This window comes from Bacillus rossius, chromosome 7, assembly GCF_032445375.1.
Source record: "Bacillus rossius redtenbacheri isolate Brsri chromosome 7, Brsri_v3, whole genome shotgun sequence".
Taxonomy (NCBI): Eukaryota; Metazoa; Arthropoda; class Insecta; order Phasmatodea; family Bacillidae; genus Bacillus; species Bacillus rossius.
In genome coordinates, this window is record NC_086335.1 from 56,195,353 (window position 1) to 56,267,441 (window position 72,089).

At 42.7% G+C, this 72,089-nt stretch overlaps 1 protein-coding gene and 1 non-coding gene across 2 annotated transcripts; both read right to left on the bottom strand.

Annotated features, from left to right (window-relative positions):
* Positions 1-19,977: 19,977 nt before the first annotated feature.
* Positions 19,978-20,049, bottom strand: Trnae-cuc (transfer RNA glutamic acid (anticodon CUC)). The gene has a single exon. It is a non-coding gene; the product is annotated as a tRNA-Glu (tRNA).
* An 11,510-nt stretch (positions 20,050-31,559) lies between these two features.
* Positions 31,560-59,138, bottom strand: LOC134534569 (uncharacterized). The gene is made up of 6 exons (XM_063373050.1): positions 59,060-59,138; positions 58,371-58,569; positions 39,586-41,161; positions 38,038-38,216; positions 36,874-37,002; positions 31,560-31,680 (listed from the first exon to the last, which is right to left on the bottom strand). Exons 1-6 carry the CDS (start codon positions 59,136-59,138, stop codon positions 31,560-31,562), a joined length of 2,283 nt encoding a protein of 760 aa, XP_063229120.1.
* Between the last annotated feature and the right edge of the window lie 12,951 nt (positions 59,139-72,089).

Here is a 72,089-nt window from a genome sequence, read left to right on the forward strand (position 1 = left end):
AGGTAGGGGTTGCAGGGTTGAGGGAGTGCTGTGAGCAGTAAAGATCCAGGGAGAGGGGTCTACTGACCTGACCAGGGAACGTACTGCAGGGTAGGTAGGGGGTGCAGGGTTGAGGGCAGTGCTGTGAGCAGTAAAGATCCAGGGAGAGGTGTATGCTGACCTGACCAGGGACCGTGCTGCAGGGTTGGTAGTGGTTGCAGGGATGAGGGCAGTGCTGTGAGCAGTAAAGATCTAGGGAGAGGGGTCTGCTGACCTGACCAGGGACCGTGCTGCAGGATAGGTAGTGGTTGAGGGATGAGGGCAGTGCTGTGAGCAGTAAAGATCCAGGGAGAGGGGTCTCCTGACCTGACCAGGGACCATGCTGCAGGTTAGGTAGGGGTTGCAGGGTTGAGGGCAGTGCTGTGAGCAGTAAAGATCCGGGAAGAGGGGTCCGCTGACCTGACCAGGGACTGTGCTGCAGGGTTGGTAGTGGTTGCAGGGTTGAGGGCAGTGCTGTGAGCAGTAAAGATCCGAGACGAGGGGTCCGCTGACCTGACCAGGGACTGTACTGCAGGGCAGGTAGTGGTTGCAGGGTTGAGGGCAGTGCTGTGAGCAGTAGAGATCCAGGAAGAGGGGTTCACTGACCTGACCAGGGACCGTGCGGCAGGGTAGGTAGGGTTTGCAGGGTTGAGGGCAGTGCTGTGAGCAGTAAAGATTCGGGAAGAGGGGTCCGCTGACCTGACCAGGGACCGTGCTGCAGGGCAGGTAGTGGTTGCAGGGTTGAGGGCAGTGCTGTGAGCAGTAAAGATCCAGGGAGAGGGGTCTACTGACCTGACCAGGGAACGTGCTGCAGGGTAGGTAGGGGTTGCAGGGTTGAGGGCAGTGGTGAGCAGTAGAGATCCAGGAAGATGGGTTCACTGACCTGACCAGGGACCGTGCGGCAGGGTTGGTAGTGGTTGCAGGGTTGAGGGCAGTGATGTGAGCAGTAAAGATCCGGGAAGAGGGCTCCGCTGACCTGACCAGGGACCGTGCTGCAGGGTTGGTAGTGGTTGCAGGGTTGAGGGCAGTGCTGTGAGCAGTAAAGATCCGGGAAGAGGGCTCCGCTGACCTGACCAGGGACCGTGCTGCAGGGTAGGTAGTGGTTGCAGGGATGAGGGCAGTGCTGTGAGCAGTAAAGATTTAGGGAGAGGGGTCTACTGACCTGACCAGGGACCGTGCTGCAGGGTAGGTAGGGGTTGCAGGGTTGAGGGCAGTGCTGTGAGCAGTAAAGATCCAGGGAGAGGGGTCTACTGACCTGACCAGGGACCGTGCTGCAGGGTAGGTAGGGGTTGTAGGGTTGAGGGCAGTGCTGTGAGCAGTAAAGATCTAGGGAGAGGGGTCTGCTGACCTGACCTGGGACCGTGCTGCAGGGTAGGTAGGGGTTGCAGGGTTGAGGGCAGTGCTGTGAGCAGTAAAGATCCAGGGAGAGGGGTCTACTGACCTGACCAGGGAACGTGCTGCAGGTTAGGTAGGGGTTGCAGGGTTGAGGGCAGTGCTGTGAGCAGTAAAGATCCAGGGAGAGGGCTCCGCTGACTTGACCAGAGATCGTGCTGCAGGGTAGGTAGTGGTAGCAGGGTTGAGGGCAGTGCTGTGAGCAGTAAAGATCCGGGATGAGGGGTCCGCTGACCTGACCAGGGACTGTACTGCAGGGCAGGTAGTGGTTGCAGGGTTGAGGGCAGTGCTGTGAGCAGTAGAGATCCGGGAAGAGGGGTTCACAGACCTGACCAGGGACCGTGCGGCAGGGTAGGTAGGGGGTGCAGGGTTGAGGGCATTGCTGTGAGCAGTAAAGATCCGGGAAGAGGGGTCCGCTGACCTGACCAGGGACCGTGCTGCAGGGTAGGTAGTGGATGCAGGGTTTAGGGCAGTGCTGTGAGCAGTAAAGATCCGGGAAGAGGGCTCCGCTGACCTGACCAGCGACCTTGCTGCAGGGTAGGTAGTGGTTGCAGGGATGAGGGCAGTGCTGTGAGCAGTAAAGATCCAGGGAGAGGGGTCTCCTGACCTTACCAGGGACCGTGCGGCAGGGTAGGTAGGGGTTGCTGGGTTGAGGGCATTGCTGTGAGCAGTAAAGATCCGGGAAGAGAGGTCTGCTGACCTGACCAGGGACCGTGCTGCAGGGTAGGTAGTGGTTGCAGGGTTGAGGGCAGTGCTGTGAGCAGTAAAGATCCGGGAAGAGGGGTCCGCTTACCTGACCAGGGACAGTGCTGCAGGGTAGGTAGTGGTTGCAGGGTTTAGGGCAGTGCTGTGAGCAGTAAAGATCCGTAAAGAGGGCTCCGCTTACCTGACCAGGGACCGTGCTGAAGGGTAGGTAGTGGTTGCAGGGATGAGGGCAGTGCTGTGAGCAGTAAAGATTTAGGGAGAGGGGTCTACTGAGCTGACCAGCGACCGTGCTGCAGGTTTGGTAGGGGTTGCAGGGTTGAGGGCAGTGCTGTGAGCAGTAAATATCTAGGGAGAGGGGTCTACAAACCTGACCAGGGACCGTACTGCAGGGCAGGTAGTGGTTGCAGGGTTGAGGGCAGTGCTGTGAGCAGTAAAGATCCGAGAAGAGTGACCGCTGACGAGACCAGGGACCGTGCTGCAGGGTAGGTAGGGGTTGCAGGGTTGAGGGCAGTGCTGTGAGCAGTAAAGATCCAGGGAGACTGCTCCGCTGACTTGACCAGAGACCGTGCTGCAGGGTAGGTAGTGGTAGCAGGGTTGAGGGCAGTGCTGTGAGCAGTAAAAATCCAGGGAGAGGGGTCTACTGACCTGACCAGGGACCGTGCTGCAGGATAGGTAGGGGTTGCAGGGTTGAGGGCAGTGCTGTGAGCAATAAAGATCCAGGGAGAGGGGTCCGCTGACCTGACCAGGGTCCTTGCTGCAGGGTAGGTAGGGGTCGCAGTGTTGAGGGCAGTGCTTCGAGCAGTATAGATCTGGGGAGAGGGGTCCAGGGACTGTGCTCCAGGGTAGGTAGGGGTTGCAGGGTTATGTGCACTGCTGTGAGCAGTAAAGATCCGGGAAGAGGGGTCTGCTGACCTGACCAGGGACCGTGCTGCAGGGTAGGTAGTGGTTGCAGGGTTGAGGGCAGTGCTGTGAGCAGTAAAGATCCAGGGAGAGGGGTCTACTGACATGACCAGGGACCGTGCTGCAGGGTAGGTAGTGGTTGCAGGGTTGAGGGCAGTGCTGTGAGCAGTAAAGATCCGGGAAGAGGGGTCCGCTGACCTGACCAGGGACCTTGCTGCAGGGTAGGTAGGGGTTGCAGTGTTGAGGGCAGTGCTGTGAGCAGTATAGATCTGGGGAGAGGTGTCCGCTGACCTGACCAGGGACCTTGCTGCAGGGTAGGTAGGGGTTGCAGTGTTGAGGGCAGTGCTGTGAGCAGTAAAGATCCGGGAAGAGGGGTCCGCTGACCTGACCCGGGACCGTGCTGCAGGATAGGTAGGGGTTTCAGGGTTGAGGGCAGTGCTGTGAGCAGTAAAGATCCGGGAAGAGGGATCCGCTGACCTGACCAGGGACCGTGCTGCTGGATAGGTAGGGGTTGCAGGGATGAGGGCAGTGCTGTGAGCAGTAAAGATCTAGGGAGAGGGGTCTACTGACCTGACCAGGGACCGTGCTGCAGGGTAGGTAGTGGTTGCAGTGTTGAGGGCAGTGCTGTGAGCAGTAAAGATCCAGGAAGAGGGGTCTGCTGACCTGACCAGGGACCGTGCTGCAGGGTAGGTAGTGGTTGCAGGGTTGAGGGCAGTGCTGTGAGCAGTAAAGATCAGGGAAGAGGGGTCCGCTGACCTGACCAGGGACCTTGCTGCAGGGTAGGTAGGGGTTGCAGTGTTGAGGGCTGTGCTGTGAGCAGTATAGATCTGGGGAGAGGGGTCCAGGGACTGTGCTCCAGGGTAGGTAGGGGTTGCAGGGTTATGGGCACTGCTGTGAGCCCGCAGACGACCGCCGGGTGCTGACGTGTGCCTGCTCCACGCCGGACTGCTTGTCCAGCAACACCACGACCTGCCTCACCGAGTACAAGTGCTACGCGCAGTACCTGGACAAGAATGACGGCTCCGACCCCGTCTCCCGCGGCTGCGTCTCGTGAGTACCTGCCGCCGCCTTGAGCGTCCTTTACGCTCGTACGAACACGTTCCTTTCACCAACTCTCACTGCTTCAGTTGAACTTGACCTGCCGTACACATATTCCAACTAACAATAATCTCAGACCAGTACGTTAATTTTTTCAATACCTTATACAGCTCATAATTATGTTACGTTTCAGAAACATTACAAAGTTTCAGTAAATTAATGTTAGATATCTGAAATGCTTTTTTTATACATTGATACGCTGTTTTAGAAATCGTCATGGGAAGCATTCGGCAACCCATTCTAAAGTGCTTTGATCTAGAGCCGTTTGGATTGGTGAAGCAAATGGTCCCGTGTACGACTCCCAACAACCTGTGAAATTTTTTGTGTGTGGGAAATTTCATTTCTAGACCAAGACTATTGGTCGTTTTAGTCCCTTTATCGCCATATTATGAGAAAGGAATGGCAAATCATTGGGGGAAAAAAACCTTCACGAGAATCCCTTTTATGCTTCGTGGTTCATTTCACCACTGGCTTAGAATTGAACATTTACCTCTCACCAAATTCAAACCGATTTTATTTTCTGCGCTGTCAGTTTAACATCCTGTGAAGTTTGTCAGCTGACAAACTTAACATCAGCCAGTGGCGTAGCCAGGATATGTGTATGGGGGGTGTTAATAAGGAAAATTTGGATTTTAAGGTGTAAAATAGTGCTATTTTAGCAGTTTTCGGTTCTTAAATTTAAATATTGTAATGGTTTAAATTTTATTAATTTTAATATGAAATTTGTTTGAGTGATGAATAAGAAATTAACTAAAGATTTGGGGCAAAGGGTTGGGGGGGGGGGGGGTGTTTTAACCCCTAACACCCCCCCCCCCCCCCGGCTATGCCTTTGACATCAGCTGACAAACACAGCGATTCCACAACTTAAAGGCTAATTTATTGTGCTACCGTGAAGATGGTTTGCTCCAAATGCATGTTTATTTTAGTTTATGATTATTAAATACATATCTGGTTTTAAAATCAACATAATTATTTTTGGAGCAATCTGACAGTTTCACGTTATGGACGCATGCATGCAAGTCATAGAGCCCATGGCGAGAGACACCTGTATTCCGCGAAAACGAAACACAGTAGCTTTTTCTTGCTGTCATGGCAAATCATAAACGTGAAGTAGTACAACAAAGACATTCTCTTTGTACCGTTCCAGTGCGGGTTGGAATCTCTAACATGTCCAAGTTTGAAAAATAAGTCACATTTTCACGCGGAATACAGGATGTCTCTAATGCTGAATTTGCTGACGGAAGAATACCGATTGTATATTTTGTGAAGGACTTTCAAATATCTCAATCAAAGGTGATAACCTAAGGTGCACATATTTAGTTACGTGTTCAAATTTTTCCATTTCTGAATTGTATTTCTTCTCTCAGGTCCAGGTGATAATAACGACGTCATAATAACACTAAAGATAAACCAGCTTATGCATGTACTGTAACAATTCACACTCAAAGTGTAGTAACGAAACCCAGATGGACAATGGTTTACACGTCAATTAAACCTGACAGGCCGACCGAAGTACTGTGCGTGTACACTATAATTATTATTTTTTAATGGAACAGAAATAATCATGTAAACTTACAGATATTTTTTAATTTGTGCCCATTTATAAAGAGCAACTGTATCGCTGCAAAATAGCGTTCGCAGCAATACTCGGTTCGAATTCTTACCCGGGAATTCATGCTTTGTGTTGTCCCAGTAAACAGTTCCCTGAAAATCTTTTCAATATTAATTGATGGTAAAAACAAAATAAAGCCGCATATTATCGAATATTCTATTCTCTTATTCCATGGTTTAAAAACAAAAATGTATGCATGAATGAACCATCGATTGAAATATAAAATTGTGCGCCAAATTTTGGTGAGAAATACTCGGTATTATCTCTAAAAAAAATAATAATAATGATATGTGCAATAATAACCATGGCCGTGTGTGTTGTGAAAAGTTACAGTGTATTTCCCCGGCAACTGTTTCGCAAGGGAATGTTCAGTGGAAGTAATGTTCTTCGCAGGCTTTCACGGCCATTGTCTGAAGTAGCTTGGGCTTCTGGGTTGTATAGCCATCATCAGGGAGCAGTTACCTACGACGACTGGTAGGTAACTGCTCCCTGATGATGACGGTTAATTCGTACACAGAGAATAATAGGGCTACATCTCAGAAAAAAAAATATTTACATTTTTGTATATTTGTAATGTCTATGGCTATATCTATTCGGTATAACAAGGCCATATGTAGTACAATAAATATTCACCTGAGATGAGATATGTCCTTATTACATTTTAAATTTGTAAAACAGAAATCAGAATAATACAGCCACATGTTGACATGCGGCCTTATTATTCGTACAGCTGAGGGTGGGTTGGAATACACCATGGCCATATTTTGACTTGTGCCATAGAAACAGTGCCGACATTATGCACTTCCTGATTGCTGAGGCTAAGAATAAACTTTCAATTATTCACTCTCCTGTAAAATTTAGTTTTTTTGAGATTTGGCCCTATTATTCTCGGTGTGCGAATTATTCGCCAAGGACGCGGCTACAGCCCAGAAGCCAAGCTAGTTGGGTGGAAGTACGGTAGCTTGTTCTCAGAGAGAGAGAGAGGGAGAGAGAGTGAGAGGGGCGGGCTGTCGCAGGGGCAACACGCCGATCCTGTGCGAGAACAGACACCCGCTGCAGATGTCGCGGCGCAGGTGGCCCTACCTGGTGTGCTGCGACACGGGCGACCTGTGCAACGACGGTCCTCTGCGCCCGCCCTCACTCGCCGCCCCCGCCGCCGCCGCCGCCGCCGCCACCACCGGTCAGTGCCCGCGAGCTCCCACAACACCGCCTCTACACGACACACGAGCTTAACGTGAATTATGAATTTCAGTTTGGCACAACAATACACTTCTGACATCCCTTGATGTTCGCTAAAGGTAATGAATGATCACACGGGTTCGTCATCTTTTCGGGATTTCTGAAACGTTCACAGATGGCAGCACAGACACATTTCCGTTCCGTTGAATTCCGTTCCATTCACGAAATTACTCCCACCAAGTATCATCAATTATCAAATTAAATTTATCTCAGGCCATTTGTAGACACCAAGCTTCGCAGCGAATTTTCAAAAGTCAGTTATTTCACAATCCCCGTTACAGGCACAAAACAGGAGGTTAGAGGCTGCATTTAGCGTCCTGGGACTCCTCTGCGGGTCTCGGGGTTCGATGCCGAGTTCGGGTACTAGTTCCCTGGGTCCGCTACTGGCGATGAGGATATCCCTGTCAGTCAGTCAGCGACGGCTGCTCGGGGTCGCTTTATTAAGCAATTGATTTGATCGCCTGTACCACTTGTACCTGGTGAAGTCGTGCATGCTTCTTCAGGCACGTTGTGAAAAACACGTTATGCGAGGGAATTTTGAAAAATGCGCGCGCACCATGCAACGATGGAAAAAAAAAAAAAGTTACGTACAAAACAATGGCCACATACAAATAAAAATATATTGTATGTGCTTTTAAATCTTATACTTTAGTGATTGATACTGAATACTGGTCCATATCATTAAAAACTATTTATTTATTGTTGAATATTAGTGATAGAAATGATGTTTATAAACATTTAATGTGTATTTTTATAAGTGAATTTATGTTCCCGTATGTATAATCTATTTGTATTATAAATTATTACACTATTATCTAATAAATAAAATTTAGAACTTAGAATCAAGTTTTACTAAATTAAATAATAAATATTTATGTACGTGTTTATATTAATATTGAATACTGAGTGTTTATTTATTTTTTTAATTTTATTGATTTTATACTTTACCAACTGTATTTATAATATCACTCCAGTTTTTATTATTTTATTTATATTAATTATTTGTATAAAAAATTGAAGTGACCTTTTTAGTATGCCGAGCTTGGATAACTTGTAACTAGCTTACATATTTACGCGCATCCTTTTTATCTAGTATTCTGTTAAAAATTTATGGACATTTTTGGGAAATGTAAAATTAAATTAAATTTTACTAGTGTGTAAATTAAAGTACTGGTCAATAAGAATTTCAATTAAATTTTAATATTTAAAAACTTTTCAGATATTTTATTTCCACGTATTTTTACGCGATTTCGTCAAAATTTGATCGTAAGCATTTATAAAACCAACCCGAAGGTAATTTATCAAGAAAGAATATTAAAATTAATTCAGAAAAATTAGCAAAACCATCGTCGAAAATTAAGTTCTTAATTGTTATAAAATTTTGTTTGAAAGAGTTAATTTTTCTAATTTTCCAGGTGTCGTAAAATACCTCAAGGTCTAAGGCCACCACTGCCCATGCAGACCATTAACACTGGTGGGTTCTGAGGTGAAACTTCTTTAAAGTTGGTAAGGTCAAGGTGGACTCTCATTCAGGGAGTGGCCACGTCTGCATGATTACATGGTTAAGTATGTGAAGCCTTCCCCCCCCCCCCCCCCCCTTCAACTAACTTTGCGCCATATTGGTTAGACGCCCAAAATATTGTCTGAAGGGTAGTGTTTTGCATTGTGGAAACAGTTTTAATTTTTTTTGTGAGTGTGGTTGTTTTTAACGATAGAGATTCTAACTCATACTCACTAACCATCATCAGACGTGGTTAAAAAAAGGCTTCAACCACGTCACAGCATGCCGTCTCCTGACAATGCCTAACTCCGTACTCCAGTAGGTGTTTATAGTATGTTCTGGGACAGGGGCTTGGGGCGGGGGATTCAGGGATTCGAGGCGGCCATCTTGTATTTCGTAACTTCCTGCGGCCATCTTGGATTTTACCTTGACCTTCGACCCCGGTGGCCATTTTGTATTCTAGAACATTAAGCCATTTTGTTTTTCTAGAATTATTCACCATTTTGTTTTTCTAAGACATTCCGCCATTTTGATTTATGACTTCACATCCGCCATCTTAAAAATATTTATTTAATATTCGATTTTAATGAAAAATTAAAATTAATTAAAAACTTGATGACTTCGTCATCGAGCTCCTCACTCCTGTATGTTGCACTTTTCGTTACCTTGCCATCATCGAGTCCCCCACTCCTACACATTGCAATTTTCGTTACTTCGATATCTTAAAAATAAATTTAATATCAAAACATTTTTTTAAGAAATATTAAAAATGTGAAGTCATAAATCAAAATGGCGGAATGTTCTAGAAAAACAAAATGGTGAAATATTCTAGAAAAACAAAATGGCGGAATGTTCTAGAATACAAAATGGCCACCGGGGTCAAAGGTCAAGGTCAAATCCAAGATGGCCTCCTGAAGTGTCAGTCACTCGACCGTCTCCCATACGTGCACCATCCGCCCGGCCGACCGATTCACAACACTCCGTGCTCGTTCACAATATTTTTACATTTGGAAGCTTCCAACTGACTAGAATATTTGGATTTATGACAAAATTACACTTGTAGAGGTAGATTAGTTTAACAATCATGTACGCAAAAGTACTTATAAATCATTAAACTCAATTTCTTTCTATGTATTTTTATTTATTTTAGAGGTAACCTTACGTTATTAAAAATATTTGTGTGTCCCGGTCAGTTTTTGATTGAAATATCAAAACTTTAAAATGTGTTCAAACGCAAAGTTATTGAAGAAACTAAACAAATAAATTATTGGTAAGATTATACAAGAAAACAAGTCGTTACAATCGATTATCACTCGTTGATCAAATAGTTCATGAAGTTGAAGCAAGATAGCAGCTCATGCAATCACTCTGTTGTTTTTTTAAAATTCTAGTAACTATTAAAAAATGCGTATAAGGAAATTTTTGTTGTCTTAAACAGTATGAAATAAAAATTTCGGTTGAAAAATATATTATTAAATACTGTCTGAGGGACTAAAAAATATATTAAAATATGAAACCTACTTCAATATTTGATGCTACTACAATAATAAGCATTTCAAACATTAGTATATTATGGTAGGAAGTGATTCCTACGCTATAAAAAAACAGCATTTAGGGAATAAAAAACAATCAGTTCCATTGATTGTCCTTAGGCTAGATTCACAATTTAAACACATAAGCGAGTGCACAGCAGGCCATGCGCACGATCTGTGCGAAATCGGTACCCAATTGAAATCTTACAGTTAAAATCAGACAATGAAATTTCGCGGTGCATCCGACATCTGTTGGCAGTATTAGTCATTGGCGTAGCTGTGTTCATAAAGTTGGGGGGGGGGGGGGGGACAAATAATGATTTGGATGTCATGTAAACCCATTCCCCTCTTATTAAGTCCAATGGGTCCTCCACCGGAAAATTTTTATTTTAAAAGTGCAAAATAGCACTTTTAAAGCAGTTTTTGTATCTAACCATTGGATACATCGATGTTAAAATTATTATTGTTTCCTTAAGATAAAAATTTTATGAGTGAAGAAATTACAAATAAAGTTGGGCAGAATAATATTATAAAATAAAAATATCACGGTCTAGAAATTTGGGGGGGACAGTCCCCTCCACCCTAAAAGTTCAGGGGGACGCGTCCCCCCTGTCCCCTCCGGTTCCTACGAGCTTGGTATTAGTAACTATATTTACTACAAAATAATTACCCCGTGACATCTTACCAGAAAAATGTAAACACGGTTTTTCAACAATTAAGTAAATAAAGTTTATATAAAATATTTATTTTAAAATTCTAACCATGAAAATTATTTTTATTTACATATTTTGCTAGTGACTTACAAGTAATAGCATTAATTAACGCCTGAACAATGTAATATATAGTTACAATTTTTTGCCACAGTTTGATTATATAAACAGCTCTCTCATCCAGCCAAAATGGCTTCCCACTCTACTTTCATTGGTTGTTGCGCCATGCGTCCTATGCGCACGACCTGTCACTCATGCGCACGACCGTCTTATGCGCTGTTGTGAATCAGCAGGTTTGAAAACATGACATTCAAGTCTTGTGCACACGGTCTGCTGGGACGCACCACAACGCCGAAATACCACAACGCCGAAATACATTAACGCCGAAAAATGTCATTGCAGGACTGCCACAAAGGTTAGGTTAGGTTAGGTAAGGCTAGGTTAGGTTAGGTTAGGTTAGGTTAGGTTAGGTTAGGCTAGCCTAGGTTAGGTTAGGTTGCGGTATTTCGACGTTAAGATACATTTAAGAAACACACACAAATTCATTCAGTTGTTTTTCATTTGGCTGCTGTGGCCCCCCCCCTCCACGCAGAAACATTTTTCGGCGTTGTGGTACACAGCAGTTTTCTAGCTGTCGGCGTTGTGGTCAATTTGGCATTCGGCGTTATGGTATTCGGCGTTATTGTACGTTCGGCGTTGTGGTAGCGACCCACGGCCTGCTCATTGTTACTGTTGCTGCTGTCACTGTGTCCCTTGCGTGTCGCCGTGGAGTGACGCGGAGGGGCGGTTGCAGGCGCCGCGACGACCCGGGGGCGGGCCTCCGGCAGGCGAGACGCCGCCGCCTTCACGCTGGGTGCCGCCAGCCGCCCCGTCGTGCTGTCCGTGCTGTTCGCGGGACTGGCGGCGCTGTTCGCCGTCATGGGGCTCGGCTTCCACGTGCTCAGTCGCCAGAGGTGCACCGCGTCACACCAGTTCTTTGTAACACTGCCTTCGACTTTGAATATATATACTGTCAGGGCCGGTGCAAGGTAAATTGGCGCCCTAGGCGAAAAAACGTAATGCCTCCCCCCCCCCCCCCACCGGACACACCTAAAAAAATTTTCCTTGCCTCAAAATACATCACATAAGCCTAAGATTTTGTCAACAATCAAATCTAAGCAGGCTTGTGTTTTTTTTTTTACTTTTATACTTATTACAAATCATAAACAGGTCGCCGTTGACTTTAAATAATTACTTATATCAATATAAATATTCCAAACTGTTACAAAAATCCATTTTAATCTAGTTTCAATAATCGTTAAACATATTATATCAGCTGTTATGTGTCGTGCTGCGCCGCCCCCAGCTACTTGGCGCCCTAGGCGGTTGCCTAGTTCGCCTATATGGACGCGCCGGCCCTGTATACTGTATAGAAGTCGCCAGTGGATAGGATTTACTCTACGTTTTTCAGAAGCGTATGATGAGCAGCTTGGGAACTTCGCCGCTGCAGGGCGCTGCCGTAACGCCCTGTATCGTCTTAGTTGTTATTTACACGTTAGAGCGCAGCACTGTCACCCGCTGTCATTTCCCCCCCCCCCCTCCGCCATCATTCACTGCAGCTCGAGGTCCGTGAGGGGGGAAGGGGTGTTTGAAGAGTTCGACACTTGTCCGCTAGGGACCACCACAAGTCGATGCCCTAGAGATGGTGGCGATTGCGGTGGTGAATTAACCAACTACCTCTAAACCGTATTAGAAATTTTAACCTGGGCTGGCGACTTCTATACAGTATATATATTCAAAGCTTCGAGTAACTTCAGCTGAGAAGGAAAAAAACACACGCGCTTGACCTAAACCATTTAAAACGAGAAAAAAATAATATTTGAAAATTGCAGCCATTATCTCTGTTTACGTCACGTGATACCTGGCGTATTTCTGATTTTAAGCTACGTGTTCAAGCTGTTTGCAAAGCTCAGTAGCGACTCACACATTACTGCGCATGCGAACGTTACAACGGTTAATTACACGCGAAGTTAAAAAAAAAAAAAAAAAAAAAAAAACCCAAGTTACATGAAGATAAAATATAAAGGCGTGTTAGAAAAGACTTTTTGAATCGTAGATTTCCCCCACATAATGAGTAACCGTAGGCCCATACATAATGAGTAAACGTAGGCCCATAGACAAAAAATAAGGATTGTGTGTGCGATCGCTAAAATCTCATAATTGTCATATGCACGACGAGAAGACTGAGCGCCAGTCCACAGCCTTGCGTTTAGAGGCGACACCGCGCTAGAAGCTCCAACAAGCGTCGCACTTATAATACCGCCTTACCATTGAATATGGCCTTACTAACACGAAATAATCCCTGACTAGGCGAAACTCTTAACATGTGTTTTCATGCTTGAGAAATATAACAATTTACCCTCAAATAATCATTATACTTTTTTTTTAAGTGAACAAGTTTTTAAGTACTCGCCAGTAGTGTGTAACATCTAACCTATTAACACAACACGTATTTTAATACAATATAAAATTATTAAGTGTATATTATATAGTCACAATGTATTTATAACATATTAGAAAAGCGCGCTGGTCTTGATTAATGAACGAATGGTAAAACAGTTGTGATTTATTTCTTTTTCTCCCTTTCTCTCTCTTTTCAAAAACCGTGGAAATGTTTGCACCTCGCTGACACACTGCAGCACAACCGCACAGATAATTAAATGGCACGGGTTTTTCCCTGCTTCCTGTTACACATTTACGAGATTACTGCCTTATACCGAGAGCTAAAATGTTACACATAAAAAAAATGTGTAAGTAGGTTGGCTACTCAGCCTGTGTGTAATATTTTTTTTTCCGGTGTTTCCTTAACTTTTAATGGAAGTTAGTTTTTCTCACGACATTCATTACTATTCAAAAAATAAATCGTAACACCTAATTTAAAATTTCAAATAACTTATCTCTTTTCGGAAGCCACTATTATTTATTTATAAATATTCCTTAATTTTTAAAACATTTTTAATGATGAATACGTTTTGTAAAAAAAGATGCCTTCCGGTACCGGGAATCGAACCCGAGCCTCCTGGGTGAGAGCCAGGTATCCTAGCCACTTTTTTTTTTTTTTTTATTTATTTATTTATTTACAATTAGCTTCATGCAGGTGGCATGGTACATATACATAGGAAAGGTATAGGGCAGAGGCTCAAGTGCGCATGCCCACCCTTTCACATTTTACATTTTACATTTTACATTCACTCAGACATTACCATTACATTACTTGGTTCGGTACACAGATCAAAAGAAAAACAGGTAAGGACCAAACCGAGGTTGCAGCGTTTTGTAATTGATCATACTCCACCGGGCACGGCGAAGTTGGTCGACAAAGTCACGTACAGAATACGGCGTTGGGGTGTGTAAGGAAAAGTCAAGCAGGTTCATGATGAGCCACACTATTGCTCTACGTTTGACGGTCGGAAACACTGTGAAATCAAAAAAGCAAATTTTCTGTACGATTATGTCCTGGATCGGGACATTGAGTTGTCTTGCTACACGTCTCCTGCACCAGAGCCACAGAGGTTTAGAGTAGACACATAGGTCACAAATGTCGTCATTGTCGAGGGAGATTTGTCGTCTTCTAATCTTCGTAGGGGTGAGATCATTGACAAAGGCAAAAGCTGACGCTCGGAGAGATGTTGATAATTCGTCGTCCGCTATGTTCTTCCAGATACGCGTCCAGTTGAAGTACGGCCATTTTGACTGTATTTTGGGAGTAATTTTGACCGTTTGGCAATATTTGTCGTATAATAGCGGGGTAGTTACACACTCCCCGTCGGGCAATTCATTTATCTGCGATCGCAAGTCATGAAGTGCTACTATATAGGTGCGCGGAAGAAGCCTCTCATTCGTCCACACGGCGTGATGTAATGCCGCGAAGACTACATCGTCGGTCATTAATCGTTGGACAATAGTTTTCCCAAACAGGGCTTTGGCCTTCAGATGGTGGTCAATTAGCCCCAATCCACCAATATGAGGTTTCTGTGTAATCTGCTCACGACCTGTTCGGAATAGAAATCCATGCCATACGAACCAACCGACATATTGTCGTATTTGTGCCTCTGTACCACGAGACATGGGAATCAGCTGTGCGACGTACCACAATTTGGATAACATGTACATGTTAACTATGTGCACTCTCTGAATAATGTTTATATTTCGTAGACGTGCAGCTACAAGTGTTCCTCGTACGTTGTTTACCACAGAGTCCCAATTAACCTTGTCCATTTGTCTTGTATTTTGCATGAAGGTGATTCCTAGTGTGCGTAAAGTTTCGGTTCTGGTGTATGGCCTCACCTGCTGCAGCAGATGGGGCGCCATCTTGAGGTCTACTATTTTTGTTTTTACGGCATTTACTTGGGTGGTAGAGGCTTTGCTGAAACTGGTCAAGGCGGCTGATGTCCTGAGTACATCATCTTCACTCCGAATTATGCAGGTGACATCGTCAGCATAGGCACTGCATGTAATCCGGTGGCTGGCAATGCTAATTCCTGTTAAAGTCTCATGGAGTGTCCGGAGCAATGGTTCTATATACAGTACAAACAGTGCCATGGACAAGGGGCACCCTTGACGCACGGAAGAGCGGATATTAATTTCTTCGCCCAGTTTCCCATTAATAGAAATCTGCGTCGTAGAGCATTTACGCAGAGTGTGAAGCATGCGGACCGTAATTTGTGGAAATCCGACATGAGTTAGGAGTCTGTCGAGAAAACCCCAGTGTATCCTGTCGAAGGCTTTATCAAGGTCAACGTTGAGTAATGCCACTGGACCGGGCAAGGATTTGGCAAGGAGCTGTACATCACGTAGTACCGCAATCCCCTGTATAATAGATTTATTTGGAACTGCGCAACATTGCTCGGGTCCAACGAGTTCGGGCAGTACACGTTTCAATTTTTGTGCAATTGTACGGGCGATGATTTTATAGTCCGTGCACAGTAGAGTTATAGGCCTGTAATCCACCAGGTTTATCGGTTTATTTTTCTTTGGAATTAAAACCAGGATACCGTTTGTTTGAGACTTGCAAAGGGCACCGCGTTGAAGCACTGTACGTGCCATTTTACAAAAATCGGTTTTTATTATTGTCCAGTATGTTTGATAGAATTCATACGGTATTCCATCCTTTCCCGGAGATTTTTTTTTCGGAGCATCATGAACAACTTGCGCAATTTCTTCGTCTGTAATCTCACTCTCCAGAAGATCCCGCGCATTGTCGCTCAGGCGGGCTGTTACTCGTTGTATGAAGGAAGTTCCGGCGTCAAAATCGACCTGGTGTTCCGAGTATAAGTCGGTATAATGAATACGGAAGGCGGTCGCAATGGCCGTTGTGTCTCGGAGAGTACTGCCATCAGCTGTCGTCAACGCGTCAATCTGTCGTTTAGTCTTACATTTTTGTTCGTTTGCCAAGGAATATAAGCTGAGCCTCTCATTTTGTAATGCGCTATTTGTGTGAAGGAAGTGCAGCCGTTCTTCCATATATTTCCTATGAATGGTCATAATTTTTTCTTTGAGCCGACGCTCTTTTTCCTTGACATTCGTCACTGTCACCGCTGCCGCGCCGAGATCTCGCAGAGCCCGCTCATATAGGAACAAGAGTGAGGCTTGCTCCCGTCGGACACGTGCTCCGTGGTATTGAAAGAGGCGTCGAATGCCCGGTTTTACACAATGTTCCCACCATTCCGCGACATCAGCGTATCGGTGTTCCTGCCTAGTCCACAAAATCCACCGTTGCTGGAATTCCACATCCACCTCATCTTGTCCCAATAATCGTGTCTGCAGGCGCCAGTAGTTTCGCCCGCGAACAGGGTTGAGTGTGGGGTAAGAGAGAGTGCAAAGTACAAGGGAGTGATCTGTGAAGGCCGCCGGTATGACGTCATAACTGACCACTGAATTGCGGTTGCTTTTGGAAAAGTAAAACCGGTCCAACCGCGTACTAGACGCATGGCCATGGAACGTAACGTGGGTTCGAGGAACTAGCAGAATATCAACTGCATCCTCAACTTGTATGGCTGAGACTAAATCTTGTAACGCTGTGTTAGTCGTATATGCTCCTCCATGGTGGTCAATAAGGTTCAGCACACAGTTGAAATCACCACCAAATATTATTTTGTTGCGGTCACCTTCCAAGAATGGTAATATTTCTTGTCTGTAAAAGTTCGTCCTGGCTTGCCTGTTTTGTGAACCCGAAGGGGCGTACACGTTCACACATAGAGCTAGTTCCAACAAGTCATTTCCAGGTGGTAGAGAAGGCATGACAAGAGTTCCTGCAATGATTCGTCCCGAGGGGTGTGCTCGGATATTTATTAGCTGATATCCATTCCGTGTAATGATACCCGTACCTCTTCCGTGGGAGCCAACATTTGTATACACATTGCAGTTATCGAAGTGCGGGATCTGATTTATTGGTAATTCTTGTAAAAAAATTACGTCGATGGCGTGAGCGTAAGCTAGTGTATATAACACACGGTATTTGCATGCCATCTCCATGGCACAGACATTTACAGTTGCAACTGTCAAAACGCTGGCCATGACCCCTCTGGTGATGAACGTTTATGGAGTTATCACCGAAGGCAAGCCGTGTGAGTCCTCACACTTTCCTATGGCTTGTTTGGCTACGGCAAGAGAGTGAGCTCGTTGTGATTGAGGGCTGTCAGGGACAATTTTATTCCGTCTGGGACTTCGACTGTTTTGACGAAATTTCTTCCCTGTACGTCCTTCCCCGCGCACATCCTCAGTACTCCCTTTTTTACGTGGATGTTGTTTATCGCCACGTTTCCCTGTCATTTCGTCATCTGCCTGTTCTCTGTCCCCAATGTGTGCGTCTGTGGTTCCTGCACTAACATCCCCGCCCTCAGTAGTGAGTAACTCCCCCATGTCAATTTCCAGCAATGGTGAAGTGTTTGCCAATATACCCTTTATTGAAACCATGTCCCGAGCACTCCCAGTCGGGTGTTCCCCCGCTGGGGTTTGAACCGGAGGTCTACGGAAGGTAGCGCTGCTCTCCCGCGCCGCTGCGGTGTCATGTGTGTCACTCTTGTCCGGAGCCGCGCCGCGCACCCCGCCGACGAGCGCCTGCGTCCACGAGCGCCCGGCCGCGGCCGCGGCAGGGGCAGGCGTGTCGCGGCGCGGTGCAATGGGGCAGGCGGCCCGCGCATGTCCCGGCGTGTGGCATATACTGCATGTCTGAGGCTGGCCGTCGTACAGGGCCACGCCTGTGTGACCCTCGACCGTCAGTACTGATGGTATGTCCTTATCTAACTCAATCTTGACCACACGTACACCGGTTTTAACTTTGTATTTGCAGTGTCCCCCCCAAAGTTCGTCAATTAAGGACAATACTTTACCGTACGGAGTCAGCGCCTTAACTATATTATCATTAGTGACTTCAACAGGAAGGTTTATCACACGTACAGTTTTTAGGTTGTCTAGGGCAATTTCAATGTCAGCCAAAATAGACTCACCCGATGCTGTTAGAATCTGCGATGAACTGCCAGTCAGTCTCATGATCCGTTCGCAGTGGAGTATGGATGTTAACTTGATAAATATGCAGCGTTGACGCCCGTCCATTTGGACAGCCACCAGCCCGTCTTCTTTTATTCGGAGAGTCTCGTCCATCCAGTTGTGAAGATCCATGGCGAATGGCTTCGTTTGACACTTCACACTAAGCGTGTTGACGCGTTTGGTAGGTGTATGCACATCCATATTAATAGGATAATATGGCTGTGGTAGCAATGTAGATTAATGTAAGCAGGCCGAGCCTAGCTGAACACTTCTGAAATCGCGCGGCACGAACTGTACTCACGTAAGTCGAATGCACTCGCATGTAAACACGTCCGCGCGCCTCGGAATCCCAAGGCAGACTGCTTGTCCGCTAGGGACCACCACAAGTCGATGCCCTAGAGATGGTGGCGATTGCGGTGGTGAATTAACCAACTACCTCTAAACCGTATTAGAAAATTTAACCTGGGCTGGCGACTTCTATACAGTATATATATTCAAAGCTTCGAGTAACTTCAGCTGAGAAGGAAAAAAACACACGCGCTTGACCTAAACCATTTAAAACGAGAAAAAAATAATATTTGAAAATTGCAGCCATTATCTCTGTTTACGTCACGTGATACCTGGCGTATTTCTGATTTTAAGCTACGTGTTCAAGCTGTTTGCAAAGCTCAGTAGCGACTCACACATTACTGCGCATGCGAACGTTACAACGGTTAATTACACGCGAAGTTAAAAAAAAAAAAAAAAAAAACCCAAGTTACATGAAGATAAAATATAAAGGCGTGTTAGAAAAGACTTTTTGAATCGTAGATTTCCCCCACATAATGAGTAACCGTAGGCCCATACATAATGAGTAAACGTAGGCCCATAGACAAAAAATAAGGATTGTGTGTGCGATCGCTAAAATCTCATAATTGTCATATGCACGACGAGAAGACTGAGCGCCAGTCCACAGCCTTGCGCTTAGAGGCGACACCGCGCTAGAAGCTCCAACAAGCGTCGCACTTATAATACCGCCTTACCATTGAATATGGCCTTACTAACACGAAATAATCCCTGACTAGGCGAAACTCTTAACATGTGTTTTCATGCTTGAGAAATATAACAATTTACCCTCAAATAATCATTATACTTTTTTTTTAAGTGAACAAGTTTTTAAGTACTCGCCAGTAGTGTGTAACATCTAACCTATTAACACAACACGTATTTTAATACAATATAAAATTATTAAGTGTATATTATATAGTCACAATGTATTTATAACATATTAGAAAAGCGCGCTGGTCTTGATTAATGAATGAATGGTAAAACAGTTGTGATTTATTTCTTTTTCTCCCTTTCTCTCTCTTTTCAAAAACCGTGGAAATGTTTGCACCTCGCTGACACACTGCAGCACAACCGCACAGATAATTAAATGGCACGGGTTTTTCCCTGCTTCCTGTTACACATTTACGAGATTACTGCCTTATACCGAGAGCTAAAATGTTACACATAAAAAAAATGTGTAAGTAGGTTGGCTACTCAGCCTGTGTGTAATATTTTTTTTTCCGGTGTTTCCTTAACTTTTAATGGAAGTTAGTTTTTCTCACGACATTCATTACTATTCAAAAAATAAATCGTAACACCTAATTTAAAATTTCAAATAACTTATCTCTTTTCGGAAGCCACTATTATTTATTTATAAATATTCCTTAATTTTTAAAACATTTTTAATGATGAATACGTTTTGTAAAAAAAGATGCCTTCCGGTACCGGGAATTGAACCCGAGCCTCCTGGGTGAGAGCCAGGTATCCTAGCCACTAGACCATACCGGATTGTTGGTTTACAGAGTCTAAATATAGTATAGACTACGTTTTTTAGAATCTTATACTGAAAATGCATTTTCAAAAGCCCTGGAGTGTTTTAGGAAACGTTGCGAAAATGCGTATCCCAATAATGTAAATTACGTTCCAGGAATCGAGAGAATTCTTGAAAGGAAAGAGACAATCCTATCCACCATGCCGTACTGGACTCCAGTTATGTCAAAGCGCCAATATATCAATCAGTAGGTACCTAAATTCTACATACAAGTAATCCATATATATATATATAAACTAGGTACTGCAAGAAATCTTCCGTTGTCATATATTTTTTCAATGTGTTTTTTCGTTCCCTCGATATAACGTCGTTACAATCGAGAATACAGAACACCACAAATCAGGAATATTGCGGAAGGAATCATCTAAGGCAAGTCCACCCGGAAATGGTCAAACATGGAATGATGGCCTCGGTGAAGGAGGGGGTATAATTATAGGCAATCAGGGATGATGCCAGGAGGGGAGGGGACACAGCTGTCGCTCTATATTGAATACAACCATATTTTTTGTCCATTAGAAAGAAATGAGAGGATATTATGTATTAAGTCCACCATGTTGCGAGGAGAAATTGTCCGGCAGTTGTCAGGCAACAGTTCGGTTTGTTTGCTTCGTTTTAGCTAGCACTTGCTTCATCTGGACTCTTCCAATATCTTTGGGAGATTCAATCCCATAATTTTTAAGTACTGATTTTTAATATTAACCAACTCAATCGAATCAACACTAATTATTACGTAACTAAACCCAGATCTGGGGCCCTATTCTTGACGCTGCTGGAAGAATTCCGCTAGCGGAATTACTTGATTCCACCAGAAATTTGCTAAACCCTATTCTTGAACACTCGCTAGCGGAATTTTGTATCGGAATTACGTCACAATCTACCGGATTAATTCCGCCACCTCGTGAGCTGGCGGAATCACAATTCCGGTAGAGATTTGAGCGTTTTTTATTCTTTGAAACCATGATTTGTCCAAAATGGAGTCTCTGTTATGGTTCTGAAAAATATTTAAATCGTTTGTATGTTTGGTTAGTTTAGGTTAGCTACATATCTCGTTTAATAATGCGTGTGTTTATATACTTGTATTATATTACTTCATTTAAAACCAGAAATAACTTATTCGCCTCATTATGTTATGTGATTATTCAGATAAAAATACGCCATGTGATGCTTTCAACCTTAAAATTCCTGTGTGCGTGGCGAGAAAACTTTTGTAACAATTTAACTAATATTTAATGTTTTAAGTATTATTACATTTGTTTGTGTGATTTGCAATGGCAGGTATTTAAATATTACGTTACGAAAGTTATATTTACCATCTTCCATTAAGTACTTAATATGGTACCTACTTAGTATTAAAAACATTGAAATTTTTGCTGTGTATAAATTTGTGGTTTATTTGACGTATATTGTGATAAATACAATACCGGTAACATAGTTTCCATATTACCTAATTCGTTTTTGACACCAAATATTGCAATCGTGTGTCATGTTTTGATGGAACAAAACTATAGTGGTAGTTAGATTATGCACATGTATTCGTTAAAAGTACATCCATCCCGGAATTGAAAAGTACTCGAAATGAGTCCATTTATATATGAATTTCCCACAGTGATAAGTGATTGTGAAAATAAAGGTTATTCTATTTACCCTTCCCTATCTTGCAAACAGAGCCAACATTCCTACCCCGCAAATAATATGATTGAAAACAACACACACCGATGAAAACCCACACAAGTATTATTAAATAAATGACGAAAGAAGATATAGGCCTAGTTGAAAGATTTTGTTGATAAATTCATAAGATTGTTTTAAAGAAGCCCCTACACCAAAAAATAACAAACTTTAGTAAAAGTTCTGCATTGCTTATCCAGGTGTATCCAGATATACCTTTGATTCTAATGGCATAATCCTGTACACCTGATCCTGTGTTATATGATGCTTATCTTTTTTATCAGTGGGAAGGCGTGTAGCCCCGACTTGTTTCGCGCGACAGCGCGAAACCTGATGTAAAAAATAAATTACATATATGATAAATAACTTCACATTTCGCGCTGTCGCGCGAAATGCGTCGGCGCTACGCGCCTGCCCACTGCTAAAAAAATAAGCATCATGTACCACAGGATCAGGTGTACAGGATCATGCCAACAGGATCACATGTTAACTTGGATACGCAATACGGAACTTTTACCCATTTCCCCCCGCACCATGATATAATTGCCAGATGATGTTCATAAAATTTTATAATTTTGTATTGACTTGCAGTTAATGTGCACATTCACAATTGTTTGCTGAATCAAGAAACACCGCATACAATTTATTTTTACCTCAAATTTTACACTAACATAAAAAGTTGCGGCAAAGTAAGCAGAAACAAACTAAGAAACGATTACTTTTAAGTGATAAGAATTTTAAATTCTATCAAGTAAGCAGAAACAATAAACTAAAAAACGAGTACTTTTAAGGGATAAGAATTATTGTAAATTTTAATTTAAAAAAACACATGAATTTGTAAATATTTTCGCAAATATTTGTATGTTTGTAGTACTTTTTCTAACATTAAATAAAGTTGTTCATTTCATAACACAATATATTTCCCCGATTTTTTTTCATATAAGCCATACCATTAATTTTTAATTATTAGTTTTGTATTTATTATACATATTACATAACCTCCACGTCCATCATCCAGAGAAAAGATACAAGTATAAAGAAAAAATTTAACTTTTAATAATAAATGGTCCTTCCCTCGTTGTGATTGGCCTTCTACCAGTGACGTCAACACAATAGTGAACGTTGCCACACTTCCATAAAGACATTTCATAAACCCGACAATGTTGATTCCGGTAGCAGCAGTAGCAGTTTCAAGAATAGACATTTAGCTGTCTAGCGGGTTGAAACTTGCGGATCATTCCGCTACCGGAATTATTCCGGCAGCGTCAAGAATAGGGCCCCTGACAAGGAATGATAAGGTGGGGCCAAGGCAGGTTAAAAATCCTAGGGGAGAGAGGGGGGCGTTTAAGTTTCAGAACACAAGTTTGTCAAGTTAGGCACTATGCACATATCATGAATAAAGTTAATGACCACTGTAATATTTACAGACTTTAGATTTTTTTAATAGTAAAGGGTTTGAAAAGTTAAATAATTAGGAGGGCCTCAACAAACTCTTTTGCCCCAGGGCCCTTAGTTTTTCTCGATGACATTGCCTAAACAAAATCTCATGTTTATAGAATTGTTGTCTGTCTGTACGAAATGATTTACCTAACCCCAAAATGGCTGATGCTACAGACTCTAAATTCCAAAAAGGTTTCGATATTTACCCCAAGATTAAGTGAGTATTAATTTTATCGTGATATTTAAACGGTTCCGAAGATATGATGATAATATATAGACAAAAATTAATTTCCACAGAGTTATAATTTCACTAATTTAAAATTGGAATTGAAATTGAAGTAGGTACTCGTCATATTACCTATAAATTTAAATCCGTCAAAACTTTGTAATGAAACTTTAAGGAGGATCACTGAATTTAAAAATAAATAAAAATAATAAAATGGAAGCTATTTTTATTTTATGTATGAAAGGAGAAAAAATGTACATACCACGGCTTCCAATCATACTTCCTGTAACTGTCCACGCAGCTATGTCACACACCATGTTGATTTTTTTTTTTCGTTTTGTCTCTATTACTATTAAAAGCTATTTTAAAATAATTCAAACGCATTTGTTGTTGTGTTGTTCTGAAACAAATATTTTCAACAAATATTCACTTAGTGTAATGTCAAGGTTGTAAAAAGGCGCGCAAGTTATAATTACGAAGATTTGGCGCGCCTTTTCACGCCTATCTGTTGAAATTATTTGTGGCAGATCAACAAATGCAAGGGAGATATCGAGTTAAAAATTTACTAGTCCTTAAGTAAAAGTAATGACAAAAAAAATGTGAACGAGTATTTCAGTACTCGCCCGAGATACCTAACATCTAAACTCTGAAACGAGCAAAATTAATGTGTTTTCATGTTGCAAATACATTTATAATAGAAAACTCGGACACGAAAAATAACGTAGAATTCTTTAAAATAATGCCGAGCGTGATAAATATATGCAAATTGTTTTTTTCAACTACATTTCTGAACGCGAATCACACGTAGTTTCGGCACCCGCCGCTAGAATTCACTGCCGGAGCAGCTACGTCGATGCCATTTGATTATCAGATCTCATTTTTAAGCTATATAATGAAACGGCTCCGATAAAAGCGAATAAATACTTGAAAAAAAAATATATTAACCCCACCTTTGGACCTGATTTTCGACAAGAAATTGTATTAAAATGCTGCCCGTATAGTTAAAGTTCATTAAAAATTTAATACTACAAAGTTTTCGTTTATGCATTTGTGAACTTTCAGTTCCATGCGACTTCCGTTTCGTTCGCGAAATTACGCCTACAAAATGACGTATACCGAGAGATAAGATGTTTCACATAAAAAAAAAATAATTTTAAAAAAAGGTCATCAGGGCGTGTGTTGACGAGCCTGAAGCCATGCTAACTGAAAGCGAAGTCACTGAAGTGGAAGCGTGTGGCCGTCGCACGGCGGGTACCACATCTGTAATGCGCGCGCACGCGCGCCTCGTCTGCATGTCTGGCGTAGAGAGTTTTGTGGGGGGGGGGGGTCCGGGAGGAGGAGGTGGGGGGTACCCTAGCGCGCGACCCGACTGCCAGACCACCGCCTAGGGTATTGTCACACGTGCCTAACCATCATGTTGCTGGAATCACAATAGCGCGGCGGCGGCGGCAACGCCAACACTTTTATAACCAATCAAGTTCGACGCATCTATGACGTCAGCGCGGACAAAATGGCGCGACCCGACATTACTTCCAGGATTAGAAATATTCTCTTATTTCCATTGCGTCACGTGACAGAATTTTTGTTTTCGAAAGAAGGTTAAACTGGTGCATTGGTAATTATATTATTATTATTCTTGCATTTTTTTAACGTTGATGTTCTTGACGTAAATCAGCGGCGATCAGCGGAGATATATGCTCAAGATGGTGAAGAAACAAAATTTTGCACATATTGCTTTCCAGCGTGCAGCGTGCCGCGTCCTGACGACAGCGTGTTCCGTTTTGTGCCGCAGCCTGAACATGCAGCAGCGCTACTCGAAGGCGCCCACGGGCGACACCCCTTCTCTGCTGGAGTCCCCGTCGGGGTCGGAGGAGCTGCCGGTGTCCGCGCAGCCGGTGTGAGGCGCAGAGTGGCGCAGAGTGGCGCAGAGTGGCGCAGAGTGGCGACGACGCCTGGCCTGTCGCTGACCGCACCACGCCTCACCGGCCCCTACGTCTCCTGATGGCGGGAACTTTGGAGCTGGTGTGAACACAACGCCTGTCTTCACCTTCCCGTGTCTAAATTGTTCTTTCCCGTGCAACACACAGTGCGTTGGGTTGGACTTAGTAGACGCTCCCACTGAACGGCACCCGACCCCCATGGGCACTAGCAGTTCTGTTATGCTGAACTTTGAAACTTGTCTAAGCAGAGTTCTTATCCTCGCCTTCCCATGTATAAATTGCTATCACCTGTGTAATACCTTTGAATATATATACTGTATAGAAGTCGCGAGTGGATAGGATTTACTCTATGTTTTTCAGAAGCGTATGATGAGCAGCTTGGGAACTTCACCGCTGCAGTGCGCTGCCGTAACGCCCTGTATCGTCTTACTTGTTATTTACACGTTAGAGCGCAGCACTGTCGCCCGCTGTTATTCCCCATTCCCCATTATTCCATCATTCACTGCAGCTCAAGGTCGTTCAACGGGAGGGGGAAGGGGTGTTTGAAGAGTTCGACACTTGTCCGCTAGGGACCACCACAAGTCGATGCCCTAGAGATGGTGGCGATTGCGGTGGTGAATTAACCAACTACCTCAAAACCGTATTAGAAATTTTAACCTGGGCTGGCGACTTCTATACAGTATATATATTCAAAGGTAATACACCGTGCGTTGGGAGTTTGGTTGCTTCTACTGACGGCACTGGACCCCCATGGACACCAGCAGTCCCGTTACCAGGAACCTTGAAGCTGATGTAGACAGAGCGCTTATCCTTCCTCCTTGCTTACACATGTGGCCGCACGTTGCTAGCGTTTGCTGTGGAGTAGATGCCTCTCCTGATGGCATGGCATCTCCATGGACACTGGTCGTGCTGTTTGCTGGAATCTTGTAGCTGATGTATTACAGAGAGCCAAAATTCACCTTTCCATTCACACACGATTCTAGATTGCTAGTGCCTACTTGATACACAGTGTGTCGGGAAAATAGACACTTCTACTGACAGCACAGCATTTACATAGACACTGGCGGTCATATTCGGTAAAACATTGAAGCTGGCATATGTGGCAAGTGCTTCTTTCCATGTCCAGCCCACTGTTGCCCATTCCTGAAAATACGATATCTCCTGAAACAGATCTTCGAAACATTTCATAACCCTAACGACATTTAATAGGACTAATTTTTGCACCGAGTCCAAATGACAGGGAAAAAAAGGTAAGATTTCGAATTGCACTGTCAGAAGTTGATGTTTAGTAAACGATATTGATGCTCAGATACACATCATGAGACTTACACCGAAGTAGGTTAATATTGAGAATGTGGTGAGAAATTCGTTTGTTCAGTGACCTTTTGAAGAGACTTAACCTTTCTATGCTTACTCGAGATTACTCGGTGGCAAATCTTAACCGTTTTGCGAAAATTTTGGCATATCTTTGTTGCGGGAAAAGTGATTTGCTTTAAATATTCCATGTTACACCACAATCTATAATCTTCAGGCATAATGAATGATAGTATTAAAGTGTTTGAACATTAGTCTTTTGCTAAATCAATCAGTGAATTCCTGATTTTTGAGACAATGTTGGAAAACCATCCAAGCTGACTTTCAAAGGAAGTATATCAGTTCTCCCCGATGAGCTTGTCATAACAAGCACGAGCAGGTGCCTAGTAGTAGCGTTAGTGTTAGCTGTTCATGGCATATAATTTTCAGGATAGTAAATTAGCACTGCTATATTTAATTAAAAAAAACAACTTAATATGAGTGTATTCTAGCATGTTACCTTGCAATATCCATCATTTTGTGCCAAAAAATGTAATTTGAAAGTTGAAAAAATTGATGAATAATTGTTTAAAACGTTGTTCAATAAGTTGTAAGGGACATATTCACTTATCATGTATTGTTAGGTTTATTGCAGTTTTTATTAAAAGTTTATTGTAAAAATATAACAAGCGTCAAAAATAATTTGGTTGTTCCTGAAATGTAAAACGAACTATGAATATTTTATAAGTAACTATATTAGATTTCACAAACCAAGAAATAATCATCTACAAAATATTATTTATCACTTTTTTAAATAGCATGATAAACTTAATATGTTCCAAAATGTATTTATTTGTTGATTTTATTATGTTTGTGTTCTGAACTCAATGTTCTTCCAAATGCGAGTCCAATTCGTGCCAGCTGCCTCATTACTGATTAAATGTATTGGATTTTTAAATCACTGTGTTTCCTGAAAGAAATTTTCTCTTTCAAAAACGTTCTTGATTAGCCTGATTCATGTTACGCGTCATTATCACCTCGGTAAGAGAGTTTTCACGGGCCTGAAAAAAATATTTTTGAAGTGATAATTGTTTACAGTTGTTCCATAGAAAAATATTTTCTGTACTTTTCAAAAGAATCTTTTGAAAACCAGTTGCCAAGAAATAGTTTTACATAAGGTTACAGAAAGCGTTATTTGGAAATATTATATTGTAATCCTTATAGTGGACTACAATCAATGCATTTCCTCCCATATCTAGATATGCCGGATACATAGAAGCGGCAGGAATTGTGTTAGCAAGAAGTCTAGATTTAATGTCGTTTTTCACACGTGTCAGTTGTAAGCAAGTCTTTCATACAAATTTGACATGTGTGTTTCCCGTAATAAGTAACATTAGTAGCATATATGTATTTATGACTAGTTTTAACGAAAACATCAAACAATTGACCTAAGTAAAAGTATTAAAAACAATTAAATAAAAACCAAAATATAAAATGTTCAGTTTTCGTTTTTCAAACAAAATCATTATATAAATTTTTATGAGTAAACGTTGAACTTTTAAAAGTCTACTTTTCCCTGAGATTTTAGTGACAATTTCCTTTCAAAAAATCAATACAAAAGAGAACTTACTCGTAAAAAAATTGTTTTAATGGTTCCACTGAACGCCCTCCTGAGCCAAGCCTAAATTTGATTGATTTAACCACCGGGTTTCTGGAACTATCCAACTTTCGGGAGCAAACGGACATATGTGGTTGTTGTTCGGCGTCATTACGGCCTCATTGCGGCCGCAGACAAAGGAATGTTGATTAGGAGCGGCGAGAGAGGGAGGGAGAGAGAGAGAGAGAGAGAGAGAGAGAGAGAGAGAGAGAGAGAGAGAGAGAGAGAGAGAGAGAGAGAGAGAGAGAGAGAGAGAGAGAGAGAGAGAGAGAGAGAGAGGCTATAGGGACGCCGTGGCGAGCGGAGATGTTATTAAAATCGGTGACTTATAAAAGCGTCCAGATGCGAGAGGAGAGACGGCAAGGTAGGAAAAAACGACGGGAGCTATTTCGTAAGAGAGAGAGAGAGAGAAAACAAAATGAAAGGGAAGAGCCGAAAGGTTCGAGTCGTAGCACAAGAGCCTGTGCTAAATGACATAGCGGGTTCGGAAGTAGGGGGGAGGGGGGGGGGGGCTGGTTGCTCGTTATTAAACATGATTATAGAAGGGATACACGCATGTGGAATCCCAAGTATGGCAGCTATCCGACACTAGCGCGGGTCCAACCGGGTCTGGAATGTTAGAGGAAACAAGACGTTGAACGTATACCGAGGAGAGATAATCACAAGCTAGCCGACATGAATTTAAGATACTGTGTCTTTCTCCACTTTTAGGGGCATTCCAGCGGGAGAAAAAAAATGTTACCTTTTCGTGGATAAAATAGTGATGATTATTGTTCTCTGCTGCGAACAGCGAAACAGCTTCGAGTCTCCAGATTATTATTGCGGTCCACACAAAAATGTTTCAGGGACGGTGGTAGCCTGAAGGCTAAAGAAAAGTTGCGACCAGTGTTTTGTAAAAAAAAACGCATGCTATTGTACCTATAATTTAACGGCCGTATAATAGCTATATATTCATGTAATACATGTCAACTATGTTGACATTCATTGTATAAAACGTTAAAATTTTCCACTGTGATTGCGTTTCCTTTTAAGTGTCATTAAAGTTTCAACATTATACATAGTATTTAATATTTGTTTTAATAATTTGTTTTTTAAAAAAAAGGTGCATTGTACATGGGTTCGGTTAGAATGGATTTTACAATCCTAAACAAATGAGCTAAAGAAATTTTCACTAGTTTCGGCTGCAGGTGGTTTAACATTTAACTGTTGAAACACTTAGATCATTTTTGAAATTAATGACTCAATACAATTTAAAGTAACTAACTTCACACTGGTCTATCGAAATGAAACACAGAGAAAAAGTTATTGCCAGAAAATATTAAGGTAGTCTATAAATTGGTTTTGATTCTTCATCACAGTCTGAATTATAGATGAGTTTAATCTTATCTTTTTTTTGTATGTAATGTTATAATACTAAATTGTAGTATTTTTATTGGAATACTTTATTTAACAGGTAAGTAGATCGAAGATAGCAAAATTTATATAAACTTTTGATTTGAAGATGGTTTTGGGGTTTATGGATAATGAAAACTAAAAACTATATAAAAAAATTTCGGAAAGTCGCACGATGGTAACGGCTACAATAGGTAGTATTTCTTTGAAATCTGTCTTTAAAAAAATGGGGTGGGACAGAACGGGTGTTAATGCACTGAGCTTCTACCGAACTTTTTATTGTTTAGAGAAATATTTTCTTAAGTCACCAGAAAATTTCTACGTTTTTAAAAGCACTGGCGTAAGCAGTACGAAAAAAATAGGGGGTGGGGGTATTTATGAGGAATATAGCCCCCTCCCCCACTTTTTTTTTCCTTTTACCGAAATCCTAAACAAACTTACATTCCTACCAACAAAAGGAAATAAACAGAAAGCAAACAGCGGGAAAAACAGAGCAGCAGTGTGGTGTGCAGTGTGCGTGCAATTATAAAGCAATGAAATTAACAAGGAGAAAAATAATACAAAACTATATATATATACACCATTATAATGGAAAATTTCTAAAGATTTCTAATTAAAATTTTATATATATAGTTACATGCAAGACAAGGCCGCGAAAGGTACCTGAACGGCCTGACGGTCCCGCACTGCCTCTGACGTCAGGCACGCATACCTTCTGGGATTAGGGCGGCCCGACCTCGCCACGCCCCTGTCCACGTCCTCCTTCCTCGGCGCTGTCGTCCATCCCTCAGCGGCCTGGCAACTCCGCGGACTTGCTGAGGCCGTCGCGTGGAGTGGCGTGAATAGCGCGCCGCCGTTCTGGATGTTTCGAGCGTCGTGTCGGTCCAGTCAGCTCCAGAAAGACGGCCAATGGGTATAAGAGTGGTGACGCAGGCCTCCGCGGCAGTTTCAGCGGGCGAGTTGAGTGAAGTGTGAGTTCGGCGAGGAGGACGAGAGACACCCCTCCCCCCCTCCCCCTTCCCGACCCTTTTGCGAACGCGTGGGTGAGGTTAGGTATGTACGTGTAGGTAAAATTGCCTGCGTTTAATTCTACTGCCGGTTGGGAAGATCAATTTTATTAGAGTGGCACACTAAATGGTTTCGCCGCTAGAAAACAGTGTGCTTCGCAGGTGAAATAAAGTGGTATTTACGATATGTTTAATAAATATAATAAAGCATCGTACAGATATCCGGTGTTTGGATAGCTGAGCATACAACTAATACAAACCTTTTTATTTGGGTTGAAATGAATTTCAAGTGATATAAACTGCCAAACGAGATTCTCCATCTGGTTGTAAGTGTTCTTTGCCATGCGAAAACTACATGACACGGTATTTATTTATGCAAACTTTATGTTACCACATAGTAAACCTGTATTAAATATCAAACAATAAAACTTAGTATATGTCTATACTTTCCCTCCAACTTAACATTTTTGTTTTTTAGATATGCAAGGATTTTAAGATAGTTTGCTACACTTCTGAGCTTCCTAAAGTATATCTGAGCTTAGTGAAGGTGCCCGTGTGAATTAGGCTACACGTCTTGATCAAGGCTCGCTTTTTTTTTACAATGAAAAGTGTGTTTAGTTTACGCTAGACTTTGCCAGCCCTCGCTCACTTTTTTTTTTTTTTAATAGATCGTCACGTGTCTGAGGAGTGTAAAAGAGTGGGGAGGGGGGGGAGGGGAGGGACACGGCCATTAGCGGCGGACACACGCCGGTTTTCCCCGGATGCCGGCGAACCATGGGAACTTCCTGTTGGCGAGGCGGGCGGCGCCGGCGCGGCGGGCGCTATCGCGCGGCCGACACCGCAACTACCGCCGGCAGCTGGCATCATGGCCGCGGCGAGACAAGGGCGCGGCAGCTGCCCCGCGCGAAGACCGGCGGCGCTGTCTGGCGCCCGCAGCCGGCCCTTCCGGCTTGCCCGGGGGCTCACTGAGTCAGGCGCTGGGACGGCAGTGCACTGTTGCCACGTTCACCCGGCTTCCATACCATCGTTAAATGTTACAAGCTTTAATATATAAATTTTTGAAGTTATAATTCTAATGCGACTTCCAACAAGGTTGCGTTTAACGTTTAACGCTACCATGGAGAATTATTTGCATGCAATTAAAAAAAACATTTTTTTAAATGATGCCAAAGAAGTATCACTTCTCACGCGCGTACCTTAGTACACGCACCCATTTTATTGTTTTATTCTCGCTTGCAGCGCCACACCTATGTTGAAGTAACGGCTATTTCCCCAATTGGTAGAGGGCGAACATGTAAACTTTTTATTTGCCAACACGATGGAGCCCCTCACCATGTGAATCTCTTTGTACGGGAGTGGTTTACGTAATGGTCGAGACGTCAAGAGTTTTTGAAGTTATACTTCTAATGCGACTTCCAACAAGGTTGCGTTAAACGTTTAACGCTAGCATGGAGAATAACGTTACCATGGAGAATTATTTGCATGCCATTAAAAACTATTTTTTTAATGATGCCAAAGAAGTAGGCCTATAACTTCTCACGCGCGTATCTAAGTACACGCACCCATTTTTTAATCATACCATTTCTTTATTTTTCGAATATCTTCTACTGACAGTTTTATTACAGTTGTCATTCTGACAGAAAAAAAAATGCATTTAATGCAAAAGACCAATTATTATTCCACAGAAGAAACAATTTGTAATAATCAGTTACTATAAATAACAATGAAAATATGTGAAATACTAAAACTTCTTAAAATTAAATGAAATAAACTTTTTTTTTTTACAAAAACTGTTGTCATCAAGATGGCGTCTTTCAATTAGATCTTCTGAGACATACTTAAAACATGGAACTTATCAGATGTTACTGTTGATGAAATACACCCAGAAAACGTATTTCCACAATGCTCATTCAGAATTCTATCTTACAGAATACATTTTTTTTCTCGATAAGTACATTAAACAAATTTTCATTACCTACATTATGGAGTTGTGTCTGAAACGTTTGCGGTCAATGGCGTGCATCTGGCAAAGAGCACACCTTAACAAGGGCAGCTCTGATGAAATCATGCATTGGAAAGAGAAAGTAAATGTTCATTTAAATGCACACTGAAAACTAAGCATAAGATGCACTATATTCTGTCTCATACTTAGATTGCAGTTCAGAGCAAATAGGCCCTAATATCGCCACTACCCGACTAGCTAACTTTAAATTAACTTTATGATTCCTATTTTATGTATAATAAGTTTTAATATTTTAAAAATTTTATATTTTTTAATTATGTCGATACAAGAAAATAGTATATATTGACAGTATTATAATAGTTGCATTCATTCTTAAAGAAAAATTAATGATTCAATGCTAAGCACCAATTATTATTTCACAGGAGAAATTATTTGGGGCAGTCGGTCATGATTAATAAAAATAAATTACGGCTAAACTGTTAAATGATATAAATAAATTGATGGCAAAAAACGGTTGAAACCAAGATGGCGTCTTTCAGTTACGTTTTCTTAAAAGTAAGAACTGAATATTATCAGACTATGTTCTTGATGAATACAAGAACATATAATTCCCCAATTCTCATATATTTTTTTTATTTTAAATATATATTTTTGTACATTTTAAAAATTTTCATTACATTATATACTTGTGTCCGAAACTGTTGTGGTCTTTGGGTATCCTATGGTTGGCAAACATTGAAACATTGACAGCGCTAATAGCAGATATCGTGCATTGGAAATAGAGAGTAAAAATGTCCATTAAAATGCACACTGCAAACTAAGGTTGAGACACGCGTTATAGAGTGCGTTACATGCCAACTGGCAACACCCCATCTACAACTGTCCAACTTTTATTTATTTATTTATTTTAAAGCTGGTAGGGTAAGTCGAGGTCATGACTTCATCATAACGTAATGTATTTTTTTATTATAAATGTATATCCAACCAGTGTTATGTTCTCGTATCTGAAACATGCTGATATATGTATATATGTTGCGTCCTTGTACTTTCAATCATTCAATTCCCCTTAAAACAACCAATCTTGGCTTCCAAAGTTTAAAAAGTCCGCACAAATTATATACTACATTACTAATTAAGTCATGTTGCATAAACTACGTACATCCGACGGCGATACTAAATGTAATAATATTTAACTTAGACGAAACAAAATTGACAATATACAATACAATGAAATTTATACAATGCCGTACAATATACCAAAATAATACATAAAAAACATAAATAATATACAACTAAATAAATTAATAATTTAAAGTACTAGCAAAAGAACACAAAAATAGATCAGTACAGTATAATTACAATGAAAACCACGTTGATGAATATCGTTAGGCTACGGTTGTTGGACTGCCTACTAAAGCGGTCGCTGAGTATACCCCGCGGCAGGTGAGGCGATGTTTGAGCCAGTAAGGATGATGAGGGGGGAGGACTGCTGTCTGGGCGCCAGCTAAAGCACGCGTGCAGCCGGTCGAGAATGTGATTTAGAGACCGAATAAACTGATTCTGATTCTGATATTACTCTACCGCCTGTAAAACAAATTTCACTTCAAAAATTAAACTATAAATAAATTTCGAAACTAAGAATAACTACAGTAGAATCCGTTTATTCAGACTCCGCCTATATTGACGAACCGCCTTTTATGACGTAATAACACAACGAAATTTGGTTTTCATATAAAATTCTTTGTAAATAAGTCGGATATGACTTTGCTTACAGTGACATGTCGCTTATTGTGACCCATTTTTAATAAATTATGTCCGGTTATAATGACCGACGTCATTCTTTACACCTTCGGCAATGTTCGTTAATTCCCGATGACGTGGCACGTGGCTCGTTTTTGTTTTGAACCTCAGTGAGTAATTGACAGTTGAAGGTCACGCATTGTTGTTTGTGATATTGTGTGTTGTTTTTGAAGATGAGATTTTTAAGGCTGATGAAACTGGATTGTTTTACAAATTAATGCCGGAAAAAACTTTGAAATTTAAAGGTGAGAATTGTAGTGGAGGCAAGTTGTCGAAAGACAGAATAACTGTCATGTAAACAGCAAATATGAGTGGCACAGAAAAAATAAATTGCTCGTTATTAGAAAGTCACAAAAACCAAGATGTTTTAGCAGTGTCAAATCGTTACCTCTCGATTATGCTAACAATCGTAGAGCTTGGATGACGTCAGAGCTTTTTGAAAAATAACTTCGAAATTGGGATCGTGATTTGGTGAAGAAGAAGAAAAATATTTTATTGCTGGTTGATAATTGCCCGGCGCATCCAAAATACATCAGTACTACAGCCAATGGATCAGGGAATAATACGATCACTCAAAACTAATTTTAGAAAAAACCTTGTGCTCAAATTGATTAATTGCTTGATGCTAATGAAAACAACTCTTCTACGAAAATAACGGTGCTAGATGCAATTCTGATGGTTAATGATGCCTGGAATAAAATGCCACAAAGTACCATTCACAACTGTTTCATACATGCTGGATTCATTGGAAACCACGACGGTTTACCTGTTCAAACAGCAAAACATGAATTTGATGAAGAAGATGACGTCCCTTTATCTTTGTGGTCACGAAACCGAAATTCAGATTGTTTAGCAGCACCGGAAATGTGGGAAGATTATGTTGACATCAATAGTGCTCTTCTCACATCCGAAGAACCCACCTATGAAAATATCGTACAGAACATTAATGCTAGGGAACACCTCGAAAGTGATGGGGAAAGGGAAGAGTAAGTCGAGGAAGCAACATTACCTACCGCAGAAGAGGCATTAAAGGGTGCAGAATTATTATCATGATTTGTTCATAGCAATATTGAACATGATAGTAATTTTACCATGGTGATGTCTTCTATACACAATAGTATTAGAAACTGTTATTACAATCAAATGAAGGGAAAAAAACAAGCAGACAAAAATTACAGATTTCTTAATTTAAAAATGAAAAATATGTACATATATGTATCATGTTTGTACACGTGTTTATACGCTAAGTTTCTCTATTAAAATACATAAGTATTCACCTAAAAAAAGTTTTTTTTTTTTTCACAAAACGCTTTGTATGACGTCCGCTTATTATGACGTGTTTGTCAATTCCCTTAGATGTCATTATAAACGGATTCCACTGTATTTTTTTGTAACTGATGTTGAGATTTCTGTAATATTTAAGTAGGATTTTATCATCTATGGTAGCTCATGTAAATTCATTATTTTATAATTATTTTACATATTTTTGAGTTGGATAGCAACAAATTTGCATTTTTTAATTCTTCCAGAATTTAAAATAATTAATATCACTTTTTTTCTTTTTTTTTTCCTTCATGAAATGATATAAGTAAGTAGTAAAAATACCATATGTAGATATAAAATGAAATAGACTAGTAGAACTCACACAAGCTAGTTTTTGTTAGTGTTTTTTTTTTCTTGTTAAACAAAGTGTATTTGTATGAAATGTGTGAAAAAGAAAATAACTGAAATGCTAATTGTTACGGTCAGCCATCGGCTCAGAAACCCTCAGGTTACTGGTCTGAACTACGGACCGCGCCATGAAGGTACAGGCTGCCTCCCCGCTGAGCGCCGGACCGTCTGGGAGGGAGATGAGTCACGTCACGTGGTGTGGTCGGCGCGGTTGGAGGGGGGAGGACGCGGTCCGGGGTTGTAATAACATTTTTAATCGCCGTCGTAAACTTGTGGCGTTTCCGCTTCAGCGGGGCTGTCTGATGCGGCCGACCCTCCCAAGATGGTCGCTCTGCCAGTCGACTCTTTCTGCCTCCACACATCGCTTCAATATTTGCAAAATATCTGTGAAGGCGGTGTGCTATTTTTGGTGGGACGTTACAACTGTGTGAGAAGTCGCCGTCACTTGGAAATAGGCCGGGAGTAAATAGCCTACGAAGCAGTCCAAGGGAGTAGACAGGGTAAGCCCAAGCTGTCTAGCATGGCGGTCCCGGCGAGTAGGCAAGGCCTAAGGCTGGCTAGCGAGGCGGTCCTAGGGAATAGGCAAGGTGTAAGGCTGGCTAGCGAAGCTGTCCCGGGGAGTAGGTTGGACGTGAAGTTATCTAGCGAGGTGGTTCCCGGAAATTAGGCAGGTTCCAAGATGGCTAGCGAGGCGATCCCGGGGAGTAGGCCGGGTGGGCGAAACGGTCTTGAAAGGCGGTCCCGGGCAGTAGACCGGGTGGAAGGCTGTCTAGCGAGGTGGTCCCGGGCAGTAGACCGGGTGGAAGGCTGTCTAGCGAGGCGGTCCCGGGCAGTAGACCGGGTGGAAGGCTGTCTAGCGAGGCGGTCCCGGGCAGTAGGCCGGGCGGAATGCTGTCTAGCGAGGTGGTCCCAGGCAGTAGGCCGGGTGGAATGCTGTCTAGCGTGGCGGTCCCGGGGAGTAGGCCGGGCGGAAGGCTGTCTAGCGAGGCGGTCCCGGGCAGTAGACCGGGTGGAAGGCTGTCTAGCGAGGCGGTCCCGGGCAGTAGGCCGGGCGGAATGATGTCTAGCGAGGTGGTCCCGGGGAGTAGGCCGGGCGGAAGGCTGTCTAGCGATGCGGTCCCGGGCAGTAGACCGGGTGGAAGGCTGTCTAGCGAGGCGGTCACGGGCAGTAGACCGGGTGCAACGCTGTCTAGCGAGGCGGTCACGGGCAGTAGGCCGGGCGGAAGGCTGTCTAGCGAGGCGGTCCCGGGCAGTAGACCGGGTGGAAGGCTGTCTAGCGAGGCGGTCACGGGCAGTAGACCGGGTGGAAGGCTGTCTAGTGAGGTGGTCCCGGGGAGTAGGCCGGGCGGAAGGCTGTCTAGCGATGCGGTCCCGGGCAGTAGACCGGGTGGAAGGCTGTCTAGCGAGGTGGTCCCGGGGAGTAGGCCGGGCTAAGGCTGGCTAGCGAGGCGGTCCTAGGGAATAGGCAAGGTGTAAGGCTGGCTAGCGAAGCTGTCCCGGGGAGTAGGTTGGACGTGAAGTTATCTAGCGAGGTGGTTCCCGGAAATTAGGCAGGTTCCAAGATGGCTAGCGAGGCGATCCCGGGGAGTAGGCCGGGTGGGCGAAACGGTCTTGAAAGGCGGTCCCGGGCAGTAGACCGGGTGGAAGGCTGTCTAGCGAGGCGGTCCCGGGCAGTAGGCCGGGTGGAATGCTGTCTAGCGAGGTGGTCCCGGGGAGTAGGCCGGGCGGAAGGCTGTCTAGTGAGGTGGTCCCGGGGAGTAGGCCGGGCGAAGGCTGTCTAGCGAGGCGGTCCCGGGCAGTAGACCGGGTGGAAGGCTGTCTAGCGAGGTGGTCCCGGGCAGTAGACCGGGTGGAAGGCTGTCTAGCGAGGCGGTCCCGGGCAGTAGACCGGGTGGAAGGCTGTCTAGCGAGGCGGTCCCGGGCAGTAGACCGGGTGGAAGGCTGTCTAGCGAGGCGGTCCCGGGCAGTAGGCCGGGCGGAATGCTGTCTAGCGAGGTGGTCCCGGGGAGTAGGCCGGGCGGAAGGCTGTCTAGCGATGCGGTCCCGGGCAGTAGACCGGGTGGAAGGCTGTCTAGCGAGGCGGTCACGGGCAGTAGACCGGGTGCAAGGCTGTCTAGCGAGGCGGTCACGGGCAGTAGGCCGGACGGAAGGCTGTCTAGCGAGGCGGTCCCGGGCAGTAGACCGGGTGGAAGGCTGTCTAGCGAGGCGGTCACGGGCAGTAGACCGGGTGGAAGGCTGTCTAGTGAGGTGGTCCCGGGGAGTAGGCCGGGCGGAAGGCTGTCTAGCGATGCGGTCCCGGGCAGTAGACCGGGTGGAAGGCTGTCTAGCGAGGTGGTCCCGGGGAGTAGGCCGGGCGGAAGGCTGTCTAGCGATGCGGTCCCAGGCAGTAGGCCGGGTGGAATGCTGTCTAGCGTGGCGGTCCCGGGGAGTAGGCCGGGCGGAAGGCTGTCTAGCGAGGCGGTCCCGGGCAGTAGACCGGGTGGAAGGCTGTCTAGCGAGGCGGTCCCGGGCAGTAGGCCGGGCGGAATGCTGTCTAGCGAGGTGGTCCCGGGGAGTAGGCCGGGCGGAAGGCTGTCTAGCGATGCGGTCCCGGGCAGTAGACCGGGTGGAAGGCTGTCTAGCGAGGTGGTCCCGGGGAGTAGGCCGGGCGGAAGGCTGTCTAGCGATGCGGTCCCCGGCAGTAGGCCGGGTGGAATGCTGTCTAGCGTGGCGGTCCCGGGGAGTAGGCCGGGCGGAAGGCTGTCTAGCGAGGCGGTCACGGGCAGTAGACCGGGTGCAAGGCTGTCTAGCGAGGCGGTCACGGGCAGTAGACCGGGTGGAAGGCTGTCTAGTGAGGTGGTCCCGGGGAGTAGGCCGGGCGGAAGGCTGTCTAGCGATGAGGTCCCGGGCAGTAGACCGGGTGGAAGGCTGTCTAGCGAGGCGGTCACGGGCAGTAGGCCGGGCGGAAGGCTGTCTAGCGAGGCGGTCCCGGGCAGTAGGCCGGGCGGAAGGCTGTCTAGCGAGGCGGTCCCGGTCAGTAGGCCGGGCGGAAGGCTGTCTAGCGAGGCGGTCACGGGCAGTAGGCCGGGCGGAAGGCTGTCTAGCGAGGCGGTCCCGGGCAGTAGACCGGGTGGAAGGCTGTCTAGCGAGGTGGTCCCGGGCAGTAGGCCTGGTGGAATGCTGTCTAGCGAGGCGGTCCCGGGCAGTAGGCCTGGTGGAATGCTGTCTAGCGAGGCGGTCCCGGGCAGTAGGCCGGGCGGAAGGCTGTCTAGCGAGGCGGGGCGGTCCCGGGCAGTAGACCGGGTGGAAGGCTGTCTAGCGAGGCGGTCCCGGGCAGTAGGCCTGGTGGAATGCCGTCAAGCGAGGCGGTCCCGGGCAGTAGGCCGGGCGGAAGGCTGTCTAGCGAGGCGGTCCCGGTCAGTAGGCCGGGCGGAAGGCTGTCTAGCGAGGCGGTCACGGGCAGTAGGCCGGGCGGAATGCTGTCTAGCGAGGCGGTCCCGGGCAGTAGGCCGGACGGAAGGCTGTCTAGCGAGGCGGTCACGGGCAGTAGGCCGGGCGGAAGGCTGTCTAGCGAGGCGGTCCCGGGCAGTAGGCCGGGCGGAAGGCTGTCTAGCGAGGCGGTCCCGGGCAGTAGGCCGGGCGGAAGGCTGTCTAGCGAGGCGGTCACGGGCAGTAGGCCGGGCGGAAGGCTGTCTAGCGAGGCGGTCCCGGTCAGTAGGCCGGGCGGAAGGCTGTCTAGCGAGGCGGTCACGGGCAGTAGGCCGGGCGGAAGGCTGTCTAGCGAGGCGGTCCCGGGCAGTAGGCCGGACGGAAGGCTGTCTAGCGAGGCGGTCACGGGCAGTAGGCCGGGCGGAAGGCTGTCTAGCGAGGCGGTCACGGGCAGTAGGCCGGGCGGAAGGCTGTCTAGCGAGGCGGTCCCGGGCAGTAGGCCGGGCGGAAGGCTGTCTAGCGAGGCGGTCACGGGCAGTAGGCCGGGCGGAAGGCTGTCTAGCGAGGCGGTCCCGGGCAGTAGGCCGGGCGGAAGGCTGTCTAGCGAGGCGGTCCCGGGCAGTAGACCGGGTGGAAGGCTGTCTAGCGAGGCGGTCCCGGGCAGTAGGCCTGGTGGAATGCCGTCTAGCGAGGCGGTCCCGGTCAGTAGGCCGGGCGGAAGGCTGTCTAGCGAGGCGGTCCCGGTCAGTAGGCCGGGCGGAAGGCTGTCTAGCGAGGCGGTCACGGGCAGTAGGCCGGGCGGAAGGCTGTCTAGCGAGGCGGTCCCGGTCAGTAGGCCGGGTGGAAGGCTGCCTAGCGAGGCGGTCCCGGGCAGTAGGCCTGGTGGAATGCCGTCTAGCGAGGCGGTCCCGGTCAGTAGGCCGGGCGGAAGGCTGTCTAGCGAGGCGGTCCCGGGCAGTAGACCGGGTGGAAGGCTGTCTAGCGAGGCGGTCCCGGGCAGTAGTCCTGGTGGAATGCCGTCTAGCGAGGCGGTCCCGGTCAGTAGGCCGGGCGGAAGGCCGTCTAGCGAGGCGGTCACGGGCAGTAGGCCGGGCGGAAGGCTGTCTAGCGAGGCGGTCCCGGTCAGTAGGCCGGGTGGAAGGCTGTCTAGCGAGGCGGTCCCGGGCAGTAGGCCTGGTGGAATGCCGTCTAGCGAGGCGGTCCCGGGCAGTAGGCCGGGCGGAAGGCTGTCTAGCGAGGCGGTCCCGGGCAGTAGACCGGGTGGAAGGCTGTCTAGCGAGGCGGTCCCGGGCAGTAGGCCTGGTGGAATGCCGTCTAGCGAGGCGGTCCCGGTCAGTAGGCCGGGCGGAAGGCTGTCTAGCGAGGCGGTCCCGGTCAGTAGGCCGGGCGGAAGGCTGTCTAGCGAGGCGGTCACGGGCAGTAGGCCGGGCGGAAGGCTGTCTAGCGAGGCGGTCCCGGGCAGTAGGCCGGGCGGAAGGCTGTCTAGCGAGGCGGTCCCGGGCAGTAGACCGGGTGGAAGGCTGTCTAGCGAGGCGGTCCCGGGCAGTAGGCCTGGTGGAATGCTGTCTAGCGAGGCGGTCCCGGTCAGTAGGCCGGGCGGAAGGCTGTCTAGCGAGGCGGGTCCCGGTCAGTAGGCCGGGCGGAAGGCTGTCTAGCGAGGCGGTCACGGGCAGTAGGCCGGGCGGAAGGCTGTCTAGCGAGGCGGGTCCCGGTCAGTAGGCCGGGTGGAAGGCTGTCTAGCGAGGCGGTCCCGGGCAGTAGGCCTGGTGGAATGCCGTCTAGCGAGGCGGTCCCGGGCAGTAGGCCGGGCGGAAGGCTGTCTAGCGAGGCGGTCACGGGCAGTAGGCCGGGCGGAAGGCTGTCTAGCGAGGCGGTCCCGGGCAGTAGGCCGGACGGAAGGCTGTCTAGCGAGGCGGTCCCGGGGAGTAGGCCGGACGCGGGGCGTGTGCACACGCGCGAGGCGGGGGCGCCAGACGCCCGGCGTCAGCCTCGCGTCCGAGACTTCCGCGTGGACGCGCCCCGGCGCTTTGCATTCGCGCCGCGCGCCTCTCGCCACGCGCAGCGAGTCGACCAAGCGACACTCCCCTCTTCTCTCCTAACGAATCGAGGCGAGGCTCATTTATGAGGCGTGAGTTTCACCGTTGTGGCAGTTTTAAGTTATGATTTTCTAACGTATGATGGTAACCACTAGAGACCTGCAAAACTCGCCACCACACTCTTATACACAAAGCAAAATATGTATAATAATTTATGACGGTCCTGTACGAGAACCGACTAAAAGCTCATAAATTGAGTCTTTGCACAGAATTGAGTCGTTACACAATTGTCAATCATATTGAAATTTCTGTGTGTGTGGGGGGGGGGGGGGGGGTTAGAGCTAAGACCTTGTTGGCCATTAAATAAACTAACGTTTCAAGGTGAAACATACATATTTATTCCACCGTCTATAATCGAGTAGCCTGTCATTTTTGCTCCTACTGCTTGTAACATGCACAAATGTCATGCATAAAACTCAGATCGCATTTTATTTAAATCGAGCAAAATTACCCTCATCTGGCGGAGTCCGCGGTGAAACGTAACTAGCACGGAATAAACGTACTTTACGCGCATGCTAATCACAGCAATCAGCGAAGGCGGGGTCCGTTGTTTCCAATATGTCGCAGTGGAAGTTTCTCGAGGAATGCTGTGAGCTGCTGCCAACCTTGGGCTGACATAGCGATCTGATTTCCTCCCAACCATGTTCATCGACTACAGTAAACCTCTTCTTATGGATGTGCGAATTCCCCCCCCCCCCTTCCCCCACCTCCCCCAACCCCACCCCTCAAATCCGGCCCGACAACGAATCGAGCACTAAATGTCGCGAGATCCATTTCTCTGGGCGAGTCGAGAATTTTTCAGGTGTTTAAATTTCGTCAAGTTGGTACTTACACCACTGTCTAAATTTTTTTTGTTAGTATAGTCTGTGTTGTCAAAAATTTTACAGTTCTCAAAAGTCTTCCTTCCGTTCTGCCACTATTGTTCTGTCAACAATATTTGTAAACTACTTTATGTGATTGTCAAGTGACATATGGGAAACGGGAACTACTGGTACTATTTTTCATAATTGGCGATTGTAAGAAAAGTGAAATGGCAGTCTCTACAACTAAATACGCTAGAGATATGTAGACACCGTATATGTTCCTCTGACTTTTTTGCCGGTGGATCTACGCTGTCAACCAGGCGAGAAGGTGTCAGCCTACAGTTATATTTTATAAAAAAATATTTAAATTTTTTCCCGAGGTAATTCATGGATATATTGTGACCTACGACGGAAATATATCTAAAAGACAGTAAACATTAATGTGGGCATAACTGTAAAAAGTGCTCTGTGCGTATCTCATATTTATAAAGTCAATGAAAATTTCTATTAGGAACGAACTTGTAATTTTCGTCCTAATATCGATGTAATTAACGCATGAAAAAAAAATCTCGAAACTCAACTCCTGGGTCCCGGATATCTTCAGACCGGTTAACATCCACCCCTCTCCCTCCACCACCTTGGGTGCCAACCACAGTCAGCTAAAAAAATGAACGTAACGGCGATGCAACAGTATTTTTATGAATCATCGGAGTCACCATTTCTTGAGAGTTAAAGCTTTAGGATCCATTGTGTATGTGATATAAACACACACACACATATATATATATCAACTGGCAAGGCTATTTCAACGCCTCTTTAGCGCCTTGGGAAGGTTTAAAAAAAAAATTAATTAGTATAGTAGCACTAAAAGTTTGGTATTACACATTTTACAAAACAAAAATCCGGGATTGCTTCAAAGGTGAATTGCTGTCTGGAGAATATATATTTTTTTGTCGTTATCGCTCCAGGTTTATTTTTTTTTTTTTTGACGTGACAACGTCTAATAAATCGATGAACGCCGGCTGCACGCACGAAAAAGTGTCCCGTTATGCACATTTTCCCGTTGCGCTGTGTCCCGTTACGCTCATTGTACGCTTGCGCCGCATCTATCTCTCTTCCACTCGATTGGAACAACCATCGATTTGACTTTTTCGAGGCACATTAAACTTGAAACACTCACATTAGTTTCCTACTTTTCCTATCATCGTCCTATCCTTAACAGAATAACACAGATTGGAAGAAGTTAAATAGCAAACATGTATAAAAGTTATAGTTAAACGGTGCAAATATGCAACATTGGACTAGCCAATGATTGACATGCCCAGGCTGGCAGCATCATGTGTCGAGATTAAGGCCCCCACAACCCCCAGTACACTCGTTGCGCCGATCGCTGAAACAAGTCGTTTTTGACCCAGCGGGGTTCTAATGAAACCAGTCGCGTTTTGGCCCAGCGGGGCTCTAATGAACTACACACATGTGTCCTGACTGACCCTTAGATTAAAATATATCAGTGAGCAGCCTCACTATTGAATAGTAGGTGTCTGACCATGTGCCTGACCACGTCCTGCGGTGCAAATAAGCAACATTGGACTAGCCGATGATTGACATGCCCAGGCTGGCAGCACAATGTGTCGGGCATGTATGACCGTGGCAGCTGGGGCAACCTGGGAGTTGCGGTCATATAATCACAGCTGCAATATGTACTTCTTTTTCAGCTAACCTGGCTGGCTGGCAGCCTGGCGGGAAACGACTAAAGTCGCCCCCTAAAAACCAGTCCTACCAAACTAAAATGCGGACAGAAATGTCCAAGTGCCCGCCCTTGCTTAGTAGACATTTTCTACTCTTCCAACTCTTCTTCCTGAGCCATCCTTCTACTCCCGTAACCAACCAGCATGAAATTAATGCATGAATTTTTGCATCCCGCATGTCAGTGCCCAGGGTTTTCCCTGTGTCTATGCAGGTTTTACCTGGGCCCAACTTATCTAGTATAGTCTAGTATAGTCAAGTGAGGGGAGTTAGTCATGGCGCCAATTGCTGCCATGGCTGGCCAATCCCCCTCCTTAGCACATATGCATGTTCCCTTTTCTGCATGGTATCCCCTGCATGATTAGAGCGTATAGGCTTCGGCCTGAGACGCACTTAGAGTCTCTCCCTAACCCGGACCCCTCCCAATACACTTAGTTTAACTTAGGTTAGGAAAAAAAATTATAGTTTAACTAATCTCTTCGTTAAAGTAATAAACATATTTAAATTAGTGAGTGCAAATAATCAATTAAATTGTAGATTTCATTTCACTCCTTCTTTGTATCCATACAAAATAGTGATAATTCAATAAAAATGATTCAATTTTATTCATAAAAGTATGCAATCATTTCATCAATGTTTTGTTATGACGTTGTCACGTTAAACTATCGTCCGTAAACCGAATTTACAGACATTTTTTTTTCTTTTTTCATGTTTTCTTCCGGGCGACTGTGAGAAGGGGTGGGGGTTCGCTGGGCTGTCATTCCGGCCGCCGCGCCGGCCCGTGAAAGGTGAAGCGCTCCCCCGGGGCCGGAAGAAAGTTCACCGGCGCGACCTCCCCCCTCCCTCTCCCTCGGGAGGTGTCACCGCAGAAGGTAGCCTGCACCATTGAATATATATAACTTATAGAAGTCGCGAGGGGATAGGATTTATTATTCCAATTTTCGGATCCAAAACTGAGGTAGTTGTTAGCTCCGCCGCTAGACAGCTCTTCTTTCCACAAGAGGGTACTCGTAGTTACCAGCTTCCACGCCAGAGCGCTGTAGCGTCGCTTTTTTCAAGGTCGTGCGCGTAATTCTCTGTTTCACTCTATCGAGAGGCGGTGCCTTTTGTTGAAATCCGAGCGCTTAGATATCGGCGGGCGCAACTGAATTGGAGGAGTACGGCCACCGAAAAAAAAAAAAAAAAAAAAGTGCGGTTAAAAGATGCCAACATCAAAAATTAAGTTTTAATAATAAGAAAACTACAGAAATTTCTTAAAGCGTATCAGATTGGAATGTACAGTATAGTGTACATTCCCACTGACATTCGTGGTTCAGAATTTATAAAATGTTGTGTTAACGGAGTGGCGCATTGAGTAAAATGGCAAAACATAATTTGGAATAATTCTTGACAACGTTGAATGATTTTGGTAGCTATGAAACAACTATGGCTGCGATGACTGTTCAAACGCGTGCACGTGTTGTTATTAGTAACAGAAACTAATTGTATGATGTCATACTTTGTGGCTATGCAGTTTATAATTTTTTTAACATAAGATGAAGCATTTTTACATAATGTTTTGGTTGTTTCGTTATTCAAAATAAATAATCTTAAACGTTATATGGTGAATATTCCCAGTAGCGAATGACCACAAAAAAAAATCAATTTTGCCAACATAGATCTGAAAAGTTAACGATTTACTATGTTAATTTGCTTATAAATAAAGCACATTTCCCGGATCTCCAAAGAAAATAAGAGTGTTTGTTATAGCATTGAGTTCCCACTCTTTATATTCCTTGCTTTGAGGTTAGATACACAAGTTAAGCCCGGGCTACATTCGCAATAGCAAGCAAACAGCACAGACGCACAGAAGTTCAACATACACTATTAGATATGAGCTGCCACATTGGCAAATAGCACGCGCACAGAAAAATAGCACAGGATCGGCGCACAGAAAGTTCATTAACTTTTAACTTTTAGGTTATTTTCTGTGCGCGACCATGATGGTAGCCAATCAGCAAACAGTTTAAGTACTACTCGAGTGGGCTTATAAAAGAACAATTGTCACGAAAGTATTGGTGCTCTTGACTTGAGTAGTTTGTTATTGTTTTCAAACACGCGATAACATAAAAATGGAAGGCACATTTGATAGCTTTTTGATAGCTGTAATAGAAAGTAAAAATATTTTGTATGACAGGGGATCCGCAGGATACAAAAATGAAGAAGCTAAATTAAATGCTTGGAAGTCTGTGTCTGAATGTGTTAAAGAAGCCGGATTTGAAATAAACAGTGATATATATTTTTGAATGCTCATTGTGTTTTGTACGTAAACTTTGAAATATTTAAAATATTTCTGGGTTTAACGAAAACCGTACCACAATAACAACACACGAATCTAAACAAACGTCACGTATGCCAACTTCAGTGACCAAAATTGTGAACGGGAGTTTTACATTTAAAAAACTTTTTTGAATGCTTCCGGTATTATTTTGTGTTGTGTTGTGCGTGAATGTAGCATCAAGCTCTGTGCTATCTCTGTGCGTGTGTGCTATCTGTGTGCTGTTTGCGTGCTATTGCGAATGTATCCCGGCCTTTATGCTCGTAAAAACGATGCGCAAGTATTTTGAATACAAATATATTTTCTTTTAATAACCGAAAGGTAAATATTATTTCCATGAAATATAATACAATTCTTTAAACACAGACAACATATAAGAGCTATTTTTTGTTTATTATTCCATCTGGCGTGATAAATATTATATTTTAAAAACTGTTTGTGGATTTTTAATATAAAATAAATATTTGTTTATGACATCAATTTAAGTTGTTCAAAAAATTCACTTTGGTATGAATTAAACCAAATTCATGTTATCCAGGGCACAAAATTAGAAACTACCAAAAAAGATTATTTACATTGCTGTTTTGTGTAAATCTGTGCACGGACTTAGTAAGTGACATATTTATAATTCCTCATTTTAGCAACCCATTTTAACACAAGAGAAAAATGATTTTATATTAAAAAATTATTATTTTAAACCATTAATTAGCAGGAAACATGTATGAATAATCTATTTAAATTTGCATTTGAACAGTGAATATTATTTTACAATAATAAATATTTTTATCATCGTATATTACTGATGAAAAGTTTGTATTTCCATCTAATCAGAAGTATTATGACACAGTTAATTAAATTGCTTTACAAGTTTTTATTCACATGAAAATCATTAAAAATTGGTTGGAAAGTTATATAAATATACAAAAACAAATCATTATACATACAATTTTATTATCTTAGTGGATTTAAATTAATGGTGTCCCAGTGACTACTGCGAAGAAAAAAGTCTTGCGAAAGGTTTCCTCGTAATTGAAATTCGTCAAAAAAAAACTATCTCTCATTTTTGGTGACATTTCTGACAAGTGGTACAATGAAATTTGAGACTGGCAAATGAATGTTGTGAAGCAATAAACAAAATATCACATTCGTGAACTACAAATGCATAATTGTTTTTATTTTATAATAAAAGTGTATCTAATAACCCGTGGCTTTGCTCACGTAATTTCCGGGTATTGCTGATATTCTACCATTTTAAGAAAATATGTATTAAATTTCAAATATTTTTGAAGAATTATACACAAAGAACTGTCAAGTATAGAACATATTTAATAAATAAAAATATTTTTACGACTTATTTTTAATTGGTTTAGCGTAAGTCTATTTTAACTTTTATTTAAAATTAAGTACCTACCTTATTTTCTATCTCCCGGTTTAGTGACTTTGAGAATATATTTTTCCTTGATGAAATCTTAACTCTTTTCCATCTGACGAAGAAGCCAATTAAAAAATAAACTAAGACTCGCGCACTTATTGTATGTTAAGAATGCCATCGTTTTAAATTACTGTAATTTTTTTAGTTATAGTCATGCTTAGTATAATAACATAATATGCCTTATTACGCATACATTTCAGTATTCATGAAACTAGTGCATTTTTATTTGAAATGTAGAGCAGTTACCAAATTTCTTATCTCGCATATTGATCTTTTGGTATGGCTAGTATTACTTAAACTAAATTTTTGAATTTTCACTGATGCACTGTTTTCCCTTTTCTATGTGATTTAGAAAATATAGCAATATACGTAAACCAATTAAACCAAAATCATCCTGAATTTTTATTACAGAAAAAAGTTAATTACAAAAATTTTTAATGTGCGTATTTTAATATTGAATTTATATATATCTTGCCAATACTGATTTAGTGGGTTATATAATTTTTTTTATTTTTAAAAATAATATCTACCCCTTTTACTACTTAATAGATAACGTTGAATAAGAGAAGGTTGTTTAAGGTATGTTGATTTTCCTTGCCAATATCTAAAAGTAAATTTGCACAAACGCGAAATATAGTTTAAATAAGTATTTTACTTTTAAAATAAAACCATATTTTGAACGTAACACTGACTATTGGCCCAATACAAAGTTTTAATAGCTAATTTTCACTTCACTCGGGTACAGAATCCCATCATTCAGTGATTTCCGTGGCTAGCTTCTTTTGGGATTTCATCATTCTCAAACGACGGTAAGGGAAGCTTCTCTTCAAGGTCGCCTAACGATGTTGATAAGACCTGCCGGGTAATTTGAATCGTTGGTCTGGGATTTTCGAGGGGGGGGGGGGTGAAGGATGATGTCACGACTGGGCTGGTTAACCTAGTTCTGCCAAATACCACCAGGGGCGTATACAGCCGATACCCAGCGATGAAAGCGATCGCAGCGGCGGAGCTTGGAACTACAACAATTCTTCTAAGAAACCGGACAGAAAATTTAACCTGGGCTCGCGACTTCTATACATTATATATATTCAATGCCTGCACTCAGAGTCCTGGCGCCGCACTGCCTTCCCCCCCCCCCTTCCCCAATCGCACAACCTTTGAATATTTATACTGTGTAGAAGTCGCGAGTGGATAGGATTTACTCTACGTTTTTCAAAAGCGTATGATGAGCAGCTTGGGATTTTCACCGCTGCAGTGCGCTGCCGTAACGCCCTGTATCGTCTTAGTTGTTATTTACACGTTAGAGCGCAGCACTGTCGCCCGCTGTAATTCCCCGCACCCCCCACCCATCATTCACTGCAGCTCAAGGTCGTTCAGCGGGAGGGGGAAGGGGTGCTTGAAGAGTTCGACACTTGTCCGCTAGGGACCACCACAAGTCGATGCCCTAGAGATGGTGGCGATTGCGGCGGTGAATTAACCAACTACCTCAAAAACGTATTAGAAATTTTAACCTGGGCTGGCGACTTCTATACAGTATATATATTCAAAGGCACAACTGCGCAGGCGGTTGACAAATGTCAACATTAATAATTAAGTTATAAATATCAAGAAACCATAGAAATTTCTTAAAATAATGACTTAGATAATAAAAAAAAGTAATTTTACAAATAATATCAGTTCAGACATTTATATAATGGAGTATTCACAGAGTGACGTATTCAGTATAATTGCAAACTAATTATATTATGGAAAAAAAATATTCGACGCTGCAGAATGATCTCGGTAGCAATGAAATAAGCATGGCTGCCATGTGCACATGTTCAGGCGTGTGGTCGTGTGTATTTTTTTTTTTTTTTTGCAATTGAAACTGAAGTAATTATTTTCAACACATACTTTGCGGCTATGCATTTTTTTTTTTTTTAAGTTTTCAAACAAAAGATAAAACACTTTAACATCGTGTTTTGGTTGTTCCGTATCGGAAAATATATGAACTGAAACATTTATGATATTCCCAGAAACGAACGACCAAAGAAAAAAAAAATCCAAGTGGCCAGAATTTTCTTTTGAAAAGTTGACTTTTAGGTTGTTAGGTTGGCGATAAATACCGCTCAGTTCTCTAATTTCCAAAGAAAATAAGAGCGTTTTGTGCCCACCACTGTCTGTCGGGCAGGGCTGTGTGGCATGTCGACTTGTAGTCGATACTGTAACAAGCTTGAAGCTTGAAGATATAACAGCAGGTCGAGCGCACAAGATTTTGTAGCCATGATTTGAACTTAATGATTCACAACAGCGCATAGAGCGGTCGCGTGAATCGAATCGGGGTCGTGTGCATAGGAGAGGAATAAATATATTTTTTTATTTCTGTTATGGACACACGGTGCAGCGGCCAATGAGAGAAGAGTATGTGTGATTTTTGCGGGATTAGAGAACTGTTTATATTTATCAATCATAATGTGGCGAGTAAACTGTCGAGATATTGCAACGCTGAGGTGTAATTCCGGCTTTAAAAATTAATTAATGCCATTACTCATAAGAAAATCACTAGCAATTAAAGCAAACAAATATATATTTTGTTGCTTGAATGGTTAACTCAAAATTTTACATAACCCAAATTAATTTATATGTAATTGTATTCAAAAATTACTGGACATATGTCACGGGATAATCATTTGGTAGTAATCTAACAACATTCTCTGGTGTTTTTTGAGATATTCGCAAAAAACAGCGCAATATTTGCACTTGTTTTGATTTTTCGCTTATAATTTTAAAACTGTGTGTGGTAACGAAAAAATCATTCTTACTACATTTCCCTTAATTTGAGCTCAAGTGTAGCTTTGTAAACTAATGGTTTTCAAGACACAGAACCTCCAATATATATATATATATATATATATATATATATATATATATTTTTTTTTTTTTTTTTCAAAAAGTAAATTTAAGTTTTGGGTCAAATTTTGAGCCCAATATTGGGGAAAAACCTGACCCTACGAGGAAAATTGTTAGGAATGAAGTTATAGAAAATATATTTACCTTTAATTCTAGAAAAATACGACGGCTGTAGACCCAATGGTTGACTCATAATTTGCAAATAAATGAGAAAATTGGATTTTGGGATGATTTTATCTAAATCCTTTCCACGACTTGAAAACTTCGCGGTATTTTAATATAAACACTATACTTGTGTTTTATATGTAAGATTACAATTATAGTGAAAAAATATTAATGATAATTTACATAATTATATACAAAGAAACTTTGGTTAATAAGGTCTTGTTTGCCCACGCTTGGTACATAATGGCCCTCCCTAAATTCTAGAAGGCAAAAAAAAAAGTGTGAGATGCTTGTGTTTGATGGGTTCATTAGAGTTCAATTTGTACACAGTTAATCAAGTTTACCTTGAACAGGTGGCTGATTGATTTTTGTCATACAGATATTCTTCCTCTTCGAAATCATAGCGATGTACATTACTGCAGGATGCTTAGCATGGCTCACACATGTTAGAGCAGTTCAGTTTTCTTGCATTCACTCACACATTGCCGTTGCGCACTCTGGCACATTAAACTTGAAACACTCCCATTCGTTTCCTACTTTTCCTATCATCCTCCTATCCTTAACAGAATAACACAGATTGGAAGAAGTTAAATAGCAAACATGTATAAAAGTTATAGTTAAAATAATCTCTTCGTTAAAGTAATAAACATATTTGAATTAACGAGTGCAAATAAAAGTAAATTTATCAATTAAATTGTAGATTTCATTTCACTCCTTCTTTGTATCCATACAAAATAGTGATAATTCAATAAAAATGATTCAATTTTATTCATAAAAGTATGCAAACATTTCATCAATGTTTTGTTATGACGTTGTCACGTTAAACTATCGTCCGTAAACCGACTTTACAGACAACCAATTTTTTTTTATTACAAAATAGCAATTGTCTCTTACAAAACAGTTAGCGTCGTTACAAAGCTGACACTTTGAACTTTCGCAGGGTAGTCGTGGGGCCCACCCGCAGCAGATGTCGCGCCGAACAGGGTTTCAGTTTCTCCACTGCAGGAGTCCTTCCTTGTTCCGTGCACCGCGCGCGCGTGTGTGTGCGCACACGGGTTTGGACTCGTGTTTGAGGTGACACACCGCGCGCGGCTGCGTCTCCGGTGACGCCGGAGGTCCTCGAACAACAACACTCGGCGGGGGCTGCCGACGAATAGCCCCGGCGTCGCGGCCCGTCCAAACACACTCTCCCAGGGGGGGTATGGGGGGGGGGAGGGGCTGTGTTCACGGGCCGCGCGTGTGTCTAGCTGGGGCGGTGTCGGGTTGCCGCGGGGACCAGGCCTCGCCAGGTGCGCATAGCTCCTGCTTCCGCCCGTGTCCCTGGCAGGCAGCCCGGTCAGCTGAGCGAGGTACGGGCAGGGGCGTAGCCAGGGGGGGAGGTTTTAGGGGTTCAATACCCCCCCCCCCCCCCCGCCTTGGCACCAAAAATATTTAATTAATTTCTTATTCATCACTCAAACAAATCTCATATTAAAATTAATAAAAAAAAAATTTTTACCATTACAATATTTAAAATTTAAGTACCGAAAACTGCTAAAATAGCAATATTTTACACCTTAAAATCCAAATTTTTCCCGGGGGAGGACCCCCGGACCCCCCCCCCCCCCCCCCTCATACACAAATCTTGGCTACGCCACCGGCGTACGGGGCTGAGGCGGTGACCATGCTGGGTCGGTGGCCCCAGCCGCTGGTCATTGCCGGAGCTCTAACACCCTCCCGATCAAACAACAGGGAGCGATCCCCAACTGTTCCGTTTTTAAAAAAGCAGCTCTGGAATGTTTATGAAAAGCGAACTGGAGTGTTACTCCCACCCTAACCTATTAGGGCGCATATGTGGGAGGGGAACGTGAGAATGCCGGCCATAAAGTCGGAATAATCTGACAGCCTGTAGACCAAAACAAAATTAAGATAATCAGCATGAAAAATGAAGCAGCAAATGGCACGTAGAACATAGAAATACGATTACTGTGTTTTTTTTTAACCTCCGATGAGCTACATATTAAAAAAAAAGACAAATTTGTATAACATTATAATTTTATCACCAAAAGTACAGCAGGGTCTTACTTATTTTTCTACATAAACGCAAAAAAAAAAAAAAACAGTAATCGTGACACAAGCTTCTCGATGCCTTCTTCGAAGAAGTCAGCCGCCAGTGAATAGAGATACAGGGTCAACGCCTGTATCTCCCTCTCCCTCAAGACACCGCTGTGAAGCGGGTGGACTAATCACGCGGCGAATTCTTGACGCAGGAGTGAGTGCGTCGCACGATTAGTCTATTCGCCTCACAGCGGCGTCGTGAAATATGATGAAGGAAATCGAAATTTAAAATGAACAGTTTGAGACACGAAAACGAAAATATAAAGCACGAAGACCCATTGATGAACTAAAATAAAGAACACTAAGGGGTATATCTAATGATTGATTTTTTTTTAAAGCTAATACATAATCCATAAACCCTTAGTACATATACCCAAATGCGTCCGGATCTAGGGCCGAAATTCCAAGATACAAAAATGTTTTAGATGTTGAGTATAATAATTCACCCGTACCCTAACCGTATTCCTAGTGCACGATAGGACACAGCCAGTTCCTTATTTTTAGGGAAAGGATTTTGGTGTCCTATCCGTTGCCCAAACTCCCGCGCCTGCGCAGAGCTCACTTTTTCGTTATTGATGTCGGGCCCGCGCCTGGCTCCGTTAACTCGTATATACTCACTTTTGTGGCCATCTTGGGACGTAACAAGCGTATTGGTGTGGCAAATAAAACTTCATAATAGCGAAACTATCGTGTAATACATTACGCACACTTTAATGGTCATAACAAGCAATAATCGCAACTTAAAAAGTTCTTGAGTTTCTGTGCAATAGTGCTGCTATCTCTAGCATTTTTTGCCGTAACAATTGTATCGATAGTTGTAAAACATCCTGTAGTATGAGTATGACCAGCGAGTTAGGTTACGGTTGTATCTCAACAGGGCAGTGTTTACTCGATACATTACATGCGGATATTCGATTGCTAACGAAATTATATAGAAATTTCATACAACACTGAACCAATGGCCGTGGGTTTCGAGACAAAGGCCACTCCACTCATAAAAAGAAACTTACCCAAACGTCTTGGAATACCGCCAGGTGTTGCAATGGTATTATACATATATTCTTGTACTTTTAAACAATTACTACGTATTTAAAACATAAACAAACATTCATACACCGAAGCCAAATACTGCACGTCTATTGGTCGAGGAATTAGTTTCGTTGAAGGATACTTTATACGGATATTTAATTATAAACACATGATGTATAATGTTGCAGATTTTGTTGCTTCCTCATGCTCAATGCTAATTCGCTTTTGGTTTAACTTCAAGCAAGCATCCATAAAACACTTAGTGTTTGACTAACAGCATCATGGTCACTCACTCACTATTAGTTCAGTTCCTGTGTTTTCACAGCTGGACACCGCATACAAGCTAATGCCAATAGTCACGTTCGTCAAATATTCCTTCATGAATATTTGCGAATAGCAAAAAAAAAAAAAACCATTGGTGGGTGAAGCCAACTTTAAATAGTAAAAAAAAAAAATTATAATTTGACCTTTAGTTAGAAAAAAATTGTAACTAATCCTTACAAACTACTATTAAAAAATTGTTTTATAGGTAAGCTTAAATCATGTTTTTTTCCTTTTGTTATTGTTTATTATTCCTCAATAAATGTATTTAAATTACGGAAATGACCCTGCCCTTTCACTCCCTTTTGACTTCATGCTCTTTTGATTTGTGATAGAACATAAGTAAATACAAGCTTTATGTCAGTAAAATCGTTACCCTAATTTGTAGGGAGTGAACAGATGTAATTTTCAAATTGAAATATTTTTTTAAAGAACGTGTTTTCTTGTTTGATCCCAGTTATCTAGCAGTCGAGTGCCTCCGTGTCATAGTCCTCCTAATTGTGCGTGTTCCAATGGCAGTGGCAGCTCGAAGGTGAGAGTGTTTTGAATGTGTAGCTCACTCTGTGTATTTACAGTATCTGCGTCATTGCAGTGTTGCCAGATCGCGGGATCCCATTTCACACTAATTTTAGGAGGCAGTAAAACTGTAAATGAGACCAAAGGGAAAATTGGACCCTTTTTTTAGTTTTTTGATTTCATTAAAAAAAAATCCCTTATTGTTTCTGTGAGTAAGATATGAAGGAAATGCGAAACAACCATGTACGGTTGCTTGTCATGATGACCCAGGCATGTACAGGGACGTAACTTTGTGTGTGTGCGAGGGGGGGGGGGGGGAGCGCCTCAAACAGCAGAGCAATTTTTACTATAGATATTTATTTAAAAATAGTACTGTTAGAACACAAAAAAAATTTGTCGGCGGGCAGATAAACATAATTATTTGTATTTAAATATACATAGGACATGTACATATATAGTCAAATATTTAAAAAAAAAAGATTTTTTGCTTATTATGCGACTTGCGATGTATTAAAAATGAAATGACTGCAAAAAACTTCTTATTTACCATTTAAGTTGAATAATTTTTTTTGGAATAATGGAATTAATATATGGTGGCGATATGAGGTGTCGGAAATGGTTTTGGTTTGGTTCGTTTAAAAAAGGGGGGGGGGAGGGGCCATCAAGATAAGTTCTTGCCCCGGGTGGGCACGTAACACACTAAGCAGGCGGATTTTTTTAAAACTATTTTAATAAAAACCCACACACTTATGTAATCGGACGTTTCACTGCTAAATGAGACTTATTAGAATTCAACTCGGGATTTTTCCTACTCGGAAGAATGGCAACGCTGAGCCAGGGGGGTCGCCGTGTTCCACGAGATGGCATTGCCTGACCTTTCCTGTGACTATTCTGGGGGTGTCGGGGCCAGCAACTGCAATTAGCGACCGTCCCTACAGTGTGCTACAGCTTGAGAGCCAGCGCCTGGTTCAAAAACTACGCAACCGACTATAAGTAAAATGCACAACGCAAAAATAAGAAGACACGCAGTTCACCTAAAAAAAGAAAATAATAATTGATGTGTAAAAATCTTGGCTCTCGGTATACGTCATTTATTTGGTAGCAGTATTTCGTGAATGCAACAAAAGTCGCGTGGAACGGAAATATGTAACCGCGGTGTTTCCATCTGTAACGAATGGTGAAACCCAAAGTTGTTCACAAAGACAAAAGGGAAACGTTTTACTATTAACCGTTTAGTGAATTTCAACAAGATGTGCAGTATATTAATAATCAGTTCCAAAGCCGGGGGTTTCATTTATTTGTTTTCAAGTCTTTTTTCACTTTTATCGGAGCAGTTTCATTATATAGTTTAAAATATCTGTCTGCAAATCTAATGATTCAGTAGTCGACGTTCTTGCTCCGGCAACGACACCTAGCGGCGGGTGCGGAGAGACTACGTCTAATTCGCGTCAATAAATGTAATTGAAAACACAATTCGCTTCTATTCATCACGCTCGGCATTATTTCTATGAGTTATTGTTTAAATTTCGTGTCCGAGTTTCGTATTATAAGATTGTTTGCAACATGAGAACATGAATTCGCTCGTTACTGAGGGTAGATGTTTACACATGACTGACGACTACTGAAAGACTCTCTCGCATGTTTTACGTGAAGTGTTCCTAAAACGTCTCAAATTTCCACTGTTTTCAGAGACGATGATTGATCATGAAAGTTTCGTGTCAACAAGGTAGGCCTACTTTGCAAAACATTATTCACTTTTATTTCGGGTGAATCTCAGAAATTTTAAAATGCAGCATATACATCCTTATTGGCGCAGAAGAGTGTGTAACGGACTTCAAACCAATATAGTCGATGTTCCAGCAATGAATCAACATCGCCAATTCTTATGTAATCTAAGGCAATGATTTTTTGTTAAAACTATCGTAGTTGAAGGCAGCAAAAATAGTTGTTAGTAAAAATATTGCCAATTCCATAAGTTTTACTTAAAAAAAAAAAGAGCGAATGTAGCTCAGTAAAGGTGATTGAAGTAAAACTTCTTTGGCAGTTCAAACCACGACTCGTAAGTGCTCTCATTGTACCTACCTCTTTGGCGTCAGAAACGTTTCAAAACAATGTTTCACGAAAACGTGACATTTAAATTCGGCATTGAAATGTTACTCCCATCGCGCACAAAGACGTTTTCACTTCAAAAATCATCAGAAAGTTTTCGATGGAAAGAAATATTTTCCCCCATTCTCGTGATTTCAGTTTGTGAGGTCGTCGACATGTTTCGACTTGAGATGTCGCACGAGCGACTGCGGGGTTTTCTCGCGTTCAGCCGCGCACGCGTCCTTGGAGCCGACTGCGCTCCTTGCGTGGTTTATGAACTGGGCCTTGGTCTCTCCCGCGACCAAGACGCCTGCCAGCGCCGGCGCCACGACGCTCCCCCCCCCCCTCCCACCCCGTCCTCCTATCTTGGCTGTTTGGCGCTTACGAAACCCTAAACCGTTGCACAGTGTTTCATCTGAACAATCTAGGAGGACAAAATTATTTTTCCGCATTGTTTAATTTATATCGATAGGTTTGGTAATATAATAAGAATATAAATAACTTTTATTAATAATTAACTTTATTAATGAGTATTGAAAAAAAAATTAAAAAATTCAGAAAAAAAAATCAATATACTTTACGCAATAAATGATTTGTGTGTTAGAAAAATACTAAAATAACAGAAAACCAAATAAAACAAAGAAATTTACAACCAAAAAATTACAATTTTAGCTAACTTAAAATACACGTTATTACACATTGAATACAAAATAATACAATAATTCCTCATCGGAATTGTCCGAGCTATCAGTTATGTGATAGTGTTACGTTTGAACGCGGAAGAGGCCGGGCCTCTATTACGGGAGCTATACTCAACTTTAAGACTTCTTATCATAATTCACCCGTCTTTTTTTTTCAGGAACCTCTCGGAGGCTATTGATCAGAGGATCAGATGTTACCGTCAACATGGGAAGCAAGTCTCTTTTTGTATCAATACGTGAACGCTCTCTGGTGTTGATGCTCCCGGAACCTACGACAAATTTTGTTCATAGCTTCCTGGGCTTCTTCCGATAGCTACTCTATTTGATGACTTCTTTACTATGGACCAGTATTTTCTGTACATATATACAGACAGACAAGGACTGGGATGATTTTTTTTCTTGGGTCCAAAATGTGACAAAATTGGTTATCTCGAAACCAGAAGACAACGTCGTCAGTAATATATCACGAAACCAACCCCATGGCGACTGTAGTCCGCAATACAGCCTGCACAGATATATTTTTTTAAAAATTTAAGTCATTATGTTTAAGAAATTTTCTATTTAAAAACTTTAATCTGGCCGTTCTCAAGCTTGCAGTTCTTTCAGCGGTCACGTTCCGCCTGCGGAGTTGCGCCGCCCGTCAGGAGCGTCCCGGATGTTCGGGATGGGCCGGGGCGACGTGGCAACGCCGCGCCCAGGAGGCGCCAGCGGGGCCCGGGGTATTATTAGCCGGCCTTGGGTGGTCGCGGGGCTGATCGAGATAGCGAGCTGCGTCGCCCGAGGCCTTCCCTCTGCGCCCATCGAGGGCACAGCTGCGCGCGCACTCCCGCCGCGGATACACCGCCTGTTCGCACCAGCGCAGCGTCCGTGCAGCCTCACGTAGTTTCGGTTCCCTACCACGTTCCTGCAACTTCGGATTTCTCTCGAAAATTGAAATTTAAAAAAAAAATATCGAAGGGTTAGGTTAGGTTAGGTCAGTCACAACATGCTTGTTTTCATTGGAAACTTCTGATTTAGCGGGCTGAAGTGGCGTTTAGTACCAAAACGCAAAACTTCGGAAATCTTCGGACATTCTTGCAGGGAACCGAAACCACGTGAGTTGTAGGCTTCCCGCAGCCTCAACATGGCTGTACGGTTCAGAGATGCCAAATTCAAAAAAAAAAAGTTTTAAATAAAAAGAAAATATAAATATATAAAAATTTCTTAAACATAATGACTTAAATAAAAAAAAATCTGTTTCATGAATTGCCATCGAGCAGAAAGGGAATGAGAAAAAAAGCGACACCAAAAACCGCGACAAACTCGGCCCATCGTTCACAGCCACCGGCTCAACTGACTCCGCATCAACATCAGAATCACCAAAGAGAATATCCACGTCCATTACCAAAACGTTTTCTGCAATTCCCGTCGCTCCTCGCGAGGCAAACGGCTAAGTCTCGCTCGAGCGCAAAATTTCGCACTTAGTTCGGGGGCTCGTTTTGCCCCACTGGCTCATTTCTCTCGGCTACCTTTTGCCTCGTTCGATACCTGCAACAACACTTCTATGCATTTTAATTGCTTCTGTTCATGCGATTTCACCAACTTGACATGTTTTCGCTTAGGAATTTTTCGATTAATGGCTTCAAAACCAAACTTCATAATTATTCCACTGAAATAAATATACTTCAACTCTGTAGATTTCATAGTTGACTAGTTGTAAGCTGTGTCGAATCTCCAGCGAAGTGACGCCCAACCCGAGATTAAAGACATTCATATTCCTGTCGGAAAATCATGTCAAAAAGTTATTTTACAGACATTTTTAGTTTGGTGGTGTATGAACGGAGTGGCGTATTGAGTGTATTTGCAAACTATTATACTTTGGAAAAAATATTTGACAATTTTGATTTATCTCGGCAGAAATGAAATAAGCATGGCTGAAATGTGCACAGGGGCAGGCGTGTGGAAATTTGTAAGAGAAAATTACATTATTCAAATGAAGAGAATAACTACTATGAAGATGAGCAATTAAGGTAGCAAATATTTCCTTCGTGTAATTTGCACACAGTCGGGTATTTCTACTAACATACGAAAAAAGACGTGCTTTCGAAACTGTATATCAGTACTTCGTTAAATTTTATTGCAATGTAGCTGTTTCAGTTCTACAGCCATGTCTCTTAAACTATTTGAGACGAAACCAGGTCATCCACCGAAGGAGTCATTAAGACGATCTTATGTCCAACTGCAGACAATAGATGTAGGCCTATAAACAATCAAGTAGCGAGCAATCAGGTTAGCTTTGTGACGATGATATTGGTTTTTAATTAACTATACCTGCTAAAACAAAACAAAAATAAATATATTTTTTAATTTAACTTTATGAATATACATAATTTGGAAAATTTCACACACGAACTGGAATGTTTTTTAAACAGAAATTTGACAAGAAAAAAGGGTAAAAAACCAAGATAATAAAAATCTTATAATCGCCATTTAGTGACAATAGACTGCACCTTATTTAACAGTAAGACACACATTTATTCTGCCGGGGGTGTTCCCTCGCAAAGAGAGTAATGACACAGTTATTAAAAAAATTTCTGACCTGCACATTGGATATGAATTAAAATTGGGAAAATCTCCTTTATTCGCAAAACATTGTTGCTGGCGAACGTGAAGGGAGAAGCAGAGTGTATAAACTTTCTTCACGACTTAATTAATTAAGGAAAACATTCCGTAGTTTTGACAGTTCCATAAAACTTACATCTTGAGAAGAGACTGGATCAGCACGGAAAACGAGAGATCTAAAAAAAAAAAAAAGGTGAGCGATATACGAAACGCGGACACAAAAATTAACGTATAATTCTTTAAAATAATGCCGAGCGTGATAAATTTACGTAAATTGTGTTTTTCAACTAAAATTCCTTACACAAAACTAAAAAAAAATATTTTTGCAAAACTCCGTTCCCCCGGAGAAACCCCCGGAATGGCCACCGCATGGGGAGCCCAAGAAAAGAAACGGGCTCCCCATTTGGAAGCCACCTGGAAGGTTTTTTTCTGTTCCACCCACCGTTTCTTTGGTAGCCTGACTTGTTACAAGGGATTGTATTCCTACCAGAGAAAATGCCACCATTTTATCTGGGCAATCCGCCTTGGAGGAGCCGGGGCGCGAACCCGGGTCCTACAAGTCACAAGGCAGGCGCTCTACCCCCAGAACCAGAGTGGTAGAGCGGACACTTTCACTCTTCTTAACACTGACATGATGTTATTACAGGACTTTACTGTTATGTAGTTTGGTTTGTCGTTAGCACGTCCTTTGCGAAGAAATCATGTAGGGTATCAAAAAAAAATTGGTTTACGGACGATAGTTTAACGTGACAACAAAACATTGATGAAATGATTGCATACTTTTATGAATAAAATTGAATAATTTTTTATTTTAATAATAAAAGAATAAATACTTGAGATTATACTAATAATCAGATTTTTAAAATGCAAGAATAATTAACCTTTATTGCCGAAATTGTTGTTGTAATAAGCAATGAAAACACATTTTTTCACTTCACGTGTCGTGGATATATAGCGCGATTCGTTCGGTTCGCTTCCGTCACCATAGATAGCAGCACCGTAAGGGAATAATATTATTTCGTTTTTATAATACGATTTAGGGCCGGTTTCACCAAGCAGGTTTAATTTTGTTACAAAACGAGATTTACTAAACTAGATGAAGAATAATCGTAAGTTTAATTCCGACGTGTGTTTCACCATCGTTACATAAGTTTAAATTAATCGAGATTTCCAAAACTCGATTTATAAATGCCTTCCACATAAAAACACCCATTACCTAGCGAATATACCCTAATATCTGTCGGAGATACCCGAATAAGTATTTTTTTCCCCCCTCTTGTAGATGCAGCTTTTTGTCGAGCGTAATTTATGGTGGCCGCAACAACCTAAAAAAAACTTGTTTTTATTTTTTTTGAAAAATTAGTAATACCGTGGAAATTGTCATATCGCATATAAACATGATTGGCAACGGTGCAGTTTCAGCTGCAATTAAAGAAAAGCGACAAAGAAGTCGAAATCTTTCGCCACATGAGAAGACAGTTTTGTTATATCAGGTAACGGAACACTTCTCTGTGATTGAAAATCGTCGTACAGATGCTGTCACACAAAGCAGAAGGCGAAAGAATGGGAGATTATTGCGGCCGAATTCAATTTGATTTGCAATCAATACCACCGAATGCCAGACCAGCTGAAATCGTCGTGGGAGAAACTGACGAGAAAGATACATGCCGACAACCCAATTGAAACGTTATGCACAGGTAAGGTATTTTATGGCATTCATGCTGATTGTTTTGGTTGCAGTGGCCTTTTTGTCTCCATCCGAATCTTCTTCTTCAAATATAACATTGTAAGCTGCTCGATCCATTTGTTTACATACGTTAAGCGAGATTAGCTGCGCAAACTGGAAGAACTTGGCCAGTTAATATAAAATCTCGCTTTACTTTGGAAAATCGAGATTACGCATGTGGTGAAACGCACAATCGACTAAACGAGTTTATATTGAAACTAATCGAGATTAATTTGCTTAAACTACTTTGGTGAAACCGGCCCTTAATAACAAATACGCATCCCAAATACACCAAACTTATTTATAATGTGTTACAATATTTTTTAAAACATTGTGCAAAAGATCCCGGGTGTAATTTGAATTATTATGTGTAACTGTAAAACACCATTGTTCGTTAAAAACGTATTTCAATATTCAACATTACTTTTAAATAACCGTACCGTTTGTGCTGAAAATCGGTGGACGATCGTTAAATTACATAATATTAATAATTCAAACTACGAAAACATGATTTAAAAGTCAAATCGATGGTTGTTCCAATCGAGTGGAAGAGAGATACCACGCATGCGTACAATGAGCATAACAGGACACATCCTTAGTGGGACAATGTGCGTTACGGGACACTTTTTCGTGCGTGCAGCCGGCGTTCATCGATTTATTAGACGTTGTCACGTCAAAAAATGTGTGCGAGTCTTTCAGTTCTCACCAGTGATGTCAGTAATGTGTAATATCTAATCTCGGTAACGAGCATATTCATGTGTTCTCATGTTTCAAATATACTTATAATACAAAAATCGGACTCGAAATCTAACGTAGAATTCGTTAAAAAAAAAAAGCCTAGCGTGATAAATAAACTGATAGATAAAATATTAGCTCTATTAAATTTATAGATGCAAATCACACATGTACTTTCTGCGCCCACCGCTATAATTAGCTGCTTGAATCAAACGGAATTAGCAGCACAAAACACCCGGAAATTTTAAACCCAGCTTTTGACCTGATTGCTGATTGTGATTAAAATACTGCTAATAACTAAACAGTTAATACATTTGGTATCAAAAAATAAATCGTATTCAAAGTTTAAAAGGTGATTAAATCAACTTTAAAAATAAATAAATGTTGGTGTCTTGACATATCGCCGACCACTGCATAGCGGGGATCCCAACCTATTCCAGATAATTCCTTACGATTAACGCGGTGTTGGGAACGAGTGTGGTCGTACACTAATGTGAACCCATCGCCAACAAACACCCGCGTTATGGAACCACGTACTCCTGCGAGATCTCTGTGATGTATGGATGAGCAGTCGGCGATCCTCGTCCCAGGAACATGCATGAGTCTGTGTCTCCTCGACACAGGCCTGTGCTAACCAGACCCCCCACATCATTCTGTGGGCCCCGTTGCTAGAAGTGATTATGCCACCCCCCTTTTTTTTTCTAACAGAGATAAAAAAAAAAATATTTTATTTTATTTATGCATATTGTTTTAGTTATTTTTTTTTTTAACCTTTTCACAATTATTTTTAAAACACATTAAAACTAGTTTTAAGTCAATGTTTAGATTGTCAACGTAAATCGATTTTGAATAATGGCAAATAAATGAGTGTAAGTGTTCTGCACTGTCAACATGGTGTCACGTCAATTGGTGGTGGTTTTGTTACTCACAGTTGTAGATTCAGACACGTTCTGTACGCACAGCATATTCCGAATAATATTACTCTGGTGTAATATTTCATCGGTAACTAAATTTAGGCCTTACTGTTTAATTGTGTTCTATGATTTATTTCAAATTGTCTACTTTTTGTTTTAAGTTTTTTTTTCTTTCCTTCGCAGGCCCCCTAGAACCATGGGCCCCGTTGCCATAGCAACGGTAGCACCGACCATGTGGGGGTCCTGGTGCTAACCGTTCGCCCTGCCTTCGGTACACTTTCCTTCGCCTGTCGTCGCAGAACAGACGCCCCCTGCGCTCCTGTGCCGTCAGTCTCGGGTCCGTGGCAGGTCCGCAAACGGGTCTTCGGTCTTCGCTGGCGGGTCGTCACCACAACGCCGAACGTACAATAACGCCGAATACCATAACGCCGAATGCGAAATTGACCGCAACGCCGACAGCTAGAAAACTGCTGTGTACCACAACGCCGAAATACAGTAACGCAGAAAAATGTTGCTGCGGGGAGGGGGGGGGGCACAGAAGCAAAATGAAAAACAACTGAATGAATTTGTGTGCTAACCTTACCTAACCTAACCTTTGTGGCAGTCCTGCAATGACATTTTTCGGCGTTAATGTATTTCGGCGTTGTGGTAATTCGACGTTGTGGTACACAGCAGTTTTCTAGCTGTCGGCGTTGTGGTCAATTTGGCATTCGGCGTTATTGTACGTTCGGCGTTGTGGTATTTCGGCGTTGTGGTGCGTCCCCTTTGCTGGCAACCTTCTTCTGACCGCAGAGTGGCTTGCCGTTGCCCGGCAAACTGCGTAAATCTGCTGTCGCAGCTCAGCAGCACTGGTGAACCGACTGCGCAAAGAGGTCGAGACAATAAAGCGATCTCCTGTTCAGGATGTGCAGCTTCTTCGTCCTGATCCACGTCTCCGGATGAAGCCACCGGTCTCGCGAAACAGTTGGTTAACCTGCTTGGGTTGGACGTATTTGGCTCAGCGGAAATTACGCTTGAAACGTATTTTCCAAGTTGTGTGATTTTTGTGACGCCAAATGTAGTTACTAAATTATTAACCTGAAACATTTTAAACCAAATAATATGTTTATTTCTTACACAAAGGACTGTAATACTTCCTACGAACAAACCTGAAATTTATTGAGCAGATTCAACATTATTATATTTTTTTTAAAAAAACAGAGTTTTTTCTCTCTTCCAGTGACGAGAATTTAACCATGCCCCACGAGTTCACCAAAAAGCGCGTTCTACCGCTGAGCTACTAACTTCAACTATCTGTTTGTTCGAGCATCACGCAAAAATTACCATACCGATTTTAATGAATTTTTTTTATTTTAAAGGTTTTTGGCTAACATAAAAACTTGGTTATGTATAATTACATAATTCCACATAAACCTAATATTAATAACATGATAGTAAAATTAAAATAAAAAATATATAAAATACCTAATTTTGATAACATTAATTACATTAATTATAAGATTTTAAGTTAAATAAACTTATAACCTTCAAAGCTATAAATAAAATTATATATAAATAAAATAATTTTTTTTAAAATTATATAACAGCATAAAGTGTTTCTCGCACATTTTAAATCCATGTTAACAACAATCAATTAGTCATCAAGTAGTTAGATTGACATTACAAACCGAAAACTTTCGATTTGAATATCCCCGTCCGACTTTTTTTTTGCTAGTAATTACAGTCCCGCCCAAAAGAAAGCACCACCGTTCCCACTGTGAGAGTGGCACTCCTGTTCCGTGGATCTGCCGCGGCTCTGGCTTGTGGGCGGGGCGCTAGGACAAGATCCCGAGCGGGCGAGTCTATAGGCCCTCCGCGGAGACCCCCGGCGGCTGGGCGCCTGAGGATCGCTCCCACAGACGACACAATGAAGCGCCGCGGCCGCGAATGAAGTGCCCCGCGCAGCGCACGCGATCCCGGCTCATGAGAAGCCTTTCAGCGGCACCTCTTAGTTGCGGTGAAGACAAAACAAAAATGATTACGAAAAGGGGGACAGAGGGTAAGGAAATAGCTTCTCGATATTGTTTAAAAAAAAAAAAAAAATCCTTCCAGATATTTTCTTCGTTGATGGGAGTGTGATGAGGCGAGTTGGAAAGACTCGTGAGGAAGGGAGAAAGAAGAAAATATATTTTCACCTTTTCGCCAAAGCCACAAGATTTTTATTTTTTTTTATTTTTTCCCCCCACCAAAAGTGGAGAACCATGTCGTGGAAATAAAATTATCGGGCAATTATCTTCCTCGGGACGGAAAGATCACGGGCTGGGACGTAAGTGGAGGAAATGACGAGGAAGGTGATGGAGGGGGGGGGGTGCGTTCTCCCCTCCTTCTCCGAGAGCGGGATGTCTTTAGCAAAAGGGGCAAGACGTGCATGTGTAGACAAGTGTGTTTTCCGCCGGGGCCAGAGGTCCCAACAGTCCGTCCTGCTATTACGGGGCACCGCCGGTGTGTGTTTTTCTACCTGGCCGCCCCCTCCCCCCGCGGGGAAGATACCGCCGCCGAATACCTGTTCCCTTCAGAGCGTCGCTTCCTTCTACCCCCCCCCCCCCCCCTCCTGACCAGGGCTAAGAGCAGGACCGTGTTATTAGTAGACTCCGTGCCGCCATACCGCCAACAGACCATCTCTGCCTCTCTTTCCCTCCCTCTTAAGGTGTATTCACGATTGAAGGGTCTGCATTAAAAAAAGGACCTAGCTCCAAAAATTATATATTTGCAGTTTTTCATTGAATCCTGTAATAAAAAAAATTCGCCCTGTCGTTAACAGTATTCCGGATTCATATTACTGTACTCCTTCATTATCTCCTTTAAATCACGAATTTAACACTCTTTAAACTAATAAATATGCAATTTTAAAACAGTGTAAAATGTATAGAGATTCATTTTGATGCAGACCCTTGAATTGGGGGGGGGGGGGGGGGGGGGGGGGGGGAAACAATACAATGGCATTGAGCATGTTCGTGTACATAGGAGGGAAATAATATTCTTTATTTCGGTTAAGCAACAGCCAATGGCAGTGGATGAGGTTGCATTTTGGCTATAGTAGGCAACGGTTTGCATAAATATAACGTGGCGGTAAATGTACGCTGATGTAATTTCTGCTTTGAAATTAAGTAATACAATTATCTAGATACGTGACTAGCGATAAAAGTAAATACAATATTATGTAAAAAAAAGTAACAATCATGATCTGAATAATTTTTAATATATAAAAAAGATAGTGTTCATAATCAGAGAAACGGTTCTTTTTATCATGTTGCTAAAATATCTATTTAATATTATAAACACTGCCAAAATATGCCAGAAACATCGCAAAATTTCATTGTGAAAATAGAATAGTTCAATTTAGAAACATATTCGCACAGGTTGCGTGTACAGGCGTGCGCACGATCAGTATTGCAATCTCTCAAGATTTTGTTTTGTGAACCCAGTCTAACGTAACAGCGATGACTGGTGGAAAACGGAGAAGAAAAATGAAGGGATAGCTATTTTTTTTTTCACGATTTTTTTTGTTAAGTTATTAACCGCTGACCTGCGGGGCACAAAAAATTGTAACAGTTCTCGGCGCTGGCGTTGGGTTGAATCCGCGCTAGGTCAGACTCGCCGGAGAAAAAAAAAAAAAAAAAACTGTTTGACCCTGGCAAGTTTTTCAATGCCACAGTTAATTCCTTATATCAGTATCAAAAATACATGTATTTTTCAAAGAAAATTCACAATTATTGTGTTCACCAACAATAAATACAGAAAAAATGCGTTTATTTTCAAACGTACAAAGTCAACAGATATATTGGAACACTGTTCAGGTTGACCTGATGTAAGCTTTTGGACATACGCCATTGCTAAGCACATGTATGTCTGTAGAAGAAAGCTACAAAAAAACACAAACAAATGACAAAAACACAAATTAAGCAAAAATTGCTGTTGTCGGGATATAAACACCACATAATATTCCATAACAGGAATATGGTCAACAAACAAAGAAAAATGGACTAACATAACGAAAAAAAACCCACAAATGATGACAAAACAAAAATATTGAACCCAAAAAAATTCAGCACAACAGTTGAAACGAGACAAAAACACGACAAAACGAAAAAGACGAAACAAACACAATAGTTTTCTAAAACAGAAACAAGCGACGTTTCGGGAACTGCTATCTGCTCCCGTCCTCAGGCAGAGACGCACATGGTACGAAAACACAGGTGCGACAAAAGCGTGCGTCGGTTGTGTTATTTGTTGTGAAGTAGCGCACTTGTCATTGTTTACGCCCGCTGTATTGGCGAAAGCGCGTGCAGAAGACAACCGGGCCGCGGCAACAATGTGCCGGCGGGCGCCTCGTCTCGGAGAGCGAGACCGGGCGAGTCCATTACACGCCGCCTCGGGAGGGGTGTGCGAGGGGAGGACGGGTAAGGCGAGTGCCCCATTACGCCGCGTCGCTAGGGGAGACGAGGTTGGCAACACTGGCCCGGCGCTGTAATAACACGGCGCTCCAGCCCCGCGGGCCCGCGGGACAAAGGCACACGGAACAATTAGCCCCTCCGTTCCCCCCCCCCCCCTTCCGGAGGTAAGCACGAATTACGATAATTGTTACCCTGCGGGCGGCCGGCCCGGACTTAGTCGACAATTTGCTGGAGGAATTGGGGCTACGAGATGAGTCGTTGAAAATATACCTCGCCGTGCGAGGCACAAACAAACCAACCTCCCCGCTCGTTTCTTCTCTTTACAAATACTGTCTTTCATTCGCTCGAGCTTCGTTCTTCCTTTTATTATTGTAGTTACCAGCATTGTCACGGTGCTGGAAATCGATTGTAACGTAAGCTGTGAAGCAGGAAGCATAAGATCTCCCCCCCCCCCCCCCCCAACAAAAAAAGTCCACATTTAAGCTGATGTAACACGAAACTGACTTAGGCTGAAGTTGAGTTATGTTCTCACCTAAAATTTTTAATAGACGTTAAAAATAGGCGAGCGAGTGTATTATCTTTTACATTCTTAAATGTTTTTATGCGTTTGTTTGGTAATGGAAAATGGAATTCGGCATCAAATAAATAAAATTAAATTTTTTAGCGTTCATCCAGAAATTTAACTCAGAAATTATCACACGTATTTATTTAATTTTAGTAGTTAAAATATTAAGTGATATTTAGCCATGGTATTTAGGTATCACAATATGTACCTTTATGACTTTATTATTAACGAGGATTCTTAGACCTAACATGTACCACCACTATTGAATTCCTACACGACGTTTGAAATAGATGAACTATTTTCTTTACTAAGTTGCAACAATTTTAATAGTGGCCCCAGTAAGTCAAACGGCCGGTTTTACTATCACGAAATGGAAATCATTAAAAACTCTATCTACTTGCTGACTACTGGATTGTAATATATTTTATAAGCCTCACACTGGGTACAGTTCGCACCAAATATACTTTGGTGAAATGGGGAGAAGATATCGGGAAATATACCCTCCCCTATTTAATTTAGCCCATGCCAGCCAACCGCACGGCTTACCGAATGAAGACATGCATTCCTCCCCGTTTACACTCCCCTCATTGTAACCAAAAAAAAGTAACACATAAGAGACACCCATTATTAAAGACCTATGAAATTTGAGTTATTTTTGGTAAAATGCTAAACTCCGTACATTTGTACACAAACAAGTCAGTATTTCGTTTATAGTTTTAATAGTAATTCCTTGCAGTTTAACAATACTCGCTACATGATGGCGTGTTTACGATTCTAAATTCTAGAATATTAGCATTTATGCAGCTACCGTGCAGTTAGGAATTGTCAGGAGACAGCATGCTGTGACGTAGATGTTTGTTTTTTTACCTCGCCATCGCTATGTCACGCCCAAAACATGGCGGAAATGGTGCTTGACCACGTCTGATGATGATTAATGAGTATGAATTAGTATCTCCGTCGATCAACACACTCACATCCATAAAGTGCACAATGCAAGCACTATGCTTCAACCAATGTTTTGGGCGTCTAACCAACAGGGCGCAGATCACGAGCTGAAAAAAAAATAAGGATGAAAGCCACGACCACAACCCGACAAGTTCCGGAGTTTACCGAAGAAAAATATTATGTCAGGTTTGGTTCGGTCAGTGAAATAAACAATAGAAGTAGCTTGGCTTCCGGGTTATATAGCCGTGTCCTTGGCGAATAATTCACTGACGTTTCGGTTGACATTGCAGTCGCCATCATCATGGGAGCAGTTACCTACCCATGATGATGGGCGACTGCAATGTCGACCGAAACGTCGGCGAATTATTCGCCAAGAACACGGCTACAACCCAGAAGCCAAGCTACTTCAGACAATGGCCGTGAAAGCCTGCGAACACGATATAAAAAAAATAGTTCTTTTTTTTTTTTTTTTCGGGAAGGTAGTTTTAGTTTATCGTAGCTAATATGAAAGTCCTTGCAATGTGGTGTTTTTCACTATCGATCAGCATACTTCGGAGAAGTTAGGAACTGTTCGGGTGTGGCTGTCATCCCATTGGTTACCACGTGATGATGTAGACGTGACCACCCCCTGCCACGTACACAACATAGCGTGGAGTGTCCTCCCTGCACTGGTGCTTTGTTTGCTGTGTGGTTCCCGCCGCGCGCGCACGGCAAGACAGAGTGCCGGTGCTGGGGTGAGCCGAGCCCTACCTGAGGGCGGAACCTGTCGCTCCCTTCTCGACAGGAGAATGGATGATGTGGGCTGCAGTCGGGGGCGAAGGGCCCCACGTGAAGGAACCCAAGTATAGTCCTTTCACGGTCCCGGTCTATCCTTTCTGGAGTGAGACCCGATGCGCCAGTTCGCGATTACCTAACGTAAATTAACTTACAATAACTATTTTTAATATGCACTCAACACCGTCTTCCTTTTTTATAGGGAGCGACGGAAGACTACCATATCGGAATACTACCATAATGACAGTATTCCGCCTGGCCTCTTCGAAAAAGGCGGAAAAGTACCATAACGGAAATCAGCCAGAAGTCCAAAGGACGCGACGGAATTCTGCCATATTTTCTTACACCCTCCATGGAATGAGTACAGCAGCATTGTCCTCGAAGTAGTGTATAGAATACTCGTTAGGTAGCTCTGTCAAACCTCTAGCTGTTTTTCAGGTTAATTTTAAAACGTACAGATAGCGCTTCAGGCGGTGATATTTGCAATAACAAATCATATCCAGATCGCGGACGAGAAGAAAGAAATGTTTCCAAAAATGTTGTATAGGTAGCACTGTATTCTTATTACGACGATAAAAAAATACATGTGGTACCTAGGATTCCGTTCTGCCAAAATTTCTTATACATTCTACGGAATGAGGAAACCGGCTTACTCGTAAAATTGTAATGTAACTAGCTTCATAGAATTTACATTTTTGCAGACTGGAATAATTGAAGTAATTGTAGATCATTATTTAAGGAGTGCAAATCCAACGCAAATATTAAAGGATTTTCTTATGTAATGTTTTCTGTGACTGAACACAAAAAACTCAGATGTTAAGGTTTTTAATGTCTATAATACATTATTTAAAGTCTACAAAATGTGTTGTTAAAATGCTGAAATGCGAGTGAAATATTTTTGTGAAGTGTTGTTTGTTGGCACAGGGCAAGCATCACAGGCGCTCTAGGGGAGACAGGCTCGTACATTTCGAATGTAGTTGGCTTTGTTTTGCACAGGCTTGCAGTCTTTCAAAAATAAACTCTGCTGAAATTTAAGTATTTTTTATATTAGAAAATAAAAAATATTACTATGGCTAGCATATTATCCTGTTTCATTAAAACAGTCAGATCTAATTGAAATTCAGTTTTTGTGCCTTACAGCACCTGTAAACTAATTATGACATAAAATAACAACAAAAAACACATTAACACAAGATATATACTGATAGACATCAATGCGACAAAACACGAAACAACACTACACACAGATAGATAAAGATTGATAAAGTTCAGTTAACCAATTGGTTACTTTGGTTTTCACAAAAATTTAAGCCGAAACTAAAATGGTGTATACAAAATAAATATGTAGATTACAAAAGTTTTACCAATGAATATTTGTCGATTATTCAAAAGGAGTTATAATTTTTTACACATTTTATAGTTACTAATGGTTTTAAAAGTGTCACTAATTCTGTAATTGGAATTCTTAATCCAAATCGAGTCATTATGTCTGAACCAACAAAAATAGTAATAAAAGGTTTATAATAAAAAGTGCATCACTGATCGAACGTCTAATAAATAGAAAATAGGAATGTAGCATATTCAAATTAATTTATATGCCTGAAATGTTTAAATATTAATTTAAGAACATTTTCTGCAT

Coding starts and splice junctions, on each gene's coding strand:
- LOC134534569 (XM_063373050.1), bottom strand. CDS start 59,138: ATGGACGTGGATATTCTCTTTGGTGATTCTGATGTTGATGCGGAGTCA. Junction 38,217..39,585: donor TTCCGCCCGGCCTACTGCCC/GTGACCGCCTCG, acceptor CTCGCTAGACAG/CCTTCCACCCGGTCTACTGC. Junction 37,003..38,037: donor GCTAGACAGCCTTCCACCCG/GTCTACTGCCCG, acceptor CCGCCTCGCTAG/ACAGCCTTCCACCCGGTCTA.